Here is a 72,089-nt window from a genome sequence, read left to right on the forward strand (position 1 = left end):
TAATATTTTTAATTCCTAAACAATCATTTTGAGACTTTCTAATGAGAGAATTATCAAGTATATTTGTAGATTCAATGGGGAACATCCAGAATTGGACATGACAAACAATTAATTACCTCCTGATTTAAAGAAATAGTCTCAATTTTACCTATATCAACCTGATGAAAATTTGTTATAGCAGAAACAACAGAACTGTCCATATTAAGTGGAAGCCTAGAAAGTGTATCAGCAGGAATATATTCTTTGACGAAGATAAATATTCAATTGAAAAATCATATGCAGAAATATCAGCAAGCCATCTATGCCCTGTAGCATCCAATTTAGCAGTTGAAAGCACATAAGTGAGTGAATTATTATCAGTTTTAACTGTAATTTTTTTTCCATATAAGTAATCATGAAATTTTCTTGTTATTGCCCACTTGAATGCCAAAAATTCAAGCTTATGTGCAGAATAATGCTTTTCACTTTTAGATAAACTTCGGCTAGCGTAAGCTATAACCCTACGAATTCCATCCTGAACTAACTTAGATTTCTTCTTTTACAGGTAGATTCACCGTTTAACAGATCCGCCAAAAGCTTAGCTATGACTAAGTAATCTTTTACTAAACGACTAAAATAACCACAAAATCCTAAAAAACTACGAACTTCAGAAGTATTAGCTGGAATTGGCCAATTTGTGAGAGATGAAATTTTTCAGAGATCAGCTCTAACACCTTCCTCAGAAATTATATGCATTAAGTATTTCAATGACGATTTTAAAAATTCACATTTTGCTGGCTTCAGTTTTAAATTATGTTTCCTAAGACGTGAAAATACAGACTTCAAACGATGAATAGCTCCTCGAAAGTTTTTGAAAAAATTACAATGTCATCAATATATATCAAGCAGTGAAAAAGATGTAAATCTGCCATACAACGCTCTAAACAACGTTGGAATGTGCTCGGTGAATTTGGCAATCCAAACGGCATCCAATTGAATTCCCAAAACCCTAAATTACCTGTCGTAAACGCAGACTTCTCCTTATCTGCTTCCTTCATTTCGATTTCCCAATATCCACTTTTGAGATCTAACGAAGAAAAGTACTTAGAGCCGTTTAAAGTGTCTAAAGTTCCTCAATATGGGGCAACGCAGTGTTTAAAAAATACGTCGGACCGTCGGCCGCCTGGCGCCGACAAATCACAGACTTGGCCGATATGTTTCGAATTCGAAGATGTTGGGTCGGTCCTGTGAGCCGACAACTTTTCTGGAAAAATATTTGTCATGAAAGTTTTGTTTAAATACAATTATTTTGCCAACCCAGATTTGTCTTACTTTCAACGTCCTAATCTCACATATATTTCATTACCTCATATAAAAATATGTTTAACTATACTCAGTCAAATTAAAAACTTGGCACTCGGGATTATTGGGACTAGATTTTTAATATTTGGTTTAAGGCAACTATTTTAGTGTTATGTTGTGCACAGACGCACTTGGCATCAACAGAAAGCAAGAATACGTCTCGCCGAAAGTCCTTGACATTGATAACGTTCGTGATGTCACAGTACCCCCCAAAATGAAATTCACAGACTTCGAGAACAATCGGAATAAAGTGTTTAGTAACGGTTGTGGCCTCCTCTAGCGTCTCGTACTGCCACACAACGTCTTCTCATGGATCTCAGAACATTAGTAAACACTACCCGAGGAAGACGTCGCCACTGCTCAGCAAGAGCATGTTGAAGGTCCTGGAACGTCAGTGGTGGATTCACTTGCTGACGAACACGTCGACCCAGTTCGTCCCAGATGTGTCCAATAGCATTAAGGTCGGGGCTAAGTGACGGCCAATCCAGGACTTGGACACCGGCATTTCTTAAAACATTCTGGGTAGCAATTGCTGTATGGGGTCGAGCATTGTCTTGTTGAAACGTTAGTCCAGGCCCATGTCTCTGCATAAACGGAAGAAGAACAGGTTGCAAAATCTGATCCCTGTACTGGACAGCATTTAAGTTCCCTTGGACAACAACAAGAGGAGGATGTCCATGTGCACAAAAAGAACCCCAAACCATGACGCTGCCGCCACCAAATCGGTCAACTTCTCTGACGCATACTTGAGCGTAACGTTCACCTCGTCTGCAGTACACTCGGGCCCTGCCATCGGCAAATCTCAAAATGAATCGAGATTCGTCACTAAAGACAACCGAATTCCACTGTCTTTGAGTAAAGCTTATGTGTCTTGTGGCCAATGGGGTTACGGCGATGAAGAGGTTTCAATATTGGTCCATTATAGGGCCTCCGAGATCGAAGACCAGCAGCCTGCAAGCGATTTCGAACAGTTTGTGCAGTTACCCTTCCACCAAACATCGCTCTACTTGTGGAGGTTGCAGTGACAAATCTGTTTCTAAGATGACGTAATCGTATTGCTTGATCTTCGTGGAGTGACGTCACACGTGGCGCCCCCGCCCTTGGGCGGTCGGCAATAGTTCCAGTTTGAAGCACTCTCATTCTAAGATTAATTATTGTCTGGCGTGAACAATTAAAGGCTCTTGCAACAGTGACCAGCATAGAGCCTGCCTATAGCACGTAGACTTTCAACATTTGAAAGGCGCGGCATTTTGTAACAAAGATAAAAATAACAATTTTAATTTGTTTTTCCCGTTCAAGTTACGTATGCGTGTTCAGTTTAAGCAACCTTGCATCGATTGACCTAACGAGTTTGTGTTTGGATGTGTTTTTCAGGTTTTTCATCTTTATGTGCTCAAAAGTCACGTGATCCACGTGACTTTACAATTTTATGAAATTAAAGGCTATCGTTCTCATCAATAAGTCATTTTATCATAATAAGATTTGTGAACTTCTTAATAATGAAGAATATTACAAACTTACTACTGACATTATAGAACGAACAGTTAAGAGAAAGGTAATTAATTTCACGATAGCAAACAAAACGCTATTAACGTCGAAAAAAATAAGTTACCTCACAAATTATGATCCCCATCATGCAAATTTCTATGGTCTGCCTAAAGTGCATTAAAGTACCCTTATTCAGAAAGCTGTATCTACACAAAACAAAGCTATCATAACCATTTTAGATCCAGCTGATTTAAAGTTTAGACTCGTAGTAGGGGGGCCTAATAGTAGTACACAAAGATTGAGCAACTTTGTAGATATTATCCTAAAACCTTTTTGTACATACGTGAAAAGCTTTTTACGAGATGACATAGACTTTTTGTGCAAACTACCAGAATCTGTAGAAGCTAACAGCATTTTAGTCAGTTTTGATGTTGAAAATTTATACAGTAACATCGAACAAGATTTTGGATTAAAGGCTGTAGATTACTGGATAGATAAGCTGAATACAGAATGCCCAATTCGATTTACAAAATCATTTGTTGTAGAAGCACTTCAAATTGTTCTCTCAAATAATATATTTTATTTTGCTGGGCAATTTTATGATCAAATTAAAGGGGTAGCTATTGGCACCAAAATTGGCCCAACATATGCAACGCTTACTCTGGGCTATTTGGAAGAATTGTGGTATTCTGAAATTGGACAGAATTTTGGTCGTGAAATACAATTATTCATTGAAGCAGCATGGAGGAGATTTCTGGATGATTGCTTCATAATATTGCCAAATAATCCAGAACTCCTTATTCAACTCCATTCCCTGCTTAATTCGATGAACAAAAGTTTAAATTTCACGATCGAAAAAAGTACAACCAGTCTCAACTTTCTAGATGTGTCAGTAAGGCTCTTATCCACTGGAGAAATAAGAACCGACTTATTTTATAAAACCACTGATACACATCAATACTTAGACTTTCGTTCATGTCATTCAGCGCATACCAAAAGGAATATTCCTTATAATCTTGCAAGACGGATATGTACAATTGTATCTTCGGAAGAGGATAAAACAAAACGTCTGAAAGAGCTAAGGGAATTCCTTACAAAACAACATTATCCTTTAAACTTGATAAATATTGGTATAGAAAACGCCTCTAAACTTAACATTGGTGATCTCAGAAAACCCAAAATAAAAGACAACGATTCTAATAATATGACACTTGTGACAACATTTAATCCTTCTCAAGAAAGAGGGTTGTCTATTGTAAAGGGGCGGTTGGATATTTTAAAGAACAATAGTCGTAAATTAAAATACATCCTAAATTCAAAAATTATAAATAGTCTAAAACAACCTCAAAATCTTAGAAAAGTATTAACATCATCAAAGTTTGATTCTGATATTCTAATATAAAACTCGCAAGAAATAGAGTTTTGCCGGTGAGCGAACATTTGGATATTTGTGGTAAAGGACAATTCAAGATATTTCCTTTGTACAAACTCAATATTAGTGATAATGATCTCTTGGAAACAAAAGAAAGCAACTTTATCGCTAAATATAACCCAATTTTGAATGCTAAGGGGTGATTATTTTAATTATGTTATTTCGTTTTAATTTTTATATTTCACATAGTCATTGTCCTCTGTTATGACGTAACGTTATTGTAACAGCATAGTAACGCTACTGTTCACATGTGTGCAATAAAAATAGTAAATGGAGTTAACGTTCGGGAATTGTAAAGCAATCTAGCAACGTGCAGTTGTTTTAAAATTCACAGTCGTTGCTCCAGCAAAATAACTTATAACATATGTCTTCATGCTTTAATCATTTGGTTGCCGAGGACGAAGACAAGTTACTCTAAAATGAATTTAGGATTGAGCACACATTTGAAAGCTGATGTACAACACAAGGTCGACCACTTATTATCATACCTGTAACATTATAAATATACGGGTTATGGACATAAAGGCCTTAAATTGGTCAAAACGGCCAAACAAAATTCAAATTGATAATATTGGCTATTCCTTATAAATCGAAGGATATTTATTTATATATACGTAGTAATGTCTACAAATAGCTTTGGTGAAATGGAAAATACGTCTTTACAGGTGATGAATTTATGTAATGTAAGCTCTGATGTGTTTTCAGATCCCATGGTTACATAAATGTGTTTAGAAAAAACAGTGTTAGAAACATTATATACCATAGTGACAGCATTTTCAGCGGACATCATGATACTTTTATGTCCATGTATATATAGCGCTAGATTCACAAAACGTGCTTATAGCGCATACAAAAACTGCAGACAAAAGTTCATTTGCCCTAAGGCAACTGTCATTTTAAAATATACTGTTGAATTAATTCATAGAGGTAACCAGGAGTCTCTTCGCTGATACTCGGATATGTTGGGCAGAGTAATTTAAGGTCTTTGTGTACATAGTAAACAAGCCAACAGTGAGGCTGATGTCCCCGCCGAAATCCCAAAATAAATAGATGACACATATTAATTAATCGCACATTTATTTTTTTTCAAAAGTATCGAGCAATCCAACTACACACTAAGTTTCATCACTCTCTATCAGATAGAATCAAGATTATCTTGTCCCAAAGCATCGACCAATGAAATTGATTAGATCTGCTTAGCTTTAGCTTGAAATGTTAATCATTAAAATCAGTCAAGATATTTGCCTAATGAACATCTACATCAGGTTTAAACATTCTACCTCAATTAAAAGCAGAGTTTTTATGTTCCAAAGTCTTGACCAATCAAATTGCTTATCGCTCCTTAGCCCAGGCAGACTTCGCACATTCGAACTTAGTCAAGATAATGATATAATGAATCTATATTCAGAGTTTCATCGCTCTCACTTCATTATAACCAAAGTTATCGTGCCGCTAAAGCATCAACCAATCAGATTTCTTATCTCTGCCTACCGTAAGCAGACATTGTTCATCCTCGAACTCCATTAAGGGATTCACCTAATGAATGCCCACACCAAGTGTTTGAACATTCTACCTCAATTAGAAGGAGGGTTATTGTGTTCCAAAGTCTCGACCAATCAAATTGCTTATCCCTCTGCTTACCCTCAGCAGAAAATGTTCATTATCGAACTTAGTCAAGGTATTGATATAATAAAGCTATACACCAAGTGTCCTCACTCTCATTTAATTAGAACTAAAGTTGTGGCGTCCCAAAGCATCAACGAATCAAATTGCTTATCTCTGCTTACCCTAGGCAGAAAATGCTCATCTTCGAACTCCATCAAGGCATTTACATAATAAACACCTACGCCTAGTGAGAACATTCTAGCTCAATTAGAAGGAGAGTTATTGCGTTCTAAAATCTTGGCCAATCAAATTGCTTATCGCTCTGCTTACCCTAAGCAGAAAATGCTCATTATCGAACATAGTCAAGGCATTGATGTAATGAAACTATACATCAAATTGCTTATCTCCGCTTGCCCTAAGCGGAAAATGCTCATCTTCGAACCCCATCAAGGTATTGACCTAATAAACAACTACACCTACCTCCATTAGAAAGAGAGTTATTGTGTCCCAAAAAGTGCGACAGACAGACGGACGAACCCATTTTAATAGTCACATGCTTTCTTCGAAAGGCGGGGGACAATAAAACAGGTTCTAAAACAGAACCTTGAGAGTAGTTTGACTTTGATATCAACACACGTCTTCGGGTACCTGAATATTGAAATAAGTTTGAAGTACTAAATTAGGGATAACCAACCAGTTCATTTACTAGTGCTCAAACTTTATTTGAAAATAAGCATGGAATTTCCTTGGTTGGAAAAAGCCTTTTAATTCATTATGTTAAACCGTATTGTTATTTTTATCAAATGAATAATAATTATGAACCTACTTACTAGGTCCAACATTAATCTACTAGGTCTTAAGTTATCAATCTACCAGGACTAACATAAAACTTTACCTGGTATACAAGACCATAAACAGAAGAGGTACAAGGCTACATTAAATGCAGCGGCCATTACTAATTAAATAACACAAAATTTAGTCTTCAACAAATTCACAAAATGGCTACACCTCTGTATTACATAAAATGTTGTTAAGAATATTTCATTTTACAATACACAGTGAAAGTACGTCATGTGATCTGCTATTCAGTTATGAAGGTTAGTGTATAAAGTATGTTATAACAGACCGTAAATCTAGCTCACAACTTTCGGGGGGTTGGATGGGTGAATGGTTAGTGTGCGCGCGCTGTATCATAAAGTCTGTCATTGAGTCGACTGGCGTGGTTTCGAATGCCCGGTTGTACGTGACAAGGAGTAGGGTCGCCTGTCCAACCTCGTGGGTTTTCTCCGGGTACTCCGGTTTCCTCCCACTGCTAAAGACCCCTACGCGCAAGCGAGTTGTTGAAATAAAATTAAACCATATGTTAGTCCCGAAATGACCTGGTTTGTGTCGAGTGGACGTAAACCCCATTTCTCTCTCTTTCTCTCTCACACACATGATTTCATTGAATATTCAATGACTTGCTTTACTAAGAAGAGAGTATTTTATGTCGTTTGTCCACCCGTCATCACCTGGCTCGCTAAGGCAATAGACGCTACAAGGGTGTGAAATATTAGGGTCATGAGAACCGAATTTACCCAAAATGTTGCGTGAGATTTGTGTTCAGGAGGGAGTGAACGTTGTCCATTTTCAGGATTCCTCGACCTTCTGCAGTTACCTCCTCCCTTTTCCGAAACCCCAGTTCTCGATATGACAACAGATTTGAATAAAATTGATGTAAGGCATTAGAGTAACTCCGTTCTGGTAACCCGAAGGCGATAAAACCTACAGTTTTCCACAGATTTGATGTGAAACATTGGTTTCAGGAGGATAAAAACCTATCGATTGTCCGCATTCCACGACCTTCTGTTCCAGAGCTATGCACCCTATTTTCAGAAACTCAATAGGAACTAGAGTTAAGGGATTTTGTTTTTGAGTTTTAGACGGATTTTCGTTTGTCAGATTTGGTGTGACGCATAAAGTATCTAAGTTTTCCTGAGCTGCTTGTTTCGTATTTTTAGATATATAATTAAACCCGTTTTTGGTATTTGAATTTGTTACAAATATATAGGTGTACAAATAAAAGCACAACAGCAAGCGAGGTGGGTAGAGTATTCAAAACACCTCCCAACTCCGGCAAATACAGCATGAAAAATTCGGGCAAAGCAAGCATAACCTAAATCGGACACAGAAAGTACAGTAATGGTGAGATAGAGAAATGGGGTTTAACGTCCACTCGACACAAACTAGGTTATTTCGGGACTAATATAGGGTTCAATTTTATTTCAATAAATCGCTTGCGCTTAGGGGTCTTTATCATAACGCATCTATCATAGCAATGAGCTTTGTGTTAAAATTATATTTAGAACGTGTTTATTACCAGGTCTATCATATATGCGATAATGACTGACACCAATATTAATATAATAATTAATTCTTTATCTATATACAGACAATATTATAAACAGCTCTCTATATACACAGTTAATATACTAAACCATCATCTGTCTATATACAATTAATATAATAAACCATCATCTGTTTATGTATAGGATATTAACCTACCCGAGGTTGATATGGTATAGAACGCGCGGGCGAAGCCCAAGCGTTCTCTACCATATCAATCCGAGGGAGAGTAGGTTTATATCCGACATATACAACGCCATTTCACCCTTAAATTTAATGGACTCTTCCATTAAAAGGCAACAACGATTGGATAATTGCTCTATAGTTTCCGCCAAATAGCGAAAATTACCGAAGTAATCACGTGCAATTACGTGCATGTTTTTGTTTATACGTCGCCATTTTGGACTATTGAATTGAAAGCAAAAACAAAATGGATAGTAATACGAAGTCAGACGAATAATCAATCCTTTTAAGCCAACATATTGACGATGGAATAGATGTGAATGCAAATATCGACGAGGATCTATCCAAAGCCTGCAGAAAATTTGGACCAAAAGGCATTCTTTTCCAAGAATTCTGACAGTGAACCATGATTGAAGGTTTTCGGTATGTTCAAAGAAGGATTTGACCGACTATTTTAAGTGGACTGTACCCAAAAATACTTTACAAACGACATCTTGGGCGATAAATACATTGAAGTCTTGTAGTGTGTGGAGAAATAATCGCAATGTGGACGAAAAGAAAATTTTGAAAGATGTCTTAGACATGGATAACCGATCTAAATACATGTACGTCGATAAGTACGCCGTCTATTTCGATCCTGAATGTTAGAAACTGTACCATAACAAATTTTAATTGTCAAAAGAATAAAAATTTATTTCTGTGTTTTTTTGTATTATTTCGATCATCTACGTCATCAGCGGTTGATATGAGCCGAATATATTGACCTGAGATGACGTCATTAGCGGTTGATATGAAATATCAACCTGTAATGACGTCATCAGCGGTTGATATGAACGAATATATCAACCTATGAAGTCATGACAGGTTGTTATGAGATATAACTGCTATGGACATCAAAGTAAAAACTACCGCCAGTTGTATATATACAATTAATATAATAAATCATCATCTGTCTATATACAATTAATATAATAAACCGTCATCTGTCTATATACAGTTAATATAATAAACCATCATCTGTCTATATACAATTAATATAATAAACCGTCATCTGTCTATATACAATTAATATAATAAACCGTCATCTGTCTATATACAGTTAATATAATAAACCATTATCTGCCTATATACAGTTAATATAATAAACCATTATCTCTATATACAGTTAATATAATAAACCATTATAATCTGTCTATATACAGCTAATATACTAAACAGTTCTCTTTCTATATACAGTTAAACCTTTCTCTGTATATATACAGTAATTATGATGAACCATTATATGTCTATACACAGGGAGAAGTATAATAATTTTGTTTGGGACAATCCAGATGATAATATGAAGCTAGAACAAGTTTTACAAAATTTCAATACTCGTGCTAAACCCAGGAAAAATCTAACCGTTCTCAGAAATAGGTACCCACCGTCACTCCGAAGGTGAAAGCTTTGATAATTTTACCACGTAATTGAGATCAGTGTGAACTGAGAGTTCACCGTTATGAATTGGTCAAAGCACAGGCGTATGGGGGCGGGGCGGGGGCAGAACCTCAAATGCCCGAAACAAATTCGGGTAACAGCCAGCGTTGCCGGTCGACTGCGAGAGGCGAAGAAGCGGAGCTCACAGTATGAAAACCCTATTCAGCCTACAGAAAGGGAGAGGGTCCAGTAGTTAAAACCTTTCTATTTCAAAGAATAGACCGCGTCTGGCACCATGTATTATACAGAGTTGTCAGTACAAGACAACTGTAAAACAGGCTTGCATGGATGAGGCGTATAGAGACAAACAACCAGTCGAAGCTATGATAGTATTTATTACGCAGTCTGACGTAATAGGCATCCTAGGGAGAATCACTATAAGGGGCATAACTCGTACAATACAAACATATGTGAAAGGCATACAAAAACTTACCGTGTGTTTCTCTGGGAAAAGTAGCTGGACATAAGTACAGACGATGAAGGTTTCTATGCATTAATGTATGTGGGAAGGCTTCTTAAATTCTATATTACCGGGAAATAAAATAAAATAATATAAACAATATTAGCTATATATATATATATATATATACAGTTAATAACCATTCTAAATCGTATCTAATTCATGTAGACATGTGCTTGAAAGCACTTTTTATCCTGTTCAGGGGAGGTAACTGTATCATAAGATGCTGGCGGAGTTGAATATCCGGTTGGAGGCGAGGATAAGTTATTAGTTCCATGTGGAGCTCTTGTTATCCTGTCCAAGGGAGGCAACTGTATCATAAGATGGCGGCGCAGCGGCATATTCGGTTGGGGCCGACGATAAGTTAGTAGTTCCATGAGGAGCTCGTGTTATCCTGTCCAGGGAGATAACTGTATCATAAGATGGTGGCGGATCGGAATATCTGGTTGGAGGCGAAGATAAAGTATTAGTTCCATGTGGAGGGGTAAAAGCGCTTGGTGGAGGATAACGAACTCCTGGATATATGGTACTTGTTTGAGTAGTATCTGTAAGATAAAATATACAATTCGAAATAATTAATATTGTTTACATTTGTGAATAATTTTGTAACATTGTTTACATTTTTGAATAACTAATGCGAGAGTGTGTCGTGTTTTGATTAAAAGACAACGACATGAGGTTGGGTTAACGTCTTGAATAACCGTTAATCTTTACTGCCAGTGGAAACAAGTTATCGTCTAGTCGTTTGGATCGGACAATGGGCAATCCGGGCAAAGCGACCTTTATAGCACATAGTATGGGGTCGCCAGTCTGCATTAACTCAGTCGGTGCAGAAATGAAATGAAATGTTGTTTAATGGCACGTCAGCTCCAACCGAGCTATATTGCGCCAAACATATGGTGAATCTAACGAGACAATTTAAAACAATATCACATAATTGAATTTATATATGTAAATAAAAACAAATATCACAGAAAATATATTATTAAAAATAAATATAACAAATCTTTTACATATATAAATATTTAAAACAATATACATGATTAAATATATACAATTAAAATTGAGAATAAAGGTTTGTCTCTTTTAAAAATGTTAGCACTTTTATCATATAGCTCCGGTTGAGCAAATAGCTGACGTAATGACTGGCAACGGTAGTATTTAGATCTAATATACTTGAGATGTTTGCACTCAATCAAGATGTGGCTCACTGTCAAAGGAACATGACAGTGAACACATTCCGGTTGAGGCTCTCGCTTCAAAATGAAAATATGAGTTAAAAAAGTATGACCAATGCGAGAGCGACACAAAATAACCTCATCTCTCCTGTTAGACCTGTAGGAGCTTGGCCATTCTCCAAGGAGAGGCTTTAAGTTATGAAGTTTGTTTGTGCCTGCAAGATCCCAAGACCGTTGCCAGCGGTCATAAATAAAATTATTTATACAGGATTTAAAATCCGTGTATGGCGTTAAAAATTCGAATAAGGGAAGATCTAAGGCAGACTTGGCAGCCAAATCTGCTTGATCATTCCCTTTTATATCCATGTGACTGGGGAGCCAGCAAAGGACAATGTCCTTGCTGATGAACTCGTTTGATAGTAACAGACCATAAATGTCTGCTACTAATGGGTGTTCAAGCTGTTTATTATTTATTGCTTGTAATGAGGACAAAGAATCAGTAAAAATTATATATTTTAAATCAGATGTTGATTGAATGAACTCCAAAGCCTGCGGTGCAGAAAAGTAGGGCGTTAAACCCTATTTCATTTTGTGGCTGAATGGTGTGTGGAATAATGTAAACATCATGGCACTTTGCCATTCCAGATGGGCAAGAAATTCGGCAAATATTACCAATGCTGGTTATCCAGTTGCGAATTGAATATCAGTCTTTGGGTTCACTAAAACGAAGGATGAATTCTTGGAAGATTCTTTAACCTATTTGTACCATGTGCCATAAAGCATATTCGTATATCTCAGTCTTTGGGTTCACAAAATCCAAGGATATGGATGAATTCAGAGAGGATTCCTTAACCTATTTGAACAATATCACATAAAGCGTACTCGTATATCAAAGACAGGTAAGAACTTACTAGAATATACCTCAGCTGTGATTGGGGCTGTAATAACAAGACCCTGGGTTGCTGGATCGGGTCTACGGTAACAGTATACAATAACATATACAACCACCATGATAATGATAATTAATGCCACTACACCTACTACTATTCCTGTGATGATACTGGTAGCAGTACTGAAAATCAAATATCTGTATTGCACACTTTAAAGCAGAAAATGATATGATGTATTCTCCAGAGCCCTGACAATCGAGGGCATATAGGGTACCTTTAACAGCTTTGGATGGAGGGGGGCAGTGGACTAAAACTTAAAACTGCACTGATCTGTAAAGGGAAATAATTAAAATAATACTTTCGTACTACCTATTAATTTACTTTATAAAACACATACTTTAATAATAGACAGCTTTATGGATGACATTCACTAGGTTTATTAACTGCAACGTTTCAATGAGGTCACTCTCATTGCTTGATAACGGTGAAAGTGACCTCATTGAAACGTTGCAGTTAATAAACCTAGTGAATGTCATCCATAAAGCTGTCTGTTATTATATATCACTTTCACTAAATGCCTTTTAAAGATAAAACACATACTTATGGAAAAACAGCTACTTATTTCTCTCAACGTTATCAAGCTAATACAGTAATACAAGAATTATGAGATCAATATTATACAGAAAAACTATAACAACAATTCATGAAACCATACAGGACAACAATAAGTGTGCGAGTTTTTTCTATCGGGAAGTTGGCCGCCAGACACGTTTTAATTCTGTGTCCTGGCTTGGATTGTGTGTGTTGGGCCACAGCTAAATTGGTAGTAGATGACTTAGATTTATGCTAAAACTCTTTTAATTCTGTGTCCTTGCTTGGATTGTGTGTGTTGGGCCACAGCTAAATTGGTAGTAGATGACTTAGATTTATGCTAAAACTCTGGCGGCCGTCCTCCCGATAGAAAAAAAACCCGCAAACGTATTGAGGCCATACACATTAAAAGGAACAGCCCAGACCTTAACCGCGACACAGGGATATTCCTGCCTAGTGCTTTTGTAGGACTTATTAAATAACCTATATATTGTGTTTTCCATCACCCCTACGCATTCTTCAGTACTGTATTTTCGGTTTCCTAATATTATTATCTGTTATATCTACTCCATTTTTAGATTTATTACAACAATAAGGTTTATTTTAGTCTAATCACAGAGATATGATAGTAGCTTCAAGTTAACTACGATATCTAAACATACCATGGTATATGATAATCGTATTCCATTCTCACGGTAGTATTGTATATATCATCATAGAGAATTGATTGCTTAACTTCACTTATGGCTGCACTTAACCTTTGTGTTAATAAGTTTTTGTAGAATACCCCCCCCCCCTCGTCGATCTAGTTATTGTCCGGTATGGTTTCATGAATTGTTTTAGTTTTTCTGTATATATTGATCTCATAATTCGCGCAAAATGTGTGGGTTAATCACTAGATTGAGAACTAAGGATTTAATTACCGACCATAAATTTAAACCAGTGAAGTGCGAATGTGGCCACAATTTGACCGTTAATCATGTCAGCATTGCATTCAATAAATTAGAAGAGAAAAGAATCCCTGTACGAAGTTTAATGGAAGACGCCAAACTTCAATATACCCTCCAAAATGTACTCTCCCTCCTCGGAATATGTCATATAAAATTTATGAAGCCTTCTTAAAATTAATAGCAGAATCGGTAATTAACTGTGAAGTTAGTTGCGTTAAAAGAGCAATAGTAGCCCCTAAGCCACTTGGATGCTTTAATAATATAAGAATAAATTAACGTTACAAACATATCAAGTTACAAAGATAGGAACTATAGTTGTAAGACAGTGTGGCGGTTCAGCTTGCTGCATGATTTAATATAATAATATACTAGGGAACAATAATGACAAAATAAAGGAATAGGGACCTACACAACCATCATTAACAATGACAGTGCACATCAATCAATTTAATGTAACATGTGTTCTTATAAATGGTTCAATTTGTTTTATTGGTTTGGTGTGTGTGTGTTGCTGCTGACTCTTCTTTTCTTTTCAGGTAACTTTTATCTGTGGAGAGCCGTACGCAAAAAAAACTCTAGTGGAATGCCTAGAACTTTTAAACTTTGAAGTCTTGAACTTTTAATTAATTTTAACCATATAGAACTTATTGGATGAACACTTTTAATATGCAAATAATCTACCGGTCCAGCTATGTGGTTTTTACTGCGAGCACTTCGCTTTTCCACATAAAGCCAGCGGATTCTTTTTCCATACGGGTTTTTTTTCTATCAGCTCTGATGACGCCAAACATCAGTCAGCTGGACCTCCTGTTTTAACATTATTGTGATAAAGGGAGAAGATGACCAGCCCTCTCTTCTCACGACAGAGAATTTATAGGTGTGCTGTAAGGAACTTTTCATATCCGAAGACGTTTTTATTTTGTGTTTTTAACAATTTTCAAGTGTAAATAATTTAATTAAATCAACCTGTCCATAATATCATATTTATTGTATTGGACGTTAAATCATGTAATAAACAACAACTTGTATTACTGTATTAGCTTGATAACGTTGATAGAATACTCTTCGAAACGTCACCCAAATAAATGAGTAGCTGTTTTCCCATAAGTATGTGTTTTTGTGTATTGCACTATCTAGTTACTAAATGCCTCTAAAAGATTATTAATTTACTTATGACTACGCACTATCACAACACAGTTATATGAACAACATATATAATTTACCTTATCGTTAAGGGCGGGGTAAAGATTGAAATGCTATGGGTGTGACTATAACGGCACGTGTCTATCAATTGAGATAATTAAAACAATTCCTTATTATTTAATTTTAAAAAAAAGACCAAAAAACGACGTTTCTAAAAATCATGTTACCTGTTAGCATAGCTATCCCAGCATACGTCGTAAAGGGTGGCGTCGCTTCCGGTAGTACAACATCCATAAGAAGGGGGTGGCCGAATGGTTAAAGCATGTGTGTTGCATCATTAGATCTGTCATCGAGTCAAGTGGGGTGATTTCGATTCCACGCTTGTACGTGACAAAGGAGTAGGGTCGCCTGTCCAACCTCGTTTTCCTCCTACTGCTCAAGACCTCTAGATGCAAGCGAATTAATGAAATAAAATTCAACCATATATTAATCCTGAAATGACCTAGTTTGTGTCGAATGGACGTTAAACTCCATTTCTCTATCCAAAACAATAACGTTTCTAAAAATCATCGTACCTGGCATAAGTGTAAACGCAGCATACGTTGTAAAAAGTGGCGTTACTTCCGGTAGTACAGCATCCATAAGAACAATACCGGGTGTCTGCGTCTGTGTAGAATACCTTATAATAATAGTAACAGTACTCGGCTGTAATAACTTGAAATAAAACAAAAATTGCAAATTAGATTTGGAAACACCCTATATTTTCTCCATCCTTTAATATATTTAATTGAAGTTTTAAATGAGATGTCTGATCAAAGAGACGAATTGTCATATTACGTATGTTCATTTTAACAAACTAAGCCTTCCAACACTTTGATGAAGCGATAACAAAATAGACACACTCCGGTAAAATCCAACAGCAATGACCAGAGGGGTATTGTAATAGTTAGTGTATATTTTAAATCTTATAATCTGTCTTGTTGTTTTAAGGATTATTCTAAACGCTACCTTAATTAGATGAATTCTGGTATATGCTGTATTGGAGTATTAGCAAGTATTGTGAGGGCAGTTTCTTAAGGGCAGTTAAAGTGACACAAATTTTCACAACACTTGAAATGGGGGGTCCTCAAAAAATCATTCACAACAACTTTAGTGTCTTTTATTTTGTTGTCTAGACGTGCTTGAGTTGAGATGATACTGAACAATAAAAAATGGATGAATATCAAAAATAATGACTTTGGAATTTGTAACTTTGGAAAATATGAAGCAAATATACCATTCAGCACCGCGCAGCTACAGGGTAAACAACTCAACATGGGAAATTACAAAGTCTCACAGAGATACCTGAATATATACACTACAACCATCAAGACTTCAAACTATCTTTGTTTTAGCACACCACGTCCATATAATTAAACTTTTATTTTTCAAATACCCTCCATTTTTTTCATCATAAACATCATTTGGATTAAATGTTTCGGGTCTGTATGGAATATTGTAAATACTGCATCACAATTTTCTTGAAACTGCTTTTGGTTTTCAGCATTTTTTTATTTTTATAATGAATACACATTGTTATCATTTGTATTACTTCTTAATTAATTCACCCCTTGAAACTTTGTGCCAGAAAGCATAAAGTTGCACTGACAATTAAAGATTGAACATTTTTACTAAGTTTTACAGTAAAATAATTTGTTATAAATTTTATTCAATATTTATTCACACTCAACACATTGTTTAATCTTAGATTGTACACTAATAGTCCACTATTGAATGATTGATTGGAAAATATGATGGGTTTCAAATGGTACTCCATAGAAATGAATTTGCCCCACAAAAATTGTATCTTGGTAAGAAATTAAATATATCAGACCCTCAAAATGATTATTATTCTAACTTAAATGAATAATAATCTATCCTAAATTTAGAAACAAGCCTTTTTGCTAACATTTACCGACACTTGACCACGGAAGCCATGATAGCTTAGATTTTGACAGTTCTGTTTTCATCAATTTACAGAACGGTCCATATGAATAATGTTAATATTAAAAATGTGACAGTTCTTGCAAATGAAGCGCAATAGTCTATAATAATACGATTTACCAAATGAAGTGTTGCTCGCATCAATGAATTCATGCGTGACTTATTTTTTTTAATATTGTCAAATCCCGTAAATGACACCTCATTTGTATTTTGATATGAATTAAACGTATTCCGCAGTTGTTTAAAGTAGCTAAGTCTCTAACTCAATATCATCCAAAATCATGAACATTGAAAACACGATTTATTTGTCAAATTAAATCAACATTGATGTTGTGATCTTACCGGAATAAGATGGGCTTTTGATATCCAATATTTAAGACAAAATAAACATTTTACCATTGGTACACGAATCGTGTACCATAATGCACTTCAGCCCCACTTGTAAAAAGAGACTCGAGGGACGAGGCTAGACACATTGCACCAAATCGAACGGCGTATGTAGACTGGAATAACCAGACGCTAGAAATTTGCACTCGACTGAGACTGCTGGCTTATTTCGCCGAACATAACTGATTTGAAATTGGGGTAAAAACGGAAACCATTGTGAATGTAAATCAGTTTATATACATTCATATTACAGTATTATATGCGTTGCGACCCACTTTTGTCAATTTCTAGGTCCCAAATGTTAGCGATTTAGCTCCTTTAAATTAAAAATTTGTATTTAAAATTAACACTTTGCTCATTGATATTAGCATAAGGTCAAGGACATACCAGATATTCGGACACGAAAGCTACCTACGAAACATTGTTTACATTTATACAACGTAGAAATGTGTTATTACTAAAGGGAATGCGACATAATTGTATGTATGGTGATGTAAAGGCAACCTTTGCATATCTGTGCAATGTTCCGCTAAGCGTTGTCAGTTTAACAATTATTCGCATCACTCGCCTAGATATGAAGGGTCATTTTCAAGATTGAAACAGAAAATGGCGGATCCCAAACCCGTGATACATTGAAATAGGAAAGCAACTCGAAAATATAAGACTCGACTACTGTACTAGCTGCCTGTAGGTGTAACGGCGATTGGGCAAGAAAGTGAAATGAAATGAAATGTTGTTTAATGGCACGTCAGCTCCAACCGGGCTATATTGCGCCAAACATATGGTGAATCAATCGAGACAAATTAAAACAATATAAAATAACTGAATTTATACATGTAAATAAAAACAAATATCACAGAAAATATATTAATTAAAAATAAATATAACAAATCTTTTACATATATAAATAGTTAAAACGATATACATGATTAAATATATACAATTAAAATTGAAAATAAAAGTTTGTTTCGTAATGACTGGCAACGGTAATATTTTGATCTAATATACTTGAGATGTTTGCACTCAATCAGGATGTGTTTTACTGTCAAAGGAACATGACAGTGAACACATTCCGGTTGAGGCTCTCGCTTCAAAATGAAAATATGAGTTAAAAGGTATGACCAATGCGAGAGCGACACAAAACAACTTCATCCCTCCTGTTGGGTCTATAGGAGTTGGGCCAATCTCCTAGGAGAGGCTTAATGTGATGAAGTTTATTTGTGCCTGCAAGATCCCAAGACCGTTGCCAGCGGTCATAAATAAAATAATTTATACATGATTTAAAATCTTTATATGGTATTAAAAAGGGTGATTGGGGAAGATCTGCTTGATCATTCCCCCTTATATCAACGTGACTGGTTAGCCAGCAAAAGACAACGTCTTTGCTGCTCAACTCGTAAGATAGTAGCAGACGATAAACATCTGCTACTAATGGGTGTTCAAGCTGTTTATTGTTAATGGCAAGAAAGTGATGAAACTGAAATTTTCGTTTACGTGATAACACGCGAATGTACGAATTAATGGGAATTGACAGTGAAATAGTGTATTGTGAGTAATAGAGTTTATTTTGAACTTTTGTATCCAAGAGCCACTATTCTTTGTTGGGAAATAATATCTTCAGCCTTGTTGGTGTTGAGACTATTATGCAACATGATGGTGTCACTTTACCTTGCCCTTAAGTTACAAACAATACACCTTAGTGTTTTACTAAATTGATTGCTATAAACTAGTTGCTAGGAATGCATAATGCAGCCATAAAAGGAAGACATCTTGTAGGCTCCTAATAAACTTGCTATATATCTAATACAGTGTTTGTTTCATTTAAGGTAAGCGTATATTTTGCATATTATATGTTTTAAAACTATCGATGCTCTCTGTCCAAAGTGTGTAGTTTTATAACTTAAGGATAGGCGTCCTATAGACGAAATAGTACCTCCACACACCAGCGAGTAAGAAAGCTCTTACACCTAGCCCCCAACTTATGTAAATATTAATATGTCAATTTATTTTAATTATATGTTTAATATTAGTATATATATATATATATATATATTATTAATAATGTACTTTATATTATGTAATTATATGTTTAATTGTCTCGTATAAATATGATTATGAATTAGATATAATACATACACTTGCTATACATCTAATACAGTGAATAAAATAAAACCAAGTACGAACAATCCAAACCATAAGACAGAATTCGAAGTCCTAAAAAACGTTATAGGCAAAATAGTGTATTCAAGCAAAATAGTGTAATCAGCAAATGGACTGCTCCTCGTGTACAAAATACACGACAAACAGTGGTAACAGGTGTCCGGAAGTTTAAGCTTACCCTGCCTGGTGCCACACCCGTCATAGCTGCATCCAAACTATTAGGCGAAATTTCGGTAAAATAGCGTGATTGGCCAATGAACTATCGGTATGCAAAATGCACGCGATGAACTGTGTTAACGATGTAGTCGACATTATCAGTATGATAGTAATAGTATACGTGTCAATTAAATATATCTAGAATAATAGCCGAGAGAGACACGTTATATTTACCAATCAAATCAATATGACGGCCATAGAACTTTTTAAAGGTTTTAATAAGTTTAGTGCGCAAGTATCCTTGTAGTTGAAGCTTAGATGACAAATGCCTCGATCTACTTAAAAAATCAGAATAAAAGGAACAAGCTCTCGCGTCTAATACAGTGTTTATTTCATTTAAGACTTATAACCAGAGAACTTCAGCTTTTACAATTGGGGAGATGTTAAAAAGATTCCCGTATGTCTAAAGGAGTAACGCCAGAAAACTACAAATACCCAACGAGACAAGCAAAGGCTGTTCAGCAAAACAAACCACTGTCACACACGTCGACAAATACCGATATTGCTTCCGTACCACCTCAAGTGATAATGGCTGGTTTGTTAAATATTCAGTTACCTACATTCAGTGGACTTTCCTGTGAAAATGCAAAATCCTGGATCCAAGACTTTTAATTCATACTATACCATGCAGGGTATAACAGACAGCAGTAAAATAATCAGTCTATTTATTTCATCTGAAAAAAAGTGCTAAACGGTGGTTTGAAAATCTACCAAATGATGTCAGACAAGTTATACAAGAACACTTTAAATTACATTTTTCATCCAAATTACATCCCGATATTGTCAACATTAAACAACAACCAGGAGAGAGTTGTGAGCAGTATATAAACAGAGTAGACAAATTATTTCACAAGCAAACTGGTTGTCAATGGACTTTATAAACAGTATCAGAAAGATGTTGATATACAAAAGCCACAAAACTGGTCAGACTTAAAGGCAGCATGTGATCTTGTCGAAATTGGTTGCTATAAACTAGTTGCTATAAATGCATAATGCAGCTATAAAAGGAAGACATCTAGTAGGCTCCTCATAAACTTGCTATATATCTAATACAGTGTTTGTTTCATTTAAGGTAAGCGCATATTTTGTATATTATTTGTTTTAAAACTACCGATCTGTGTAGTTTTATAACTTAAAGATAGGCGTCCTATAGACGAAATAGTGCCTCTACACTCCAACGAGTAAGAAAGCTCTTACCTACCCCCAACTTATGTAAATATTAATATGTCATTAATACTTTATTTTATTTTAATTAATTGGTTAATATTAGTATATATATTATTAATAGTTTATTTTATGTAATTATATTTTAATTGTCTCGTATAAATAAACTTGCTATACATAATACAGTGTTTGTTTCCTTTAAGACTTATAACCAGAGAACTTTAGCTTTTACAGTATTTCTATGGCTATTGCTTTGGGAATATGGAGTTCGTTGTGGATATTTGATTAAACATTCTGGAATTGAATTATCCCGTTTCTGGAAAGCTGTCCGGTCACTTATTATAATACATGTATGATGGCCTATCGTTATCATACATTATTTTATTACACAATAAAAAAAGAAAATTTTATTAAATTTGAAAACGAAATTAAATTAATAAAATAAAAATTAATCTGAAAATAATATTACAAACAAAAGTTAAATCATTTGCCTGGCCACCAGAATAATAATATAGTGTTTGAATCATTTACTGTCAGGAATTATCTGTACATAGTTAGTTGGAGGATGGATCTACATACTGAGCGTAAATAAAAGGGTACAAAGACTGTAGTGACTTTACATATAGACAAAATAAAGTCTACTTTTAACATAAGTGTCCATATGGTTGCCGAGAACGAAGAAACGTTAGTCTAAAATAAATTTAGGATTGAGCTCACATTTGAAAATTAATATACAACACAAGGTCGACCACGTATTACCTTTATGTAACGTTATAAATATACGGTTTAGAGACTTAAACCATAACGGCCTTAAACCATAACGGCCTAACATTTGGTAAAAACTGACAAACAGTTTGTCTAAAACGGACAAAGAAAATTCAAATTGCTTTAAGTGATATTTGATATTCATTATCAATCGAATGATATTAAATTTACATAAATTTATCGTAGCAATCTCTACAAAAAGCTTCGGTGAAAGAAAAAGACGTATTTCCAGGCGATGAATTTATGTAATGTAAGCTCTGGCTTGTTTTTTCATATCCCACGATCACGTAAATGTGTATTGAATAAACAGTGTTAGAAAAATCATATACCATAGGGGCAACATTTTCAGCTGACATCCGAACTTTATCCAAAGGTAGCAAGTTTCCACTTCGCTGAAGGCGATTTAGTTGGTATTGGGGTAGGCCGTTGAGAAAACCATGACAGTAGTCTAGTCAGCTAGAGCTGAAACTGAATCTTGGGTGAGAACATGGCGGATGGAACTAATGTTCTTCAGATGACCGTAGCATTTTCTACACAGATCATCCATTGATGTGTTCCTGTATAGTTTAAGTTCCTGTATTGTTGTATGTATGTAGCTGTTTTATATACCTGATGGAAATAAACCCTATATGTACGAAACTGACCCCTGTTATCACTAAGATAGTGTTACATAACATTATGAATCTACTAGGACTAACATAAAACCTTACCTTGCATAAACGACCATAAACAGAACAGATACAGCGATATTTTGAGCGCCTCGGCCATTACTAACTATTGATTACACAGGTTACACTTCACCTTGTAAAACTCGAATTATATAACACAAATTTAGTCTTCAACAAATTCACAAAATGGCCACACCTCTGTTTTTTAAAAAAAAAATCATTTATCGGTCCAGTAAACTCACGATGTTGTTTAGAATATATAACAATACACTATATATATTCAATTACGTCCTGTTGCAACAGACCGTAAATTACGGTGGCTGAAAAGGGACACACCTCTGTTTTTTAAAAAAAAATCATTTATCGGTCCAGTAAACTCACGATGTTGTTTAGAATATATAACAATACACTATATATATTCAATTACGTCCTGTTGCAACAGACCGTAAATTACGGTGGCTGAAAAGGGACATGAAAAATAATATTATTTATTTTATTTTTATTATTTATATTCATTTTAATATAATTTGTTTTTTTTTTATAATTTTCACTCAAGTCAATTTTAATTTTCACTCAAGTCAATTTTAATTTCCACCAAAGTCATTTGTAATGCAGTTTTCTTTTATATAATTTTCACCTAAGTCAATTTTAATTATCACCCAAGTCATTTGTAATATATTTTGTTTTGTTTTGGTTTTTTAATTTTCACCCAAGTTAATTTTAATATATTTTTTTTTTTAATTTTCACCCAAGTCAATTTTGTGAAATCTTTAAAAGTTAAACTGAAAGGAAGCACCAAATCCAGTTGAAGTGTCCCAAGTTCAAGAAAAGGAACCCGAAGTCCAAGAAAAGGCACCCGCTGTGTCCAGTAAGAAAAGGGATCCTTTGACTTCATGGCAACGCTCTCTGTGTTTTTATCCAGTAGTAAGGTCAAGAGTCATGCGTATGACCCATCATTCATTTGTGCACATAGGCATAAAATTGTTTTTCGTCATCTCATTTCAACACACTGCGTAGTACCATGGGTCGTTTGTCAGACGTGGAAAGCGGGCATATCTAACATCCGGCGGATCTGTTCTTACTACATATTTTAACAGCCTTGTGATCGTCTAGTATTTCCAATTGTCTTCTTTGGCTTTCATTTCAGGTCGTGTATTTTCTTCTTACTATCTTCTCATTAGGTACCAGGAATAACCGTGCAACAGTTCAGTTCTAAATTTGTATGTCCAGCTTGATACATATGGTACAATGCATAATCGATTACAATAAAGTCTTCCCCTCAATCCCATTCCACCCACTCGCTGGGCGAGTCTGTGGATAGAATTCGCTACACCAAATGGTCTAGAACTCAGATGGTAATCTCTCCCAAACTCAATGATATATATACTTAAAGGCTTGCCAGGGTCTCCTTTATATTATCTATATGGACATCAGGCCCAGACCAGGCTGTTCATGATCCTGAATCAGTGCAATTACTGAAATGATTAGCTACTTAAGCCAAATGATGCTATTAGTAAATTTTCAATCACGATATTCTCATTCCCACGGAACCAGCTAATGCTTGTTTGCTCATTTTGATTTAAGTGCATATCAGACAATACGACTTCAATACAATGTGTGAATCTTATAATTAGCCAAATACATATTATTAATACAATACTACTAGTTTAAAGAGCAATAAACCTACAATAGTCTTACAACTGTGCGCTGAATTCGATGCATGGATGTTCGTTAGCGTTAGCTATGATAGGAGGCATACGATATCAATACCCGGGTCCCTAGTACACATTGGCGTGCATATAAAATAACTCTTGACAGTTTAAATTTCATTTAACAGATGTATTGCCGCTGTCAGAGCAAAGTTGCCCTTCTGATATACTGCATTCATTAGCCCATTCCGAGTAGGACGTTAAACCCCAATTTCATTTCAATGCGTTTCACACTCTGATCCCATCCTGACTAAGATTGTGCCTCCACGCCACGGTACTTTCAAGACCAGCAGAGGGATTTCGAAGAAGAACAGGCGGGACTGTCGCTGTCCGGGCAAAATGGCCCATGATTCTTTTAAAATTGACTTGGCTGGAAATAAAAAAATATAATACAGATTACTTGGGTGAAAATTAAAATTGACTTGGGTGACTTGGCATCCTCGGTATCCCCAGTGGCTTCATTCCGTTCTACTCCACTAACCCCTGAGTTAATCTAAACAGCACAATTATTATCATGGACGTATAACTTGAAAACGTGCCCCCTCCCCTCCTTAGATAAACCCAGGGGTTAGGGGAGTATATATATATATATATACATAAATAAAATTAAAAAATCCGTTCAGATAAAAATATATTGCCTGTTTGATATATAATGTATTATCATTAATTTTTATGGATGATCCCTCAATGATAATGTCACAGGTTTTAAACTTTAAATTACCACATTTCGAAACTACTGGAATTGAAGTGACTGAATCATATTTAGAAGATGTTATAATCCTAGCTAGATTGGAAGGTTGCTTTAGACTGTTGATTATATTTGTTTTTCTCAATATTTTATCCACCGTTTGGCTATTTTTAAGGATTTGGATGTAATTTTCAATGGTAGACTTCCCATTTTCCTGGGAAGGATTGAATGTAGTAACTAAAGCAACGTTGCTTTTATCAGAGTCTACAGGAACTTTAGGTTGTCTTAAAACGCTTTGGTCCAGAATCAATGCTCTTTGGTTAGCGTCGTCTATTAATTTACCTGGATAGTTTTGTTTTAATAAGAAACCTTTTAGTTCGTGTAGTCTCTGAACTTTGACATCTTGATTGGACACAATCATGGCGATGGTACGGCGTACAAAACCAGAAGCAGACCACGCCCACGTCCAGTGCACGCCTTACCAACCACACTGTCCACATTCAGCTAGGAATATTTCAACTACCTATAATATGTACTATGAAAACTATAGTTGAATGAATATAGTTTATAAAAATTCCATAACGTACAAGGGCAAATATGGATATAATTTAAAGAGATCTATTTAATAACAGACAGCTTTATGGATGACATTCACTAGGTTTATTAACTGCAACGTTTCAATGAGGTTACTCTCACCGTTATCAAAGAGATCTATTTAAATCACCATATCCTAACCCAAGTTATATCCATCTAAAGTCACCATTACATTCGATTACTGTCATTAGTATGCGTCTTATTCTGAGGAATAATCCGTTTCTATGCATGAAGAAGGTTGTCATGGTGACCTCAAACTTGGGATTTTTTTTAAATGTTTACATTTGCAGTCTGTAACATATGCAACTTGTAATCCTGAGATTAATAAATCTTAATTAAATATATTTTAGGGTTGCAAGTTATGTTAATGGCAAAATACGGCCGTGTACACCAGTGATATTGACCATTATGGTGGCCTTCTTAGAATTGTCAATTATCATTACGGTGGCCAACTTAGAATTGACCATAACCATTATGTTTTCAACGTGGCGAATGGTTTTAATGAATATATTGACCCCCTATAACCTGTGGATAAAGACTAAAATCACTGTTCTAATATGCCCATCTGTTGTGAGAGTTATAGGCTGCAGTGGCTATTTGGCGACCATATAGGATTTCACAATGACATCTCAGGCTTTTCACCTGGCGGTTGGATTTACTGGAATGGTTGACCCCTCATTCCTAGATACAGACATTATAACCCCCCCCCCCCCCTACATGAATAGTAAGGGCGTTATGGTCATTTTTAATTTCACCCTCCCTTCCCATGACCGAGTTAGCACCGATCTTTTTCTTACTTCCAAATTGAGGGGACATACAAATGCACACATGACTTCCCTCAACTGATCGAGTGACGTCATAACGCAAAATTGATGAGATTTATATAGACATCAAAATCAACGTTCTAGGGTGCTCATTGTGACAGTTTATATAGTTTGGTGGCGACCATCTTGGATGTCATAATTACGTCATGCATTTTTCATCTAGCCGGTGGTTGTAAAGGTCTGCTTTGCCCATAAAATAGGTATGGACACCAAACTGGTTCCCCTAACATGAATAGTAAGGGCGTTATGGTCAGTTATATGGAATGGTGGCCATCTTGGATGCCATTTGGAATTTCACGTCATAGTGACGTCTTAGCGTAGAATTGGTGGGATTTTTTAAATTTGTGGTACCAAGAAGATCCTATGGGTAGAGACACCATACTTGTTGGGTTTAGAGATCAATATTCACACGTTATTTAGGAATTAGTGCTCTCGAACGGGATGTGGCGATACAAAAATTCAAAATGGCGCCAGTTGTAAAGATGGGTAACTTTATGGAGGGTTAGTACTGGACCAATAGACCATCTACCCCGCACTTAATTCCAGCTAACATGCTATATTACAGTTAACCGACCTTGCTATATTGAGTCATTTGGACTTGAAGGTCAAAAATGCTTATCCAGACACGTAACCATTTTAAGATTTCAGATCACTTTTTTGTTGGGTGACCTGATAATTGATTCCCGTTCCTTGAGAAGTCCAGTGAATGGCCCACGTGCTGTAGGTATATTTCACCTACACATTATTTTTATAAAATAAAAGACTGAATTTATCCAGACACCGCATAATACAGCTTGGGACACCGGTCTGTATTTCCAGATGAAGACTGACGAGGTTAAGTTGTATCACAAATATTGAGTTAGTTGCTCTGCCCTTGGGTAGAGAGGATTTTAACACAAAATTTTATTCTCCAATGGGCACTCACCCCGGCGTCCACCCCAATACAATAGGAATCTTATAAACATATTTAGAGATGTGTCATCAAGCTCTTGGAAAATTATCATTTAAATCAACGTGAACTCATTTCCCCGCCAATTTTATCCCCACCCCACCTCTCCACACGCGCACACCTGCTACCTCCACCCCACCTCCCCATAAACGTCTTCATTAGCCCAGTATAGGAGCAAAACAGTAGGACGTTAAATCCCATTTCATTTCCAAACAGAAAATTGAGTGAGTTCAATTCATCACTAAACGGAATCATGTATATTATTCAATGACTTGTTTCTATAGCATACGTCTACCCTTTTCTTGCTGATCTCTTTATAAAGCGCAGCATTTTCCTTTGTCGAGAACTCTAAGAACAAGAAGGAAAACAAGAGATGTTCTTGATGGAATTGTTGCTCTTCTTTTATTCAAAGATAAATGTTTAAAATCTTAGATTTATTTCCAACATTATATTAGATTTAACCTATTAACCAGTGTTAGCGAAAGAAAATTTAGAATGTTTGATTTCAATACACAAATCGGAGAAGGACTTTCATTAGACGCGAGTCTGCTTGGGAGTTGTACTCGTGGGATGTGTTGCCTATATTCCCCCAATAAATACTAGCTATAGTAACTTAGATATGTTTAATGCATTTGGGGTCATGTCTGTGGAATTTTTCACCACATGAGTTCCACAAGATATTGAACTTGTAGAAATAATTACATTCCACAAGATTTTCGATTTAGAATAATTTTGATAGAGTGTTTTGGTCTGTGGTCCTTATATGTCCTTATATAAAAAGCAACTAAAAAGGGCGTTTTTACGGTCAACAGGGGGTAACTCTGTTTAGTATTCAACATTAACATGGCCACAGATCACTAATTATTTCCCCATTGACTTTAATGTTATTTCTCGTCTCTTAGACCGGCTCTAAGAGAGGTTCATCATGAAAAACTTGAGATACACAAGCTGGAAGTAGAGACAAGTGCACAGTCTACTGATCACAGACTGTGACACATTAAGCATGTTGGCTACTGCTCGCCGTGTAGAACCAATTTGAAGCATGCCAATAGTACGTTCATGGTGTTGAAAACATCTCATTGCAAATTAAACGTAACACACTAAAGCAAAGATACGTTTAACAGTAAATCTTAAGCAAGAACTGATAGGAAAGCAAACACGGATAAGATAAACCAGCACGCGGCAGTTTTCATCAACCCTTCCTTGAAGTGTCAAATTTGACAATGAACACCCCATGCCCCGTGTATGGCGCTATTGCGTGCCGCACATGCAGCTCAGTGGTTCTGTTGGGACGATAAGTTCTTCATCTGTGAACATACTCTTAAAGCATTCAAGTGTCCATGACTATTTATCATATCACAACCTGCATAAGTATTTGCATTTATATATCGCCTACTTTTTTGAAGAGGATATGATAGTGGCGTAAGTAGCTTGGGGGTTAGTTGGTCTAGTGTTATTATATAATAGTGGCGTATGTAGCTTGGCGGTAGGGGGCTGTAGAATGGGCCCTGTTTCACAAAAACTTAAATCTCCTTAAAATCGTCTTAAACTAAAATTTTACCCTTACTTAAGATAGATGCGTTTCACAAAACGATTTTAAGCATTTTAGATAAAATCCACTTAAATAAGTTACAGACGGTATGATACACATTGATACACGTTGCGACATATAGTTATATTTGGAATAATGATAATATTGCCAATAACCCGGGTTATATAATTTAAACATACTATCATTCACAAAAATAATTTCCATTCAATTTCGTTTCATTGCATGGGAAATATATCTGCGACCAACCCGTTTATTTTATTGTAAGGCAATATAAGCAATTAGATGGCGCACCAAATTAAAACCCCAAGAACAAAAAAAAAAACCAAAACAAAACAACCCAGTAAACAAAACTCTTTGTTACTATTTTATATGTTACCATTTTATATATGATTCAAGTATAAATTATGCTATTTTCAAATAGACACAAACTAGGTCATTTCGAGACTAACACATGGTTCAATTTTATTTGAATAATTCGCTTGCGCGTAAGGGTCTTTTGTAGTGGCAGGAAAACAGAGGACTCAGAGAAGAAAACCCACGAGGGTGGACGGGCGACCCTACTCCCTGTCACGTACAACCGTGGAATCGAAACCCCGTTAGTCCTATAAAACTAGATACGTCATATGCAAAGTATCTATGGTTTTGGGGTTATGATGATAGGAGCCAAGGGTATTTTATATTTTTAAAAAAATCATTTTAATTTAGTAAGATAGATCGGCATTACCCAATACAGAGTGTGGCAATTTGGCAATTTCAAATTATTATTGAAAGGGTCCATAGGACTGACATTTCAAATCTGGGATATACTTTTAAAATTCGAAAATTTCTCAATAGTTTCTGTTATCCAAAATACCATAAAACCATAGAACTATATGATAAAACTACGAAATTCAAGCGATTTAGTTTATCGATACGCATTATTTCTATTGAAGCCTGCGAATAAACCAAATGCCAAGGTCACGAAAGCGACATGCAAGTTCAAGGCCAACCAACAAAAAACAAAACAAGCAATAAACTTATTTATTTCATCTCTCTACGATTGACTGACCAGTTTAAACGCAATCATGCATATTATTCGAAGATTCGTTTCTTTAAAAAAAAACTTCTACCTTTTCTTTCCTAGATGATCACGTCCCCAAGCGTAAGGTTTTTATACAATTGTGGCGTATAAATTGTTGATTCGTCTAGTGTTATAACATAATAGAGTTTACACGCTATCATGCATATTATTAGAAGACTTCTTTCTTAGACAAACTTCTACATTTTCGAGATGATCACTTCTATAAAACGCCGCATATTCTGTTGCCAGAGACTCTAAAATAAAGTAGGAAAATGGAAAAGTTATTGATGGGAATTATCGCTCTTCTTTTATGCAAGGGTAAATGTTTAACACTTTACTTATCTTCAACCAATTAATCAATATGTAAAATTAAATAAAAATTAGAGTATGTTGTTAATTAATATATTATGATAGTTCAATTTAATGATACCGCAAAATTATATAAAGATAAACCATTTGAGATAATTGTAATAGAACTACACGAGGACAGGACATACGCATTTGGAATTTGTCTTTAGCATGTCATGGTATATTTGTCTCAACATGTCTTTAAACTCCATTCCAATCAAATCTAGTAATGAATATGCTAATATACTCAATTTAATGCATGTAATATATTACTTTGATATTCAAACTTAGTAATGAATATGCTAATATGCTTATTTTATTGCATGTAATGTATTACTTTGATATTCAAACCTAGTAATGAATATGCTAATATGCTTACTTTAATGCATGTAATGTATTACTTTGAAATTGAAACCTAGTAATAAATATGCTAATATACTTATTTTAATACATGAAGTATACTACTTTGATATATTACATTATCTATTAACACTTATACAAACTGTATTTTATATAAGTTATTTCCTAAAAAATGCAGTTAAAATTTCCATCTTTCCATTTTTGTATGCTAAAGCAGATTGTACAAGAAACTTACTAGAAGATGTCGCCGTTTAAATTTATATGATGTCTGATAGTGGTCATGTGAAATCTTGGCTTTTCATAACCAGAAATTACCGCAGTGTTAGACAGAAGGCACGATACCATTAAATTCATAAAAAAATTTCAGAAGTTAAATAAATATAAATTACATTGGTGTAATGGATCTGCTGGTACAATACAGCTTTGTCTTTCCAAATAATGAAATATTTTACGTAGAGAAGTAAATTATTCATAATAGTATTCAAATACACCAGTAGCACAAAATTTAGTTAGCTATATCTTGGAGCTATATTTTTTTTTAAAAAGAGAAAGTAGCTGGTGCCCCCAAACTAATATGCATAACTTACCTCGTTTACGATACTTGTCAAACCTTATCTATAACTGGGGCGATAGTTTGGTTGAAACTTTTGGGTAAAGTAAAACTTCAAGGCAAGGCCACCAGCAGAGACAAAGGTGCAATCCTTATTTATGTGAAGTAATAAAACATTGACTATCCCAGAAGGAACGTTTGATATTCTCGGGCTCTTCTTCGGGGAAAAAAGGCGAAGTTTATATTCTTCTCCAACATCCATGATGCCAATTTATCTATTCCTATGAACACGACCTGGATATATTATTAATTGTGGTCTGAAATGCGCAAATAGCAAAAGGGGCTGAGATTTTTGGAATATAAAGATTTTTTTCATGTTTCATCAAGATGGGATAAAAATTGTGACCTCTTGGGGGTTCATTCCCATATCGAAATATATAAAAATATAACAAGGTATAGGTGTGGGGCAATCACTGCGTGGCAACTCCATGATATGGAACTTTAAAAGACTGTTCACAATGCGAAAATGTGCCTATTGTCAATTCTCTAATCCTTGTATATGAGTAATAATATTTCATTTTTCAGTTTGTCTTGGTTTACGAGCGTTTAATCCTGACATCAATGGCAACCCTTTTCCATTGGCAAGAAAGGGACTCACCTTAACAAATATCACACAATTAAGATTTAAACTAAGAGCCTGTAACGATGCCCATATAGTCCTCCAGGAAGACAATGTGGTGGATATAGTTCGCTTCGGGAACTGGGATTTTGCAATAGGAGGATACGCGAACTCAAAAAGTTTCATTCGATCACCACAGCATGCTGGTACAGAACATTGTGTCCACCCCGAAGTTCTCTTGGACTGTAACGAGTTTCGTCCATTTTGGATCCGTTGGAAAGGAGGATTGTTAGAGCTGGCAAAAGGGAGTGAATTTGGTACCGACAGGATATGTTTTCATACAACCACTCCTATAGAATTCAACTATGTTTTCATTTGGACTGGATGGAACAGTCCCGGCTGCTGGGATATAGGTAAGATATTGTACCATCAACCCGAAAGGTCAATCAAATTCAAACTACGTGAAGTTCAGAGACTTGTAAAAATAGTAAGCATACTCTGTCTCGTGTACAACACCCGTTGCTAAGATACTGACATGTAAGTTGTGTATACCCCGTGTTTATTTGTTTGTTTGTTTTAAAATAATATGTGTTTATTATTATTCATTTAATATTACTATAAACTCATAAACCACGAATAATTGTTCACCAATTCCGCTGATTTGTTGTTATTGGTGTCACATATTGGAAGCTGTTAATAGAATAGTATTTATTGTTATATTTTAGATGCGCCCTTAGATACTGTATTGATTTCCGGTTGGAAGAAGGTACCGGGAATCAAAAAGCTTCAGGGGTTAATGGTGAAGAGTTATCACGCTAGAAGCCAACAGGAGTGTCGTCAAAGATGCACGACACCTACTGAGGATTTACCATGTGGTTGTGTGGAATACAGTTATAATAAGTTAACTAAACAATGTTTAGTTGTTGATGAGAGTGAAAATAGTACCATTGTTACAGCTAATAATTGGGGAACATGGCAACTGAAGTAAATAGAAAATGTTTATGGAAACAGATACGCAGATCGATCAATGGGATAACTTGCGTAAATATAATCTAGTAATTCACATACTCTAGGGAAAATAAATCTCAGATAAAATCAACAATTTTTTGGAAAACATAAATAAAAGTAACAAGAAAACATGTTTGTTTTGTGGACCAGTAAGTGCCAACACCGTAAGACGTCGTCTAAGAGAAGTAGGGCTCCGTGCACGACGATCCTCAGGGATCATCAACGTCAGCGGCGTTTGATATGGGCTCAAGGATACCAGACATGATACCAGTGATGAGAGTCGCTTTCATCGTCATCACGCTGATGGCCGTCAACGTGTGTGGAGACGTCTTGCAGACTGCTGCGTCTTCGAAACGAATCGATGTGGTGGGGAGGCTTCACATGTCATCACCGGTCGCGTTAATGCTGTAGCCTACCGTGATGATGTCTTGCAACCAATTGTTGTTCCGATGTTTCGAGCGCGCCCACAACTGCAACACTTCCAACAGGATAATGCACGTCCGCATACCGCCCGTTTTAGTATGGACAACCTGGCTGCTAACAACACCAATGTCTTGGACTGGCCAGCCATGTCTCCGGACATGGCACCGATAGAACGTGTCTGGGATGAGATTGGACGCCGCACATCTATGTTGAGATTCTGGTAGGGTAAAAAAAAAGTCCAAGAGGGAAACTCATTTGCTTCTTGTATTAGACCACTGTAGCAATTAAAATCCGAAAAAATTAAAATCTTGTAAAGAGCCCTTTTCCGGAAATGAAAAAAATGCGCGCCTCCGGCTCAATTTCACCATTAAAGACAATTCGCCCCTGACTGAATCCACAAAATTTGATAAAAAGCCCATCCAAATGATGAATACGAAGAAAAGGATCATAATTAATTGATATTTAACTTTTATTAAACATTCTCCACTAAACATTCTCCACCGACTTAGATATTATTCCGACATTAAAAGAATCATGTATACTACAATCATGTAACACATTATACAATAATTTCAACCTCTTATCTGTGTCTGGAGCAGTAGGTTACCACGCACTGCAAGAGCTTACTGGCGTACTCCGTGTGCGTTAAATCGCGCTTGTATCCGCCCGTTTTCCACAAGGCATTAAAGTCATGGTGAACGGATTCTGAGGCTTGTTCTGACCAAATGCCTAGCCCTTTGTCGAACACCTTCCGTTCGCCTATGGGCAGTCCAGTTTGCTCTTTTTCGAAAATATTTTTTTGGGCCTCTAGAAATTGGGTAATGTGTGCAAACACCGCATGACACTTGGTTGTGACCGATATTCCTAGATACAGGTATGCCTTCCGAAACTCTTCAATGCGGTCTTTGTAATTAGTTTCGGCCTTTCTTCCAAAACAACTCTTTCGCACTTCGTTGAATGACTTCAGCGCCCGAACAACTTTTTGCCCCTTGAGCCCTATCTTCCATTCTCGATCAGTATTTCCAGCGATGCTGTGTTTTCCAATAGTTTTACACACTGAGGGCCGTTGAATTCGCCTCCGTGCATTGGAGGCCGTCGAATACCCAGCTGGTTTGACCAGTCAAGTCCGCCAATCGAGCATTCAGTCTGTGTAAATATATTGTTGATCTCATCATAGAGGCGATTTGTGATACCAAGAAGCACATGTAACTCCATAACGGGTAAAATATCCAGAATCAAAGTTTCATCCGGTAAATTTCTGGTTAGCGGTGGTTGGATGCAGCTTTTGAAGCTGCTGCGGACAACGGTTTCGAACCGTGATGCATTGATGCTGCCTCTTGATACTGGGAGGCGTTTTGCCGAATAGCGCCGAGAGTCCTCAGAGTCGTGGTTTCGGGGGCTGCAAACTGTCGTTTCGGCGTCTCACACCAGGGGCAGGCTGATGAATGTGAGCCTAATCCAAGAAACGCGTTGGCCAGTTTCATATCAAAGGCCGCCATGAAATCTACCCTTTCAAGTCCGAGTAAGTCCATTATGGCGACAAGATTATCGTAACTCTCCTTGACTTCCTCAACTATGGCTATTATTAATAGTTTTTTGACGCCAGAGTCTTGAAATTCCTTCGAAAATGCTCCCTCAGAATAGGTTGCCCGCTTTCGAACAGGGCTGGATGAACCTTCATCTTCCTTGATAATATTTAGGCAGAATTTCAGGAACGACCCACCCCCACCGATGCCAATCTTGATCATATATTCGCCGCTGTACCCGCCCCGAAATTCTATGACATGATCGATTAAACCTTTTATGTTTTGACAATAGATTACTGGTCTCATCACTTTCATCAGATCGTCCTTCGAAGACGAGTCTAACTCTAACTGTGTGCTGGTGTATAACTCCGATAACTCCCCGTCTCGGGAATGCAGTTTTTGTATCGATGCTGGCTCCACGCAGCCACGTCCTTTCCACGTCCTGATGAATGTTAAAGCCTTTTCCGTTTGTTTCAGAGTGAGTCCGAGTGTGGTTTGAAATCTAGCGATTTCCTCTGCAGAAACTGGCTTTTCCGGAAATAACGCCTTGGACGATTTAGGACGAGGAACAGGTTTCGGTAAAGTCAAATCTGCACCCCGAGTACCAACTTTAATAGTTGAACCGTCACTCATGGTACTTTTCTCTTTTATAAGATCTGATGCAATGAGATCCGAGGCCCGTGGTACGGATTTAGCCTTTGATACTAGGTTTTCACGCGCATCATTCGCGGTACACGGTTGAGGGTGCGAAATTCCACGACCCACAGGCTGCCAGCACCGTTTGCAGACAGTCACAGGCCTGGGCGACGCCAAAACGTTGACCAATGCATCCTGTGGCGGACGTCCGAGAGGAAATGGTTGTTGATCCATGAACGGCCTCCCCATTCCCGAATTCGCCGGGTTTCCTCTGGCCACGCGACACATGTCACACGTACAAGTACTGGCAGGAGACGGGTTTGTTCTGGTCGCTACCGGTGGGATGACTACTTTTGAAAAGTCGTAAGGCTCGGGAAGGTCAGAGGCAGGCTTTTCACCAGTCTCGATTTTTTTAAGCAATTTTCTGCATCTGCTGCAAATTGCGGCAGGTAGATGAGCGTCGGATGCATCATAATTGTCAATGTAAAACTCGCGCATACGAGACAGCAGCCTTTCTCCTGCCACTGGTGTTAAGCTCGAACCTTTTTGAAAACAGGCGACACATACCTTGAACCGGTTTTCTTCATGAGTACCAGCACGTTTAGACATGCTACCCTGTTTAAATTGCGATGGAATGACGCCCTATATCAAACTCGGCTTCACTCGCTGTGAATCAAAATTTACCCGGAAAGTTTTTATCCTATGGTTGCCAGATGAGAAATGTCTCCAAGAGGTTGCCAAATGGTTGCGAAACGCCACAGGGTGGTTCCAGCGCCCATAGAGCCTGGACAGAAAATGCATCAATTTCTGTCAACATGGCAACCCTTATTTAAAGGGAAATGACCACCAAAATACTTGGTCCTGCGTAATTTGTCTTGCTTCATGATTAGAAAATCAAAATAAACCACGGAAACTTCAAATTGTCGCTCATGTTTACCGTATAATCAAAGGAACGCGTATAAGCGCGCCGGAGGCGCGAAAAAAGTGCAATTCTCGTGAAGGGCTCTTTACAAGATTTAAATTTTTTCGGATTTTAATTGCTACAGTGGTCTAATACAAGATGCAAATGAGTTGTTTCCCTCTTGGACTTTTTTTTTACCCTACCAGAATCTCAACATAGATGTGGCCGTCTGTATCGGAGACCACAGATGCACACCATTGCTGCTTTAGAAGCTGCTCTTGTCCAAGAATGGAACAACTTGCCCCAGGCCTTCTTTCAAACATTGGTAAATTCCATGCGACGTCGCTGCACAGCGTGCGTAAGAGCCCGTGGAGGACACACGCTCTACTGACATCTGTGTCGTACTTTTGGTTTTGACCCCTCTGACTTTGTACCGTTGATTACAGATTAAACATCCATAAGTGTACTAATGTGTTGTTATTGATGTGTTCCCATTTGAATATTGTTCACAATAAGAAGCAAAATAAATAAGATATGTTTACAGGATCATTTTGTTATAAGAAAAACTAAGTGATGCGTTTTCCATGGCGCTCAGTATATATAAACTGATTTACATTATATCATTTCTGTTTTACTCTAATTTCTAATCAATTATGATCAGCGAAATACGCCAGAAGTCTTAATCGAATGGCAATGAGTAGTGTCTGGGTATTCCAGTCTACACCGATAGTATTTTATTGTGCGTTTTCACCAGATAAAAATATAACGTTACCGTTTACATAAGTCTAGCCTCGTTCTTCGAGTCCCTTGTTACAAATGGCACTGAAACGCATTATGGTAAGATCACAACATCAATGTTGATTTAAGACAAATAATTAGGGAATTCAATCTAAGACTTCGCTACTTTAATATAACGATCACCTTGAGGGAGATACATATAAATAAACAATGACGACTGCAGACAAATGAATGGTTTATTGATCATTAACAGAGAGTGTGCACAATAGTATAATAGAAACACAACTCATTTAATATCCCACGTGGAGTAATAACCTGTTTATAGATGCCAAAAGCGTTTCCAAAGGGGCGACCGGGAGGTGGGGGTACTGCGGAACGGAAAGTCGCTTAATATTGATAGGGTTCATCCTCGCATGACTTCAATGCTTCCCACTGAATTATACTCACATTTAGGCACACCTTAATAAGATGTACTATATTACATGCAAAAATGTCTGTATATTGACATATTACTGAGATCATGTAAAACAAAATATTTGGCCCAGACGTTTGCACTGTTTCTTGAAACATGCACATAACAGCAGCCTGATCATACATGCAAATTGTCTGAACTTTTTAAGAACCTTTGATGGTACTTTACAATTATGACTATTCTTGTCATACATGAAAATTATCTGAACTTTTTAACAACTTTTTGACGGTATGGCACAATAATAGTAAATTGATCAGACAAATCGTCTTCTGCAGATAAACGACCTCTTCCGGATTTGTTCGAAATATTTGTAACATCATGTTATTCACACTCTATAACCGGTAACTGTGGCATCAGGACCAATCCGGATTGCAAAAACATGTCGCGATACAAGCAGGTACATTTTGCCACATTTAAATCAATGTTTGGATTTAAAGAGTATGTGTCGTATGGTACTATTGTACTGTTAAATTTTCTTTTGCAAACTTGGCTGTAAGTTTCCAGGGCCTCTGCTGTCACAGTTGCAGGCATATTCCTGAAGCACCGACCGGGAGTTTTACAACATCTAGACGTTGCTACGCTACTTTGCAATTCCTGAACTTATAGCTATGTTATCTCCCTTTGCCGTAGACATCATAGGCGTACGAGCCAGGGTGCCCCCCCCCACACACACACACCCCTTCCGAACTTACGGGTAATCTGACTTTTCGGGCAGAAGGGTAAAGTGAAAAATAAAGTGCCAAAATCTAATAAAACACTAATTTTACCCTACTTTTAATTGAATATCACGAATTTATACTGAATTGATTATGGATTAAAACATTTTGTCTTGAGCCATTATACTTTGTGCGACATTTTGCCGGGCATCGATAATTAATTATGAATGCAGTTGCAACAGTCTGATTGGATGGTTCGAATTCAGGTCGACAAACGAGTGGGATTTTGGTTACAAAACCATTGGACAACTTTGGAGTTGCTTAACTCATATGCTAGAATAGCAGAACAACGCATTTACGACGGTTAGCTTTACAAAAATGTCTCCCGGAGGGCGAGGCCGCTATACCCTACGACGATTGATCAGTTAATTGTTTAGGATCCCGGTCATCCACCTTAAAGATAGTCAATATAGGATCACATTAAAGTTGCTGGAATAGCAGAATAACACGTTTGCGGCAGTTAAATTTTCAAAATAGTCTCCCGACGGTAACGTTTCCATCGACTGTAAACGATTGATAGAAATTCCAGTCAGTCATCTTTTTGTCTATAAAATATCACTATAAGGTAAAAATAAATTTTAATTTGGGGGCAGCTGGTGACAAAGTCTGCGTGTCATCGAAAGATGATGGATTTCATGTAAATTGATCAAATTCATGTTGACACCAACACATGTAGAATCCCATCTGGATATACCTTGTTGTTCCCAGTTATACAAACAACTGGGTTAGTAGGATTATTCCCAGGATGGATGCAATATTGATCCCAAATTTACACATTAATAAGGTCGGGTCATAAATATGACTTTGTTGTTCTCTGTAATACCATTCTATATGGCAGTTAAGTCTATTTGTCTATATAGTGTTGTGTTCAGATATGGGAATCTTAAGGTATAGACGTTGACCACATCCCATTTTGTCGTCGTTATATGGTTTCCAAACCTGTAAATTATTAACTGTGAATATAGACGAGTACAGAAAGGGTATATATAGGGTATATAAAAACTGTAGTGTTATAATTGTCTATATAAATCTGACAGACAGCAGCCCAGGACAATAACTAAACGGATAAAAGCGACACTTGGGAATCATGTTGAGTACGTCGTACAGGTTGATTTAATTATTTAAAAATACGTTTTATTTTGGAAGATCCGTCGTCTTCATTAGCTCAGTGGGAACAGAACAATAAAATGTTAAACCCGGTTTCATTTCTGTTCCAGAAGATAAATATTTTTTGTTCTTTACAATTTTTCGATTGTTGATCGAATTTGGAAATCTGTTTAAATATTATGTAGCGATTAAGTATATAAAACAAATCTATATTTGTAAATATATAAATAATGTATATATTATATCCATTTCATTAGACATGGTGTTTGTTTTTCAGACCTTCTTTTCAATGGATTATTGAATTCCCAGATGTACGTAGATGCTCTGTTGAAATTAGGTATACAAAACAAACAAATATCCAATTGTGGGTACCACAACTTTCATCTCTATTTAGCATACTTGTATTACAATCAATCACTTCATTCTCTGTGATACAATCAAAGAAGAGGGGTGGACATGGAGACACCCTGGAGGGGAATAGGCGCTCTTCTTTTATTTGAGGGTAAATACCCCATAATTTGCATCCCTTCGTTCTATATGAAGTGCAAGAATTTCTTAATATTAAGAATTTTCCTTAAAACCACCCTTAAGGAAAATCCTTATCTATAACAACTTTTTCGAAAGAAATCCCCAAATTATTACTTAAATCTCAGGTACCTCCAACACTAAGTCTTATTGTTTGTTTATCAATACTGTGACTTGAATCAGTTGTTTCGGTGGGCTTTACATAAAGAAAGAGTTTTCGGGGACAGGGAAAAACATTGTGACGACTGCGTTTTTTGAATTTGAAATTATTGCTAAATTTAAGGAATTTGTTGCACATTTAGGAAAATGGCTCTTATTGGCCCAGGGCCAATATGCATAAAACATCTTACATATATTCAACCTATTCAAAGCGATTACTCCAGTCATAAACACACACACGGTAACACATGTACACACCGATACTTGCAAGGATATTAATCCTCCTTACTACTTAAAGGGTACCTTAGATTTAATGAAGAATTTTAGGATTTGCCTGATCTCAGGTTTTTATCAGCATACCATTTGGAAAGGGGATTATCCTTAGTGATGGTTTCATGGGCAATTCTTAATTTAAAGGAATTTCTCCCACTTAAGATGTTTTATACACATGGGCCCAGGTTTTCTATTCAACGGAAATCTTAAATTAGAAATTTACTTACCTACCATTCAAGGGTAAAATTGTAGCGAAATTAGGTAACTATAGATAAAGAGCTAACAATGATAGGTAAACATAGACAATAATTTTCTGATACGTTTCGTTGCCTGGCAAACTATCTTTAACCTTTTGAACTGCATGATTATTACAATAATTTGATAGAATTTTGGACTGAATGAGTAGAAATCTGATCTTCATAATTTCTTATAATGATAAAACACTTTGAACACACTACCTGGTGACATTGTGATAATAATTTATCAAATATTGTGATAATAATTTATCAAATATTTAAAATAAATTTAATCGTATTGTTTGATAATTGTATGATCATTATTTTGATGTTTTTGGTCGAAACATGTTTTTTATGTTTATATTTGAAGTAATTGACAACGAAAACCTATATTTCAATATATTACACGCCGTTTTAGGGAACATTATAAGTTTCCTTCAAAAATGAGCCCCCATTGTGAATTTGGCTTCCTACTGGAATTAGCAGTCACTTTTAGGAGGAACACCCAAGCTTGCCGGATTCAATGGGTCAAATTCTTATAGAAACTACCTTCAAACCAAGGTTCGAGAATCTCTCCCGAATTTTACCCCACTAAATTAAAGTAACTAACCAGAAAATGTCTCAACTTCCAAGCAGTTTTAAGTGGTACAGATTTCAGCTAATCTAGCCTAGCTGTGGTCTGGCAATTACATAACTCTGTCGGGGGTACGCCACCACTAGAAATGTCTGTCAGAGTGTTTTTGTAATATTTGAAGATGTACGGTACACTGCTGTACCATTTTCATGTGGTACACTTTTGAGCTAATCTAGCTAAAGAATCCATACCCAGTATCGAAGCCCTCACAGCCACCACCAGATACCCGGCAGACTTACATTTTGATGATACCAGATACGCATGCTTTGATACGTTATATGCGAAAATTTTTACACTTTTCAGCTAGGCTAACCTCCCGGGCTCCCGGTCTATAACTGGTGATCTCTCCACGGGCGTTTATTTTCCTTCTGGCTGACTTTAGCGATATCATTAATTTTTAGACTAATAGGTCGGACCCGGAGCAGGCTTCTGCACTGGTCCCTTATCTTTCCAATTTCCGTGAGTATTTCATTGTGTTTCTGTGACCCCACATGTCGGTACCAATTTGACTTCTTTGACGAGGCGAAACCACAGATAATACAGGTATACTTGTCCATTATCTGAGGAAATAAAACATAAATAAGATAAATATAAACAGGTAACAGAAAGGCAGCAATTTAACAAACATAATTCTAGAAATAACGGGGACGTGGTGAAAGCCTACCGGTACGGGAACGAAAACCTAGCCTCAAAGGATAGTCGTCATCAGTGTCTTCGTCATTAGCAATAATACAGTCACCAGAGAGTTCCTGGTCAGATTCCTGCTCCGACACGGCACTGTGATAATCTTCTTCCGGATCTATAATAACTCTCCTCATTTACTCTCTAAGACGATCTACATGTACCACTTTTCGTCGGTAGGATTCTTCGTCCAAAATAACATAAGTTATGTCCGAGATTTTTTTCGTGACACAATACGGACCACTCCAGTGTTTCTGTAACTTGTTCGGAATTCCTTTTTTCACAGGGGAATACAGCCATACAAACGAATCTTCATATAACGGTTCGCGTCCCTGCTTTGGATGGTAATAATTTTTCTGTCTTCTCAATTGTCCTCTTAGGTAATGTCTCGTAAACGAATGCGCCTCTTCCATCGTTTGGCAAAGAGCTCGGCTCCATACTGGGTCTTTTGTAGATTTCATCAGGTGGTAAAACAAACTGGAGGTCAAGAGGTGTATTTACATCAGTCAATTCGGGGTACTGTTTGTAGATTGATGTACTGTAGAACAATAAGCAAACATCACACAGGGCAACACATCCTCCCAGGTATCTCCTTTCTCTTGTACATACGATGACAGCATCGACTTCAGAGTTCTGTTCATTCGTTCGACTTGATCATTCGATTGCAGGCGACAGGGTGTCGTTCTGGTTTGTTTATTCCCAAAAACTTTGTCACATCAGAATGATCTGTCATGGGAGTATAAACGGGAACTTCAACATTTAGACTACTGGTAATCCTCCTTTCATCTTCGTTCTTCTTCACTGCTAAATCAATGGTTTCATCGCTATTATTCACTAAAGGCCTAATGTTCAATTCAGGAATGCCTGTTTCCCGTTCTTGCGTAGGCCTAAACACCCGTTTCTCTATGTAATTTTGTACCAGTTGAAATTACTTTAGACGATAAATTTTCCTTCATAGAGTTATCATCATGCTCCACTTCTTGTGTAACTGAAAGTTCAGCTTTTGACTTCAGCAAAGATTCTTTTTTTGTGCCAAAATTTCAATTTTATAATCCATTTCAGCAGGTGTTTCTTTGTGTCGAGCTTCCAGGCGGGGTTGTTTCATAGCTTGCGAACAATCATTATTTTAAGGTTATATGTAAATACAATAAAACATTTTAACCAGCGGCTGCCAGGCAGGATACGCCCACATTTTCGAGAGATGGATAGAGAATAAGCTAAAAAGAAAGTGATTTTTCGTACAATCAGGGTCCATAATTCAGGAAGTTACGGTCCGATATGCGCGAAAGGAACCGAGATCTTTGAGTTATAAACTTACATTTCAAGTTTCAACAAAATCGGATAAAAATTGTGACCTCTATAGGGTCCACAGCCTTGATATACCATTTTTTTTACGCTATTTGAGAACGAACGGCGGCCATTTTGTCTGTCAGTTTTGGGCCAATTTTCACGAAGTTCGAACTCAGCCATTCTAAGGGTGTAACGGTGATATAATAATACGTTTTTTTTTAAATCGGATAAAAATTATGACCTCTATAGGGTCCACAGGCTAAAAAACGCGTTTTTTCGTACAATCAGGGGCCATAATTCAGGAAGTTACGGTCCGATATGCGCGAATATCAAAAGGAACCACGATCTTTGGGTTATAAACTTATATTTCAAGTTTCAACAAAATCGGATAAAAATTGTGACCTCTATAGGGTCCAAAACCTTGATATACCATATTTTTACGCTATTTGAGAACGAACGGCGGCCATTTTGTCTGTCAGTTTTGGGCCGATTTTCACTAAATTCGAACACACCCGTCCTTAGGGTGTAACGGTGATATAATAATACGTTTTGTTAAATCGGATAAAAAATTATGACCTCTATAGGGTCCATAAGCTACAAACGGAATTTTTCGTACAATCAGGGGCCTTTTAAACGGTCCGATATGCGCAAATATCGAAAGGAACTGAGATCTTTGGGTTATAATCATACATTTCAAGTTTAAACTCAATTGGATAAAAATTGTGACCTCTACAGTGTTCACAAGCTAAAAACGTATATTCCCCACCCCCAATCACAAAATAAAAAAAAGAGCTATTTAAATTTTTTTTACAAGTAACCTTAAAAAGAACTGAGAATATAATAGATATGTACACAATATCCCTACCACATGCTCCCAAAACATACATTTTAAATATGTCTAAATTTAATAACAACCTAACCAAGCACTAAAGACATTAATTATGCACTAAATTGAAATATTTTACGAAGAAATATTCCCCTTTGACAGATTAGGAATTCAAAATTGTCTACAGTATATAAAAGGGAACTAATAGATAAGGTACAGGACAAATAATTATAGATAGATAAAATAAATATAGCATAAAAAAACCATATAAAATGGAGAAATTTGTAAAACAAAAATTGATGAATAAAACCATTTCATATAAAAGTGGCATTAACATTCGAAATGTTCACTAAATCTTTAAACATAAAGGTTGATTTCATCCTACATTAATTATTTTATAATTAATTAATTCCTCTTTAATAATTCAAATTTTCAGGCCAAATTCGTAGTGTTTAGGATTACACTGCAGTCTATATAATGAAACAATATTTAGAGATGGTTTGGTATTTGACATTAAAAACAATAAAAAGTGATTAAAAAGGCAATGGCGACAAATAACTTTTGGGTTTTCACAATAAGATGTATAACAGAATTTGATGACTCTATATATTTAGAATTTAGAGTTGTTTTCTTTCTTTGGTATTAATCTTTACTAAATATATAGATGTACTTCTCCAAGGATGTTCACGTCTCTGAAAAATATAAAGTGATGATTATAGACAAAATGAAGGGCTGGGAGCCATTTTGACCTATGTCACACATAGGTCAAAATAGAAGTGTGGTATAATAATACAGCTTTATGTGAGAGTTATCAGTTATAACATGGTTTATAAACATTGTATTACTATTGAGTATGTAGTGACCTAATGAAAATTGGTGGAGCATGTCAAAAAACCTATGTCTGACTTAGGTCATTATGGCTCTAACTATCTTGTGCTTAGGTTTTTTATTTGCTCTATACTCTCTAGAAAAGAAGGCTTACAGTTGTAATGTGCCAAAACTTAAAAGTATTGCCTTGATGTGATATGATGAACAATTGAAATTATACTGCATATCTGGTATGTTAAATAATTAAATTACAATAGAAATGGTCATAAATTATCGTTCATCTCTGATAATTTGTTCGTTTGTGCTTATAAAACGTATCTATGACAATTAATACAACTAATCAATTAGGTTATAATGGTCCCCAATAGCTTTCTATAGGCACTAGGCCCATGTTTAATACTTCTGGAGATTACAAGGCTCTGTCATGCCAGCCCACTCCGAAATCTTGCAGGTTTAATATAAAATATATCATAAATATTTAATTTCTACTTTTATTATAACAATGGACAAAATAGATACATTTACAACTTTGGAAGTACTTAAATCCATTTTTGATGAAAGTCCAAACACCAGTTCTGACGATGGATCGGATCAGGATGATGTACCGGCTATTATTGATTTCCTTGGTGAGACTACAGAGGATACATTTCAAATCCGTACACTCTCCAAAGATGAAGTGATGTCGATGATAGATATTGATAGTAACAACTGTGAAGTTAAACTATTGCCTGAACACGAACCAGAAAACACGAATAAAGATCCAGATTATTTCCCTGATTCTGGATCTGAATCTTGTTCATCCGACGATCCAGCTCCAAGCACTGATCCAGCACCGTCCACTACTCCAGTACCGCCCACTACTTCAGTATCGTCCACTGATCCAGCACCGTTCATTAATCCAACAGCATCCAAGGGCACAAAGCCACCTAAGGACAATGACGAGATTAGAATGAAGAAATATGGTAAAAAGAGAATACCTATCCAGAAGGTTGGCTAAAAACTAACAGGAAACGCAAAAGACATAGTGGTGAAGAAAACTTCAATGTAAGGGGAAATCTGGTTAAGAAGAAAACTCTTATGCTTAGGCATTGTCGATCAACGAATGGGCGATGAGGCTCATATTATATTTCAGAATTTCTACAGCATGGGAAATCAAACTCTCAAGATCTGTATTTATTCGGACTGATTGACAAGAGTGCTTTTAAACTGAATAAAAAAACCGTTTCTTCACAACAAAACACCTAGAAAGCGTTAGTGTCCTATGAATTATTTTGTCAAATTGATTGATGGAACAAGGCTTAAAATATGCAATGTGTGTCTCCTGTCTGTCCATGGAATTGGTCGCTCTCGCCTTCGGCGCCTTCTTAGTGGCAAGGATGGTATCTCCCCCAAATTGGGACAACACCGGTCATCACACACCGTCTACTAAAACCCCAATACATGTATTGGATAGTATGAGAAAGCACATTCAATCCTTTGAAGCTAGAAAATATCATTATTCGCCTAATGATAACCCTGATAGAAAATACCTTCCGGATAACCTAAATATTAAACGAATGTGGAGACTATTTATAAAAAATAGGGAGCCTGAAAAATTTGAACAGATGTTGAAAGGAGTAGATTATAATAGCGAGAATAAACATTGGTTGTATAGAAGAATCTTCCTGTCTGAGAATAACTTATCATTTGGTTTCCAAAGGACTGGCACCTGTGGAATGTGTGACCTTCTCCAAGCATCAATAGTATCTGCAAAGGATGATAGAGAACGACGGGAATTAGAAGCTGAAAAAGATCACCATCTTTCAGTTGCTAACAATGGCCATGAAGACATGAAAACTGACCGTGAATTGGTCCAAAGCAGTTGGTCGCAAAATGAACCGGGGCGAAATTTTTACATTGTGCCAGCCTGTGCATACAACAGCACGGATATGTATTTGTTTGATTTTCAACAAAATCTTATGATTCCTAACTTCACTCATGGGGATATATATTACAGTCGCCAGCTTAATGTGTTTATTTTGGCATACACGATCACGAGGATGGTATAATATGCATATATGACGAAACAGTGACGAAAAAGGGTGGTTCTGATGATGCTTCATGCCTTTTAAAAGCCTTGAAAATACGTCAAACTGGAGCAAGAAATATGATTTGCTATTCTGATGGGTACGTGGAGGACAGAATAGAAACCATTACATGGTTTGTTTCTTCCAGTACCTCATACAGTTAGGAAAATATGAATCTATTCAGCAAAAGATTTTGCGAATGACCGTGACTGATAAAACAGATGCTGAATGTCAGCCAGGTTGTTACACCAGTAGATTATAGTAACATCCAGAATTCAGCCATCCCCCTTTGAGACCATTGAAATGACTTCAGCAGATTTCTTAGATTTTCAAACACGTTCAATGTCAAGCATAAAACTAACCTTTCGGGATCAACATGGTGGTGACAGTGAAGTTTTCTAAAGTCAGATGGTTTAGTTATGGGGCCACTGAAGAATATAACTTGAAAGATGGACTCAACTACACAGTCTGTCATGAAAATGAAGTTTGGTGCAGATATACATTCGACACCAAAGAAGAATAGAAGAAGGTGAACATTCTCAAAAGATCTGCTTTTGCAAAGGAACTACTGTGTCAAAAATATGCCTCACTAATTCCACTGTCCGCTTCTAAGTGGAAAGATCTGGAAAAGATAATTCCATTTATTACAGACCCCGAGAGGAAAACACTGTTCTTATCTTTACCCCATGATGCAGTGCACCTAGAAAACTTTCAAGATACTGCTGGTAGTGATGATGACTACTGCGATGACAGTGACTGAACTGCTGTGACTCAATCGTTATCATGTACCATAATCAACGAGAATGTTTTAGTTGTTTATTTTCTCCGTTTAAAAGTATTCGTGTTTGTTTAATTTATTTCCGGTTAAAAGATTAAATATGAATGATTAAATCTACTAGTGCCGATATTTTGTGTTGATCTCTATAACACTTATGTTGGTTCCGCGTACTAGATAATGTTATATGACCAGTTGACATCCCCATACAGATTAACCGTGGAAGATGATAAGTATAGAAGATAGTAATGGAAGCTCTTCATGTTATGATGTCTTATTGTGTTACTAAACACTGATATAATATATTATTTAAAGTATTAAGAGTTACGGGGACTATAGGTATATTGGAAAATATCCTTTTTTAAACTTTTCTGAATGTAATGATATCTGCTAAACATTCCATCACCCGTCCAGTTTCACAGTTCTTTCACCGTTTTCGCAACACCCCTGAAAATCGACAGGGTTGTCCTCTTAGGCCCCAATGCTTCACTTAATTTGTAGCGTCTATAACTCAACAAACCAAATCTTGATTGACGAACCGTAGCCATTAAATACTTCTCAGTAGAACAAATCATTGAATATCCAAATGCATTTAAATGAAATTAGTGTGACATGATTTTACTGTGTATTGTCATATACGCTATACAGTAACCTATTTAATGCTCTTTAACAAATTATAGAGTATTTATTGAATACAATAACAGATCACGTGACTCCTTTGTGCAATAATTTAAATTTTAACAACATACAGTGGGCTGAATCGATTAATGTCGGTTTTATTGAATATAACGGTGTAAAAGTTTTGAGAATTTGTTAAAGACTAAATTCGACTAATTCTAGTTCAACTGGATTAATACCTCGCGAGATTTATATTTTGTAATGGCCGTTGAGTTCAATATGACGTATTACCTGCTCTTTTTAATTTCGTTTAAACAAGGTAAAGTGTTGTTTATTCAAAACCTAGTAGTTTCATAATGTTAGGCACTGTTTATTTATAATGTCCGACCAAGTCCTAGTATACTTATAATGTTAGATCCGTGGTATACCTACCTAGTAGATTCTTAATGTTACAGGTATGATAATAAGTGATTGACCTAGTGATATGTGGTCATAACGGCCCTAAACCATAACGGGCAAAATAAACGTTGGTCAGAGCGGGCAAGAGTTTGGTCTAAAAGGCCCAAAAGATATTTTAAAAACGATATATTTTACAAAACAGTATACTTCCTTAATAAAAATCCCAAGATCTACTGGCTATTTATTATTTATTTATAAAAATAGCAATATGGTTTCAACTAATCAACATAATGAATTAAAAGGCTATATTGCCAACCCAGAAATTTTCTTGCTGATTTTCAAAGGAAGCGTGAATGCCAATAAATCAACTGATTGGTTAATCCCAAATATAGTACTTCACACTCTTCTAAGCTATTTCAGATTGGTTATCATTTTGATAATCAGCTATCTAAAGACTTCATGTGTGCCGATATCAAAGACAAACTACTAGCCAGTTATTATTATTAGCTAAGCCCTGATGTCGGGTGAAAATGGTGCCACTATGGTATATTATGCTTCTAACACTGTTTATTTAATAAATATTTACGTATTAATATGAGCTGAAAAAACGTCACAGCTTACATTACTTATATTCATCAACAATAAAAAAATTGTTCTTTAGGATTTATAACTTCATCATAAATTGAAAGGTCTAATTGATATTGTAAATTTGGAGAGAGAGAGAGATTTTCTATGTTGAAGTATGTTTTTTCATTTGCCGACTTTGCTATGTTAGATTGGTGTATATAAATATCATTGTGATGAGAATGAATAACAAATATTACTTGACCAAATCGTTGGACCAGTATGGGCTAAGGCCGTTGTGTCTTTTACCCGTATATTTATATGGTCACAAGTTTGATAATAAGAGGTCAACCTTGTGTTCATCGCTCCGTCCTACTCCACTAATAAAATAAAACCAAGTACGAACAATCCAAACCATAAGACAGAATTCGAAGTCCTAAAAACAAACCATGGGGCCATTGACAAGATTTTCAAGAATCCAAACTATCTGCCCTTCATGAGTTCATTGTTCTCGTAAGTTGATTCTACAAACCAATCAAAAAGCAGTTTACTGTCACCGCAATACAGCAGCTCTCACACTCGATTATGTGAATGTTTGCAAGAGATCTAAGATCAAACAAGTGACATGTACGCAAAAGAATGTCCTAAAATATTTTGACATAGTTTGCAACCACGATTAAGCGATCTCGGTTACTATAACAGGCGAGTTACTTAGTTACTTCCCGTCGTAAATTCGGTTTCGATTTATATAAAATTTATAGAATATTTTAATTGGTCGATAAAAAGTAGCATAATTATCAAGGGCGATAATTTGACTATGTGTCGCCTTCGTGAATGGATCCAGGGTTTAATGGAGGAGAACAGAACATTTTCACTGGGAATATCGAGTAAGCCTTGTTATGTATATTAACTTTCAAACGTGAGCTCAACCCTGAAGCAAGGGCACTTATGTTAAAAGTAGGCTTTATTTCGTTTATATGTGATAACAACACAATCTTTTTACTTTTTATTCACACGCAGTGTGTAGATCACTTATGCATCTAACTGTATGTACAGATAATTCCTGCTTCTTCTAGACATTCGTATGGAAGGAAGCCTATAACTAACATTCATAATTTCCACTTTTCGCCTCTTCAAAACACGAAAGTCGAATAGTAGAAGTTAGAACAAAATGTGAGGCGACAACAGACTATACAAGCCAAAATCAACTCGAAAATAGGAAATTAAGAAATAACTCACTGCTATAATAGTATGGCGGTATATTAGATTCAAAATTCTAACATGCTATCGTCTAATTTCTTACTTCTACTCATGTAATTTCTAACTTCTATTCATGTAATTTCTAACTTCTATTCATGTAATTTCTAAATTAATACAATGTATAATCCAACTTCTTTATTTGTTCAGTGTAAATTTTAATTCTGTTTCATCTTATTTCTATTATTAAGGCGATAAATGTCTAGTCGCTTTACATGTTAAGCATGAACGGCAAACAAATTTAGAATTTTGATACTTCTCCTTTGCAACCATCATTATGACGTCGTTTGGTGTCGCCACCGTGTGGCGATGGGGTTTAACGTCCACTCGACACAATCTAGATTCGGTATTAACATGGTATTAGCACGCGATAACCATTCGGCCACCCCCCCCCCCCCCAAACAACATTGAACGTGACATATATGTATGGTTAAACCCCATTTATTTCATTTATATTTCAAATATAAGCTAAACAGCATTTGTTCTTTTTTTTAGACAAGTGCGGGATTTGGAGAATTTTAATTGATTTTTTTTTTTACAGTTAAGCCAATTAATATTTATATACTGTTGGTCTATATTAACACAGGGTACAATTTTATGGATACACTGGGTACAATTTTATGGATACACAGTTAGTGAGTTTAATACTTAGGGACGTTTCGACGAGGATATCCACGTCTTTATCAAGCAACTCTCTCTCTCTCCAAATTTTAGCACTCCTTCCAACCTGGATCAATTTGAATGAAATTTTCAGCAAATTGCCTTTACATTATGTAGTTTTTAACTATTATAGTGAGAACTGCCAACTCATTATCGAATCTCCCATAATGTATTTTTAACCCTGTCCAGTTTGTTGAAACAACCAGCTAAAAAAAACGATTTTTCGTACAATCTGGGGCCAAAGTCCAGGAAAAGATGATCTAATATGCGCAACTATCGCCAGGAACCAATATCTTTGGGTTATAAACATACTTTTCAAGTTTCATCAAAATCGGATAAATATTGTGACCTGAACGGTCCACTACATTGGTTTTACATACTACTACACTATTTGAGCACGAGATGTGGCCATTTTGTCTGTCACTTTTGGTCCGATTTTCAAGAAATATGAATTCAACCAACATTATGGTGTAACAACGGTGATATAATTTGAACGTTGTTTTAAATCTGATACAATTGCGACATCTAGATAGGAACCTGAAGCTAACAAAGCGATTTTTCGTACAATCAGAGGCCATAATTCAGGAAATCGAAAGGAATCAGGATCTTTGGCAGGTAGACCTATATTTCAAGTCTCAACAAAATCGAATAAAAATTGTGACCTATAGAGTCTCCACAATCAAATTGTTGACGGATGGACAGGGGCGACGACAATATACGTCTACTTAAAAAATGTGGGCGTATAAAAATATGACAGACTGTCTCTTTGATCTGGGATCTCCCCGACAACCACAACTATGTGTTTATTATATTTTATAATGTATATACCATCAATAACAATAACAATTATCATCATACTTTCCCCTAAATTTGAATCTTGAGAAAACTTTCTTGCGGCCTTGGAATTTCCATATTCTGTCGCATATTTTGCAATTTTCGCCCGCAATTCAGGTATATACATATTGTTTTCGGCCTTCAGTTTAACACCGCGTTTAGTTATTGAATCTTTCGATGATTTAGTCGGAGTTAACGCTTCAACAATCTCACTATTTGCGGCAGTAATATTGTCACGCTCCTCAACAGTGCTTGCATTATCGGGATTTGGCAAGCCGAGAATTTCCTCAGTAAAACAATTCACATTTCGTTTCGTTTTAGTTACAAATTTAAACATCGCCATTTTGAAAGTAATAAAAATGTCGCATGCCATGTGTTTTATAGTCGTTCGTCAGTTTGGAGTTAATCAAGGGATTTAATTTAACAATAATTATTTAAAAATTGAGTTTGATAACAGGTATTTAATTTTCTTTGATCTGTTGAATACAGACTCAAAGCCATAATCCTCAATAGTTGTTTATTTACTGTTACTAATGATCACCAATCAACCGATGTTTTGAGGAGCCGACTGTCACCTCAAAATTAACAATCTACCACATTTTATAGACAAATTTACTAAAATAAATTATTTAAATTCGCAAAAATTTCATGTCGCAATAATTTTTTCCCCACTATAGAAATTCGCAATAATTTCATGTCGCAATTATGTTTCACCACCCCAACTCGCAATAATTTCATGTCGCAAATATTTCATGTTTTACAGTATATGCATTAAAAGATGGTGAAAATGTAGAGTATTTATAAATTTAATTTGTATTGAATGTTTTTTTTTCAAGTTATTGCAGGGGACCTTTGTGGCTATGAAATAGGTGACTATTATAAATACACAGACAACAGGTATTGTCCTAATGGATGTTGTACTATCGGCAGTGACGCCACCTTTAACAACGTATGCTGCGATAACAGGTAACACGATTTTCAGAAACGTGTCAATTGTTTGGTCTTTTTGTGTTGAATTAAATAATGAGTATTGGTTTAGTTATCTACCTTGATGGACAAGTGTAATAATTTTAAGACTAAATCATTTCATTTTCTGTTTTAAAGTGTGAAATACAGATATTTGTTTTTCAGTATTTCTATCAGTATCATCATAGGAATAGTAATAGGTGTAGTTGCATTAGTTATCACTACCATAGTGGTGATAGTCATTATTGTATGCTGTTGCAGTAAACGACAATCAGCAACCCAGGGTCATGTTTTTGCAGCCCCAAACAAAGCTGTGGTATTTTCTAGTAAGTATTCACTAATACTTACAATTATTTTAGATATACGAATAAGTTTTATGTGATAGTGTACAAACATATGAATTCATCCATATCCTTCGTTTTGGTGAACCCATAGACTGACATTTAATTCGGATCTAGATAACCACCATTGATAATATTGACCGAATTATTAAGAAAAGGTCACAGTTTATATTATTCCTACATGCCATTCAGCCACAAACTGAAATAGGGTTTATCGCCCGACCTTTCTGCACCGACTGGGCTAATGAAAACGGGGGAACACCATAATATGTGCTATGAAGGACACTTTGATCGGATTGCCAAGTGTTCGTTTACATTCACGCCAACGTGTACACGGTTTTCCGTTCGATCCATACGACTGGACGCTAACTTGCACCCACTGGCAAGGGGAAGTCACGCTGCATAGTGAGCCAGCGCCTTACTTACCGAGCCATTGCGACTGTCGCTACAGCCATACACGGGATCATGTCAGCTAAGATTAATGGTTATATGAGACACTGACCCCTTCATCTCTATGGGTAGCTGTCTGTTTAATTAAAACATAACATACTCTCATATCAGTTATTTAAAAATGTAAACAATATTAATTAGAATTGTATCTTTCTATCTTACAGATACTACTCATACAAGTAACATGTATCCAGGAGTTAGTTATCCTCCACCAAACGCTTTTACCCCTCCACATGGAACAAATAACTCATCGTCGTCTCCAAGTGGACATTCCGCTAATCCACCATCTTATGATACAGTTACCTCCCCTGGACAAGATAGCAAGGGTTTCGATACACATGTCAACAGTAATTAGTTATGATTTAGAATTGTTATTAACTGTATATAGATAGAGTTACTATTTTTGATATTTTTTAATTATTTTCCGTTGAAATAGAATTTAAGAAGTCTTGCCTAGGTGAGTTACCTCACCTAAAAAAATAGCAAGGGCTTCGCTACACATGTCAACATGAATTAGTTATGATTTAGAGTTGTTACTCACTTTATATAAATGGAGTTCTTATCTTTGATATTTTTTCTAATATTTCGTTTGTATAGAATTTAAGAAGTCTTCCCAGATACATTAATGCGCAGAGACATTCATCCTCTGTAGTCGTGTGAAGCTACTTTTCTCACAAAAATACACACCATAAGTTTTCATTTTCTGTTCACTTGAGGAAACAAATAACTCATCGTCGTCTCCAAGTGTACATTCCGCTAATCCACCATCTTATGATACAGTTACCTCCCCTGGACAAGATAGCAAGGGCTTCGCTACACATGTCAACATGAATTAGTTATGATTTAGAGTTGTTACTCACTTTATATAAATGGAGTTCTTATCTTTGATATTTTTTCTAATATTTCGTTGGTATAGAATTTAAGAAGTCTTCCCAGATACATTAATGCGCAGAGACATTCATCCTCTGTAGTCGTGTGAAGCTACTTTTCTCACAAAAATACACACCATAAGTTTTCATTTTCTGTTCACTTGAGGAAACAAATTGGACGAATTCCATGCGAAGCAACATTATGAGTCGTAACTATAAGACCAGGTAAACTATAGGCTATTGAATTTACATTACGACATTAAACTTACAAACATATCCATGGGTATTAAAGAATACACTGTGATATATTAAATAATACACCAAGGAATTCGAGTAGCTACTGTAAATTTTTATGCAATTGTTTTGTTTTTTTTATACAAATGTAGGTAGATAGGCCTATCATTTAAATAATAGGCCTATCATTTACTAGAATTGATATTTGTTGTTTATTTCTTACTATGTCTGTGTGGTTTATCGTGTCCGCAGGTTTGTCTTTTTGGTTTAGTTTTGCCTGTATTGCGGTGCACCTGCATTTCCAATCCAAGTCCCTAGGCAGCTTTTTAAACAACTGTTTTGTCTATAAGTATCATTTCTACAAATATTTATTAAACTATTTGCAAGTTGAAATTTGCGATTCAAAAACATACACAAAAGACCACAAGCTGTGCACACAATCTTGTAGTGGGGGAATAATTCTAACGTATTTTGTTTATGTTTTTGAATCGCAAAATTCTGCTTGAAAATAGTCTTGGATTTTTCTAAAGGTGTATCATTCAAGGAAGAATTACAATGAAAAATAGAAGACCGTAGAACAGAGGTGAGGTAGAGCATTATTTGCATTTTCTTTGCATGTTAATAAGGGCGGACAGGAACGATCAGAGGAATTCACGATTCTTTACATAATATTATTTTCTTACAACGACCTTATATGTGGCACACTGAAATAACAATCTGTTATATATTCTATTGTGACTTGTATACATATTGAAATTGTTATATATATATATATATATATATCATAGTATAAAATATAAAAATAACACCGATTTGCTTTTATATTTTATACTATGATATATGATACTGTACATTAGAACAACAACTCACTACAGCTATATATATATATATATATATATATTTTGTTTATCTTTTTTTTTATTATTTCATAATAACCCATGTTGACTATAAGTAAAATAAGTAAAAAAAAATATCAATCTTGTAAACTGGTTTTCTAGAGGTCCAGATGAGCTATACCATAAAGAGAGAGAGAGAGAGAGAGAGAAATGGGGTTTAACGTCCACTCGACACAAACTAGGTCATTTCGGGACTAACATATGGTTCAATTTTATTTTCATAATTCGCTTGCGCGTAGGGGTCTTTAGCAGTTGGAGGAAACTGGAGGACCCGGATAAAACCCACGAAGTTGGACAGGCGACCCTACTCCTTGTCACGTACAGCTATACCATAAACAAAATCAATTACCATATATGTCTTTAAGCTGTATTATACAAGATTTAGATGCAGAGCTGACCGTTCTTGCTATTTAATAGTAATTCAGACATAGACAATGTAAAATTAATATATTCAACATATATTAAAATTACTTTATTCTGAACGACGTAATCACTGATGTTTTAGCACCACTAAGACAGGACACCGCGCCGTCTAGCACTGCCGGTAAATACGAAGACATTGACAAGGGGACACCACTTGTCCAGCAACACTGACAAAGGGACAACCAAAATGCATTCATTGAATCTTCCAATAATTTTAGTTTATAGAAATTAACATTGTATGATAATAACAGCCAAATTATGTACATCATAAATCGATTATCCTTGAAGCTCAACATTGTAAAAAACCTAGATTGCTTTCCTATAACAACTTTATTTTTAACACCTGAGCGTAGCTTTAACTATAACCTTTGTTGCACGGAAAACGATGAAAAGGTAAAAGGTGTGCTAATATTTTGATTTGTTTTGTGGGGTGGCAATACTGTTATACTATGCAATAGTATAAAACATAAATCCAAAATAGAGATAATAAGTTTAACAGATTATCAATGCGTATCCTCATAGTATTAAATTTATGTTGTTGCTGTAGGCGAAAACAGGTCAAGGTCAAGTTGTAACAACTCTGAGCACGACTGTTGTATATTCTATTAAGTATTTACTAACACTTGCATGTGCAGAGACGTTGTAGCTCAGTGTGTAAGAAGCCTGACTTGTGTATATCATTTGAGACCTAAAATTTAATATTGTATTTGAATCTATGTCAGTATTTTATATTTTTTTCATTCTTTCCTTATCTTTGACAGTCAATTTTAACACCATGATGTAAAGTTTAATATTGACATAAAAGAGCCATTTAAATGTTTTTACTCATTACTTGTATTATTCATTCATATATAAATAATGCAATTAAATTAACATTTTTAAGATATCTTGTATAACGTATTGGACGTTAAATTTGTAAAAACAACAACACCATTCTCTGTAGTCATGTGCAGTAATTTAAAGAACAATGCTCCCTATTCCTGAAATATACAAGAAGTGTTAAACATACATTATGCTAGAGCTAAATCTGCCTATTGCAGGTGTTTATTAGGCCTTAACTGTTATATAAACTATTAATTAGACATTTATTAACAAAACAAGACCATAATTAACTCTCGATGGCATCGGATACTCGAGATTTTAACTAGACTAGAACGGTTCGCCATTTAAAAATGGGAAAGCGAGGCTAAGTCTCGAATATACCAGTGCCCTGGTTACAAGTCACACATCTGGTCAAAACTACAAATAGTGATAACTTGGCTCAGAATGAAGTAATTTGGATGAAATTTTCAATATTTTCATTTTACATTATCTGTTTTGAGCTATTATAGCAAGAATGGTCAGCTCTTTATCTAAATCTAACATAATGTATCTTTAATAGTTACGGGATCTGGGAATAGACGAACCTCTTTACTTAGGTAACTCCATCCGTTAAGCAATAGGCATAGGACCAGTGCTGGGTTTAATGAAGGAGTGTCTAAGGCTATTCAACTATGAGGCCCCTCCCAATCCCGCAGGACTAGAGGACGATGAAAATGTGTTTTAAACAAAACTGGGCAAGGCCGAGAAAGATGACGGGTATTGCAAACTACACTGCGTGTTCGACAGTGTCTAAAAAAGTATATAACTTGACCAGAGCCGCCTATATCGTGTTGCACTAGGCTTCGTGCAGTCTGTCAAGCCTATCTGGTAAATCCTAGATCGTGTTTCCCTAAGCTTCTATCTGACAAGCCTATAGGTAAACCCGGCACTGATAGTTCCCTTGGTTGGAGGACCCCTAGATCTCGAGGTCATGCCTATAGGTAAGCATTGCGGTCATGGGAGGATGAATCCTATTGGTAATCATCATTCTGCGAAATTTTGTTATGTTAGCCTAATGTCCTTTAACGGAATTGCTCAAGCTTTTAAACAGACATCAGACATCATGAAGTTATCCTTATTATATGTGGCCAACATACCAGTTTTTCTTTCGGATAAGCTGCAGTCGAAACATTGCTGCGGCGTCAGCATATTTCCATGCTGTGAGTGACTGTTTAGGTAAGGACCACAGATCACTGCCCTGGAGCCCATCTGCCTTGCTTGTATTTTTTTTTATCTGATAGACACGAAAAAACATAGTCATCTCCAGGAGACGATATGCATATCATATGAGTCTTTAGTTACATTTTTCCCGAAACGGTATGAACACTTTTTTAAAACTTTTCTGAATGTACTGCCATCTGCTAAACATTCCATCACCCGTCCAGTTTCATAGTTCGTTCCCCGTTTTCGCAACACCCCCGAAAATCGACAGGATTGTCCTCTCAGGCCCCAATGCGTCACACTTTATTTGTAGCGTGTATGACTCAATAAACCAACTGTTGATTCACGGACCATACTTCCTTCTTAATACAACAAGTCATTGAATAAATATCCAATGATAGGCATTTAAATGAAAGGGGTGTGACATGTATTTACTGTGTATTGTCATATCCGCTATACAGTAACCTATTTAATGCCCTTTAACAAAGAGTATTTATTGAATACAATAACATATCACACGACTCCTTTATGCAATAAGAACATACAGTGGGCTGAACCGAATAATGTAGGTTTTATTGAATACAACGGTGTAGCCATTTTGAAAGTTTGTTAAAGACTAAATTCGACTAATTCTACTTCAACTGGATTAATACCTTGCGAGATCAGTATTTTGTAATGGCCGATGTGTTCAATATGACGTTTTACCTGCTCTTTTTAATGTCGTTTATACAAGGTAAAGTGTTGTTTATTCAAAACCTAGTAGTTTCACAATGTTAGTCATTGTATATTTATAATGTCCGACCACGTCCTAGTATACTTATAATGTTAGATCAATGGTAGACCTAGTAGATTTATAATGGTAGACCTATCTATTAGATTCTTAATGTTACAGGTATGATAATAAGTGATTGACCTAGTGATATGTGGTCATAACGGCCCTAAACCATAACGGGCAAAATTAACATTGTTCAAAACGGGCAAGAGTGTGGTCAAAAAGGGCCAAAAGATAATTTAAAAACTATATATTTTACAAAACAGTAATACTTCCTTGTAACCTGGACGGGAAAACTTCCTTTGTTCTTTTCGTTGAATAAGCAGATTGTTTTCCCTCTAGTAGAGTGGGTGGAGCTTAACCGTGCAATAACTAGACATGTTCAATATTATGGAACTCTTTAGTTTTAGTAGAAATCATATAGAGAAGTGGGATAGGGTTTTATGTGCAATAACAACAAGCATGTTGAGCAGGTGTCATTATTCGTTAACAGGTTTAACATCGCAGCCTACGGCCTCAATGTTTAAACCTGTTAACTCATGAGAGTCGTGCTATAAATATAACTTAATAAAAATCCCTAGATCTACTGGCTATTTATTATCCATTTAATAAAAATAACAATATGGTTTCAACTAATCAACATAATGAATTAAATGCCCATTGCCAACCAGGAAAATTACATGCCCATTTTCTAAGGAAGAGAAAGTACTAATAAATCAACTGATTTGTTAATCCCAAATTTAGTACTCCAAAATCTTCTAAGCTATTTGGGATTGATTATCATTGTGATACTCAGCTATCTGAAGACTTCATGTGTGCCGATATCAAAGACAAACTACTAGCCAGTTATTATTATTAGCCAAGCCCTGCTGTCGGGTAAAATGGTGCCACTATGGTATATTATGCTTCTAACACTACTTATTCAATACATATTTTATTCAATACACAGTTACGTATTAATATGAGCTGAAAAACGCCAGAGCTTACATTACATAAATTCATCAACAATAAAAAAATTGTTCTTTAGGATTTATAACTTCATCATAAATTGAAGGTCTAATTGATATTGAAAATTTAGATAGAGAGAGATTCTATATGTTGAAGTATGTCTTTTTCATTTCCAGACATTGCTATGTTAGATTGATGTAAATAAATATCATTGTATAATGAGAATGAATAACAAATATTATATAAACCATTTTGAAATTTAATAGGCCGTATTTACCAAATTGTTTGATCGTTTTGACCAAATCTTTGGACCAGTATGGGTTAAGGCCGTTCTGTCTATAACCCGTATATTTATTTGGTCACAAGTTTGATAATAAGCGGTCAACCTTGTGTTCCTCGTTCCGTCCTACTCCACTAAACCATGGGACCATTGACCAGATTTTCAAGAATTCAATTTATCTGCCCTTCGTCAGTTCATTAGTCACGTAAGTTGATTCTACAAACCAATCAAAAAGCAGTTTACATACCAGTCTTAGCGTCATTGTTTACCATCACCGCAATACAGCAGCTTTAACACTCGATTATTTGAATGTTTGCAAGAGATCTAAGATCAAACAAGTGACATGCACGCAAAAGGATGTCCTAAAATATTTTGACTAAAGTTTGCAATCACGATTAAGTGATCTCAGTTATTATAAAAAGCGAGTTACTCCCCGTCATCAATTCGGTTTCGATTTATATAAAATTTATAGAATAATTTGATTGGGCGATAAAAAGTAGCATAATTATCAAGGGCGATAATTTGACTATGTGTCGCCTCCGTGAATGGGTCTAAGGTTTAGTGGAGGAGAACGGAACATTTGCACTGGCAATATCGATTAATCCTTGTTATGCATATTAAAGATAGATTATGGGAGATTAGATAAAGAGTTGACAGTTCTCACTATAATAGTTAAAAACTAGATAATGTAAAAGGCAATTTGCTGAAAACTTCATTCAAATTGATCCACTATGAACCGAGAACAAGGCGATTGAATTTCGTTCTAGCCTTGATCACCATTACTAAAGTCAGTACGATAAACAGCATAGTCTCGATTATCCATTTAATCGTTAAATCGTGAAGGAAAGTTATGCAGTAAATCGGCTCACAATCCACTAAATATAGCAGACTTGCGATGCCATATAGAGTTGATTATGGTCTGGATAGGTTAATTAATGTCTAATTAATAATTTAGATAACATTTCAGGCCTAAATAAAGACCTACAATAGACAGATTTAGCTCTTGCATAATATATGTTTAAAGCTGAACTCCGATTACAAAATTACAGAAATAATTAAATAAAAAAAACGGTAAAGCTCTAAACGACTGCCATACTTGTTTTCAATTTGTAGAACAACAATGGCGATCGCTTTGGGCAAACAAACTCATAGTCAGGCCACACCCACTTCCAGTAAACGCCGTATCAAGCAAGGTATCCACATCCGGTTACCTGTCAACTAACAATTACCTCTTGATTGATTGATGTTTTTTCACTATCAGCTCACAGAAAATGTTATTGCTACACAACTGTTATGTCTGATGTAACCGGATGTGGTCGCCTTGCTTGATACGACGTTTACTGAAAGTGGGTGTGGCCTGTCTATGTGTTTGTTTGCCCAAAAGCGATCGCCCTTGTTGTTCTACAAATTGAAAACAAGTATGGCGGTTGTTTTGGACGTTACCTTTTTTTTTATTTTATTATATCTGTAGTTTTGTAATCGGAGTTCAGCTTTAACTTTCAAATGTGAGCTCAACCCTAAAGCAAGGGCACTTATGTTAAAAGTAGGCTTTATTTCGTTTATATGTGAACACATCACAATATTTTTACCCTTTTATTTACACCCAGTGTGTAGATCACTCATTCATCTAACTGTGTGTACAACTTAATAATTCCTGCTAGTAAACGCGTCAAACAAGATATTCGGGTGGTACTAACATGGATTGGGTAATACAAGGTGGACGTGTTGTGTCCTTCCGAGGTGGACAGTACAGACCAATTATAGTTATAATGATACACATAGTATAGTGGCCGTACACTCTTGGAGACACGAGGATAATTCAGTCCAGAACGAACTCTATATTCACGAAGCAATTGCCCGCGAAATCTCTCTCTAGTCAATGCTATACTTTATTGGAGCGAAAATTTGGATTTTTTATCGTCCTATTAAAGTGTTGAAAGTCTTAACCCTGTCCAGTTTGTTGAAACAACCAGCTGTGCTAGGCTAGATAACGCCCACATTTTGCAATTAAGGATGGATAAAGAAGAAGCTAAAAAAAAGGGATTTTTCGTACAATCTGGGGCCCAAATCCAGGAAATGATGATATAATATGCGCGAATATCGCCAGGAACCAAGATCATTGGGATTAAACATACTTTTCAAGTTTCATCAAAATCGGATAAATATTGTGACCTGTAGAGGGTTCACAACTTTGGTATTACATACTTTTACACTATTTGCGTACGAGGGGTGGCCATTTTGTCCGTCAGTTTTGGTCCGATTTTCAAGAAATATGAACTCAACCAACATTATGGTGTAACAGTGATATAATTTGAACGTTGTTTTAAATCTTATAAAAATTGCGACATCTAGATAGGAACCTCGGGCTAACAAAGCGACTTTTCGTACAATCAGAGGCCATAATACAGGAAATCGAAAGGGACCGAGATCTTTGGGAGGTAGACCTATAGTTCAAGTCTCTTCAAACTCGGATAAAAATTGTAACTTATTGAGTCTCCCCAATCAAATTGTTGACGGACGGACAAGGGCGACGACAATATGTGTCCACATAAAAATGTGGGCGTTTAAAAATATGACGTAATATGACAGGCTGTCTCTTTGTATTAAACTATATGTATTAAAAGATGGTGAAAATATAGAGTATTTACAAATTTAATTTGTTTTGTTTGTTTTATTTCAAGTTATTACAGCCGAGTTTTGTACCTATTATTATGACTATTATATCAACTCAGACACCCGGTATTGCTCTAATGGATGTTGTATTTCCGGCAACAGCGCCACCTATAACAACGTATGCTGCCCTGACTATGCTACTAGCAGGTAACATGATTTTCAGAAACATGTCGATTTTTTGGTCTTTTTGTGTTGAATTAAATAATGAGTAATGAGTTATCTCCCTTGATGGACAAGTAATAATTTTAGAGAGAGAGAGAGAGATATGGGGTTTAGCGTCCACTCGACACAAACTAGGTCATTTCGGGACTAACACATGGTTCAGGGTTTTTTTTTGTATAATTCGCTTGCGCGTAGGGGTCTTTAGCAGTGGGAGGAAACCGGAAGACACGGGGAAAACCCACGAGGTTGGAAAGGCAATAATTTTAGAATACATCAATATCATTTTCTGTTTTAAAGCGTGAAATAAATATATTTGTTTTTCAGTTCTAATGTCGGCGTCATCGTAGGAATAGTAGTAGGTGTAGCGGTATTAATTATCACTGTCATAGTGGTGATAGTTATTATAGTATGCTGTTGTTGTAAACGACAATCAGCAACACAGGGTCATGTTTTTGCAGCCCCAAACACAGCTGTGGTATTTTCTAGTAAGTATTCACAAACACTTAACCATTCTTTTAGATATACGAATAAGTTTTATGTGATAGTGTACAAACATATGAATTCATCCATATCCTTCGTTTTGGTGAACCCATAGAGGGACATTTAATTCGGAACTAGATAATATTGACCAAATTATTAAGAAAAGATCACAGTTTATATTATTCCCACATGCCATTCCCACACAACATGAAATCGGGTTTAACGCCCGACCTTTCTGGGCTAATGAAGGCGGAGGAAACACCATACTATGTGCTATGAAGGACACTTTGATCGGATTGCCAAGTGTTCGTTTACATACGACTGGACGCTAACTTGCACCCACTGGCAAGGGGAAGCCACGCTGCATAGTGAGCCAGTGCCTTACTTACCGAGCCATTGCGACTGTCACTACAGCCATACACGGAATCATGTCGGCTAAGATTAATGGTTATATCAGACACTGATCCCTCCATCTCTATGGATAGCTTCCTGTTTAATTAAAACATGACATAGTCTCATAATATCAGTTATTTAAAAATGTACACAATGCTAATTATTTAGAACTGTATCTTTTATCTTACAGATACTACCCAAACAAGTAACATGTATCCAGGAGTTGGTTATCCTCCACCAAACGCTTTTACCCCTCCACATGGAACAAATAACTCATCGTCGCCTTCAGGTGGACATTTCGCTAATCCACCATCTTATGATACAGTTACCTCCCCTGGACAAGATAGCAAGGGTTTCGATACACATGTCAACATGAATTAGTTATGATTTAGAATTGTTATTAACTGTATATAGATAGAGTTACTATTTTTCATATTTTTTAATTATTTTCCGTTGAAATAGAATTTAAGAAGTCTTGCCAAATACATTATTGCACAGAGACCCACCATCGTACGATACAGTTACCTCCCTTGGACAAGATAGCAAGGGCTTCGATACCCATGTCAACATAAAATAGTTATGATTTAGAGTTGTTATTAACTTATATAGATAGTTACTATTTTTGTTAAATTTGTTTTATTTTCCGGAAAAATATAAAATTTAAGAAGTCTTGCCAGATACATTATTGCACAGCGACCTTCATCCGCTTTCCCCCCATTTCCGAGAGAATCAACATTATAAGCTGTAACTATAAGACCAGGTGAACTATAGGCTATAGAATTTATATTATGACATTAAATTTACAAACATAACAATGTTTATTACAAAATACACTGTGATTTATTAAAGAATACAATCAGGAATCTGGATAGCTACTGTAAATATTTATGCAATTGTTGATTTTTTTAAAAACAAAAGTAGATAGATAGGGGTATCATTCATTTGTTGTTTATTTCTTACTATGTATGTAGTTTGTCTTATATGTGGTATACTAAAATAACAATCTGTTTTATAATATGCCCTGTATCATCGTGATACATATTGAAAGTGTTTATATATATTTTGATTATTTTTTTGTACTTTTTTTTATTATGTAATAATCAGGATATATTATCGATGTTGACTATAGCAAGTCATTTGTGTTGCCTTGTAATATATATTCGATGTTGACTATATCAAGTCATTTGTGTTGCCTTGTAATTATAGTAAAATAAATAAATACAAATCTAGTGACTTGGTATCCTAGAGATCAAGAAGACCTATACCCTATTTTAAAGTCCGTAACTCAATATCATCCAAAATCTTCGACATTGAAAACACGAATTTTTTTGCAATTTAAATCAGCATTGGTGTTGTGATCTTACCTGGAAAAGATGGGCTTCTCATATCCAATATTTAAGACAAAATAAACATTTTACCATTGGTACACGAATCGTGTACCATAATGCGTTTCAGCGCCATTTGTAACAAGGTGCTCAAAGAATGGGGTTAGACATATTCCACAAGTCATGTCAAACGGTGATATCATATTCTTATTTGGAGAGCATGCGCAATAAATAATATCGGTGTTGACTGGAATAACCAGACTCTAGAAACTGACTTGCGGTTGAGACTTCTGGCGTATTTCGCCGAACATAACTAATGACAATTCACAGTAAAACGGACACGATTGAATGTAAAACAGTTTATATAAATTCATATTACATTATTATGTGTGTTGCGACTCATTTGTGCCAATTTCTAGGTCGAAAATATTAGCGATTTAGCTCCTTTAAATCAATTACCAAAATCAATTACATTACGTAAGATTTAGATAAAGAGCTGACCGTTCTTGCTATAATAGATCAAAAATAGATAATGTAAAATAAATATATTGAATAATTCATTAAAATTACTTTATCACTGTTTTGAGTTTTTAAAAGATGTGGCATTGATTGTTTATTATCGTAACAACAGTGATTGTTAATCGCGATTGGACCTCCTTTCTCCATTTTTAAATTAAATCATTAAATGGTCGAAGAGTTCTAATCTACTTGAAGTCGGAATCATCCGATTCCTAGATCGTTGATTAGGGACCTGTCATGTTAATAGGTGTTTAAGTATTAGTTTATACAATTTAAAGCAAAAATAAAGACCTGCAATACATTTAGAACCAGCAGTGTAAGTTGTGCATCAATGCTAAATTTACAAAATGCCAATATGCTGAGCGTCACATAACTTCATGTTCTGGCTTGGTAGCAATTTCCGACATGAAACATCCAAATTGCCCAGATGGATAAGTAAACCACGACATTCAATGCAGAAGATCAAGTAGATTATATGGGTTTCTGTGGCAGAACCAAAACATTAATAATTCCCAGAAAGGACCGAAAATGAAACCGACAGTATTCTGATTTATAATTCTTTCCTTTTGGCGTTTTCTGTAATTCCAGATTTTGTAGCTTGATAGTGTCACATATCAATGCTTAAAACTCTCTACGCTACCGCTCAATTTTGACTACTATAAAAACATCGTATGCTATACCACTTCTGTGTCCATATGATCAACTCTATTCAACAATAAATCTCAATGTAGGCACATTGGAGGAAATAACATTTCGAAAAAAATATTTTTGTAAAATGCATTAAAACAAATAACGAATAAAATAGCTTATGTTGTAGTTGAAAATAGAGATCATCATATTTTGAGCGGGTGAAAAAAGTATATTTTCATCAATGTGTCTGAAATTATAGCTTAAGACTATTAGCAATTTTATATTCAGTTTATCTTTTATTTTCCTGAAAGGAGAAGCCATGTAAATGTGCAGTTGCCACACTGAAAAAACCCTTGTGTTGGATCTCAACACAAGAACTTGTGTTAAAAATATTTAACACGTTTGTGTTGTATTGCATTGCAATGACACAAGTTTGTGTTTTTTTCAATGTCTTAACACAAACTTGTGTACATTTATAAAATCTTATGTGTTTTTTTTCCATATAATTAATTACGTTGACATTAAAGATAACATTTATTATGTTCCTTTATCACTAGCCTATATGTAAAACCACTCTTCCTGAATTTGAATGTCGAGTAATTCACTTGATTTATTTTTTAATATTTCTAATTATCTAAAAGGATATATTAATTATTACAAACATTAAGTAGAAATCGCAATGTATGTATCGTGCGATGCATTTAATATCTCTTTTAAAACAACGTATTTTATAACAGTATACTGATATAAGATATCAAAGTTTTAGTCAATTATTATCTAAATATAAACTATTTATTTAATTAGATATAATAAAAGATTATTCTGATTCTACTATTTGTATATTTTCACATCTTGTCTCAAGACAATATACAGAGACAGGTTATTACAATGTCTGCATTTGGAAGTGTTATATCTACGTTTTAAAAAAATGTTTGAATGGGCGTGGAAATAGTCGAGTTAATCTTTTTATTTAATTTAATTGGTTCATTAATCGAAATTGGAAATTTATTCTTACCTGTAAATGACCAATTAAAATGAATTACTCTTAAAACAGAGAAAGAAATATTTATTGAAGTAATTTTGCGGTATTAAACCCTGTGGTACTGCAAATGTTAACTGTATTATTAAGCATTAGTATCGAAAAAAGTGATATTGTTGTGAAAAAAGTTTGTTCAGAAAATAAGAATATCAGGTTTGTGATTTTGGTATTTTTTAATACAATGTATTTATAACGCAAATTTTTCGTTTCGGTTAAAACAAAATATACCTCCATTTTAATTGGCCGAAGGATGTGTGACTAATAGAAATATGGCGGGCGGACAAACTGACCAAACAGTATATTTCGAGGTATTTGAGGTAAGCTAATTTAATATTATATCATAACTGCATGTGCATAATTGTGTTTCTGTTTGATTAAATATTCAAAAAATCATTCTTAGGATACAACCTCGACACCAGTCCGCCCTGAATTGCAATGTTTGTTTTGTGTTCTGGGCGCCATTTTGAATATAATACAATCCAGCGATAGTGTAGTCTAATTCCTTTAAAAGGGAATCCGAATTTGTTAATTTTCTGCAATACCACTTCGGTGGAAGCGGACGTTAAATAAAGCTATTTCACGTACAAAGACCTACAATAAAATCCAGGTGAATTTGGAAAAATATTCATGTATTTTCTTGATGAAGAGTAGCTATTTCAATTTGTAAATGCCCAGTCATCTTAGACAAATAATAATTCCAACTTCAAATCAGTTGTATTTATTCAAATCATACCATGAAGAATTGTATTTTTCCACTTGCATAATAATAAAAACTTGACTTTTATTATTTTATGGAGCATGGAAAATTGGTAATTGCCTTGTATCACTGCTAACTATAAATCACAGGGAGCCTTGGGCAGAAATGATAATATGGTTCTCAGATATGTTACTGTGTACAGACTGAACAGAAAATATTTATACACTTGCTATTACAGTACTGGCCAAATTAATAGCAATTTTTTCTAAAAACGTTGCAGAAGTAACTCACTAAAATTGAAGTATGAATAAAATCATACACCGTGAATATATTGAACTGAATATTCTTACACATGCATAGGCGTACGGGGAAATTTTTGACTGGGGGCGGTGGTGGTTGGTGCCCCAAAAATGTAGTTAGGTTCTTAATATGTTACATAATAATAATAAATTCGCTGTTAAATTGGACACATTCAAGAACACAATATTTTTTTATACAACTTTTACAAAGTACAATTGTGTGCCCAAATTTTCCCAGCATTTGGTTCCCAGCCCCCCCCCCCCCAGCTCGTACGCCTATGCACATAACCATATTGACATCTACTTCACATTGCATGGTTGGTCGACGCAACGCCGTGTATAGATAAAGTTGCGACAACTGTGAAGCCAGGAATTTCATATGACGTCATGCAAACTTATTATCTATTTATATGACCTATTATATTGTTGGATGTCATAGATTTCAGCGAAAAGGTGTATATAGGACATAAAACATACATTTTTTAAACGAAAAGTATAGCTGAACATACTATTTTTAGTATTATACAACAAGAAGCGCACATTATTGTTATATAGCCTTATTCTATAAGAAAAATCAAAATAAAAGATACACTAGATAAAAGTACTATTAAACCAGGGGCGGATCTAGGAATTTTGAAAAGGGGGGGGGGCGCTGCAAAATGAAGGCATTGACCGCGGAGACGGGGCTTGCCGCTGAGGGGGGGGGGGGGGGCCCAAGAAAATTATCCGTCATTTCCTTGCATCTGTAGCCATTCCAAGAGCTATTTCCCAGACTGGTGTGTTTGAGTCGATGGTTCGAGTCATTTGGGATCCCTACAACGGGTTGGGAACGGACATATTTGAGTCTGAGAAACGGCACTTTCAGCCGTAAAAAAGGGCACTGTTGAAAATTAGGGGGGGGGGGGGCTCTGATTAAACATATTTAACTTGCATTCGCTTTTAAAGGAGCTAAATCGCTAATATTTGGGAACTAGAAATTGTCACAAATGGGTCGCACTAACCTTGATGTTGACAAATACGTAAGACGATATGAACATCAAGGTGATATATGCATATATGCAGCATAGATAATTAAAACTTCTATTCAAGTTAAACCAACTGTATCTATTTATGTCTTACGTCGAGCTGAATACATTTTATGATTTATTGTTATTAAAACATCTATTGGTGGTTAACAGTGTGTAACTAAAAACTAAAATTGGATCTTATTATTGCCAATGATATAATGTACCTTGAATTTTTTATCACGAAGTCTATCGCATCCAGATATTTAAAGCGCGTTTACAATATATTCATTTTTTTGTATCGTAAAATTCATCTTCATTTGACGAACTACACCCAAACTACAGTCAGTGTAAACACGGTTTGCAGACTGTATCTGAACTACAGGGTACATCGAACTACAGTGTACATCATGCTTAAGAGACACTATCTGATATCCAACAGGAAAAATGACGATTAATTTAATATCCGCCAATTGGTGTTGCTGCTATTTTGTATTTTCAAAATTTATCTTCAAATTCAGAGACATCGAAAACCATATAAAGGACATTGCAAAAGTCATATCTTACGTATCTTAAGAGATGCCCTTTTAGTCTACCAAATTTATGTTTTTTTGTTAAATTGCCTTATACATGTATTACCAAATTCGGTAGCCCTTTTAAAAGAAATGCCCGGCACCACATGGAAATTACATTTCTTTAATTGATGTTTGTCAAATTCGATTTCCGCACATTTCGCGTACATAACCACGATATAATGGTCGAACATTACGTACATCAGATAAACTATTTTTAAAGCCCAAAACTGTTCAACTAGTCTCTTTTAGTTATCAAGCACCTGTTTTATGGGATAATCTACCATTTAGTTTAAGATGTTGTACATCTCTATATTCTTTTAAAAAACAACTTAAATCACATTTATTTAATGAGGCTTTTAACTGACTCTGTATACAATTGTTAACATGTCCATAATCTTGTTGTTTATTTATGATTACATTGTCACTTTGTAAAGTGCCCCTGAACATGTTTTATGAAAGGGCGCGCTATACATATGCTGTAATAATAATAAGAATAATATTACCAAATTTGGCGGCCATTATGAAAGAAACGCCCGGCACCATGTATGAGGAATTTAAAAAGAAATCATTTACAATCCAACGAGTAAATAGTAAAACACACTGATTACGAGATATCGCTCTCAGAAAATTCCCCGATTTTGGGTATGATTTTGTTTGATATATTTATCACTGAACCAAACTGCATTGGTTTCTTTTGCATTTTTTTTTAGGGTAAAACGTTATATTATCCCTCAACGTCTAATACTGCAAGAAAAAAACAAATTTTGGTATGTAAACCTGTATGAAGCCATGACGTCATAGCTTTTATGGCGTCATCATTGGGACCCAAAATGAGTTGTCGTAACTTTCCCACAGTCTACTCACTCATGTGCTCATCGTTGTATACCAACTAACGTTGAAAAAATCAATTTACGTCGATTTTTGAACATTTTAAAAGCCGTAGTTCGATTCGGCGCCCAAGAAAAGATATAAATATACACCAAAAACATGGCAATCAATCAAGTTGAAGCGTTTTGGCGTAAAACATCTGTTTAGGCGAGATGACGTGTTTTTGGTGTACATGAGTAAGCAATAATGCTACCTGACTAAAATACCCCCCCCCCCCGCCTTTTGCATTCGCATGTAGTCATACATATGAGTCTCAAAATAATATAATATATTGTTAAATTATGCTCTTTTCAACTCCCCCGCCCCCGCCGCCGCCCCCTGCTCAATGAGTTATTTTACTTTTATTCTGCCATCTAAATAACTCTATACCCATGACTGGTCTACCAAGTTAAATCCACATCAAAACCCCATTTGTCGATAAGTGTATTTATAATAATCACTTGAACATCCTTGGAGAATTATATCTATTTAGTGAATATTAATACCAAAGAAAGAAAACAACTCTAAATTCTGAATATAAAGTCATCAAATTCTTTTACAGATCTTATTGTGGAAACCCAAAAGTTATATTGCCTTTTTAATCACATTTTTGTTTTTAATGTCAAATACCAAACCATCTCTAATATTGTTTCATTATATAGAATGCAGTGTAATCCTAAACACTAAAGATTTGGCCTGAAAACTTGAAATAATATAGAGGGATCATCAATAATTAATAGTAACATTCGATAATTATAAAAATGTATTATTGTAGGATGAAATCAACCTTTATTTTTAAACATTTAGTGAACATTTCGGATGTTAATACATCTTTTATATAAAATGGTTTTATTAATTAATCAATTTTTGTTTTACAAATTTTTAATTTTCTCCATTTTGTTTGATTTTTATGCTATATTTATTTTATCTATCTATAATTATTTGCCCGTGCTTTATCTATTAGTTCCCATTTATATACTGTAGAAAATTTTGAATTCCTAATCTGTTAAAGGGACTATTTTTTCTTAAAAGTATTTCAATTGAGTGCATTATTAATGTCTTTAGTGCTTGGTTTGGTTGATATTAAATTTAGATATATTCAAAATGTATGTTTTGGGACCATGGGGTAGGGATATTGTGAACATATATATTATATTCTCAGTTCTTTTTAAGGTTAATTGTAAAAAAAAATTAAATAGCTTTTTTTGAGGGGTGGGGGGATATTGTTACTATTGAACACAATTTTATTAGTATCGAAATTAACTTTGTTGATTAATATTCCAAATGTCTCGGTGCTTTATTTTTCAATTTAAATAGCTACTTTTTATTTAATAATTGGGAATGGGGGGGGGGGG

General features: G+C 35.5%; 3 long non-coding RNA genes across 3 annotated transcripts; 2 read left to right on the forward strand and 1 right to left on the reverse strand.

The window, feature by feature from the left end:
• Positions 1 to 8,173: 8,173 nt before the first annotated feature.
• Positions 8,174 to 22,656, reverse strand: LOC126826979 (uncharacterized). Its single transcript, XR_007682509.2, has 4 exons — positions 22,508 to 22,656; positions 15,698 to 15,836; positions 12,460 to 12,620; positions 8,174 to 10,915 (listed from the first exon to the last, which is right to left on the reverse strand). It is a non-coding gene; the product is annotated as an uncharacterized LOC126826979 (long non-coding RNA).
• Positions 22,657 to 48,305: 25,649 nt separating this feature from the next.
• On the forward strand, positions 48,306 to 56,144 carry LOC126826976 (uncharacterized). Its single transcript, XR_007682505.2, has 4 exons — positions 48,306 to 48,475; positions 52,707 to 52,836; positions 53,002 to 53,162; positions 53,792 to 56,144. It is a non-coding gene; the product is annotated as an uncharacterized LOC126826976 (long non-coding RNA).
• A 2,445-nt stretch (positions 56,145 to 58,589) lies between these two features.
• Positions 58,590 to 65,686, forward strand: LOC126826965 (uncharacterized). Its single transcript, XR_007682492.2, has 4 exons — positions 58,590 to 58,804; positions 62,753 to 62,891; positions 63,231 to 63,391; positions 63,970 to 65,686. It is a non-coding gene; the product is annotated as an uncharacterized LOC126826965 (long non-coding RNA).
• The last annotated feature ends 6,403 nt before the right edge of the window (positions 65,687 to 72,089 follow it).

The sequence above is a fragment of the Patella vulgata genome, chromosome 7, assembly GCF_932274485.2.
Source record: "Patella vulgata chromosome 7, xgPatVulg1.2, whole genome shotgun sequence".
NCBI classification, from domain to species: Eukaryota; Metazoa; Mollusca; class Gastropoda; family Patellidae; genus Patella; species Patella vulgata.